This window comes from Onychomys torridus, chromosome 15 (genome assembly GCF_903995425.1).
Source record: "Onychomys torridus chromosome 15, mOncTor1.1, whole genome shotgun sequence".
Lineage (NCBI taxonomy): Eukaryota > Metazoa > Chordata > Mammalia > Rodentia > Cricetidae > Onychomys > Onychomys torridus.
In genome coordinates, this window is record NC_050457.1 from 70,039,377 (window position 1) to 70,111,465 (window position 72,089).

Consider the following 72,089-nt stretch of genomic DNA (forward strand, 5'->3'; position numbering starts at 1 on the left):
TAAACCTCTTAAAATGTAAGCCAGCTCCAATTAAATGATTTTCCTTTATAAGAGTTGCCTTGGTCATGGTGTCTTTTCATAGCAATAGAAACACCAATGAAGACATGTGGACAGGGTTTTTGGAGGAGGCAATGGGAATAGGATGGAAAATTATTTTAGGTATATTAATTTGAGATAACAAAAAAAGGCCCAAACAAACAAATAGAAAAATGCAGAACTGAACAGGTTGTGATAAGTGTTGTCTTTTTCCTCATTTATTCCCCCAGCTTTATTAAGATATAATGGGCAAGTAGATATTGCATATAAGTTTACATCACACAATGTAATTTTTGAAATGAATATACATTGTGAAATAATTAATTCATGTGCACATAAGCAGAAACTCATCCCAGCCTTTGCTTCTGATGGAGTTGGCTTAAGACAAGATGGTCAAGAATGCAGAGGACCCAGGACAAGGACCCTACTTCTTCATGGTTCCAGAAGTCTAAAGGTGAGGGGACAGGGGCACAGTTATATAGAAGTGACAAAGGGTAAGATCCAAATAATTTTTCGTTTTTAAAAGTATCCAAAATAGATTGCTTTATTACATATAACATTTCATGTATGGTTAGGTATGGACAAGGGGGAAGAGGTAGAAATATTCCTAGTGGTTTAAACATAAATAAGACACAAGTGTTACTAACACAAGGGTAACATGGGGACAGTGAGGGGCTGGTGGTTGTGGAGACAAAGAGCAACTTGGGCCTTGTTGGTGAGGTTCTGTGGCGTACAGACATCTGTGACAGTTTCTCTGTAGCTCCTCAGAACTGGCAGGTGAGTAGAGCTCTGGGAACTATTTTCTCAATGTGCTGTTACATCACGGAGGCTGAGGAGGTTCTGATGACACAGACGAAGAAACTACACACGACCCAAGACTGAACCTTGGAGGCCTCCCTGACTCAGACCTGGGAGAAAAGCAGACTTGAAAGAGAAAAAAGAGAAAGAATAGCATGATGGAAGCTTTAAAAGTGTCAAACAGGCAGGAATGTAAACATCTACCCTGGTTTTGAATTGGTCAACTGGATTTGGCTTGTATTAAATATTGGTATTTTGATGTTTTAGCCCGTGATGGTATGAGTGAGAAATGTCCCCCATAGTCTAGGGCAGCAGTTCTCAACCTGTGGGTCTCAATCCTTTTGGGGGTGAAATGACCCTTTCACAAGGGTTTCCTAAGATCACAGAAAACACAGACATGTATATTACGATTTACAACAGCTGGAAAATTACAGTTATGAAGTATCAATGAAAATACTTTTATGGTTGGGAGTCACTACAACATGAGGAACTGTATGAAGGGGTTGCAGCATTAGGAAGATTGAGAGCCACTGGTCTAGAGCATTTGAACCCTTGATGACATTGTTTAGGGAGTGTTAGGTGTTGTAACCTTACTGGAAGAGTATGTCACTGTGGGTGGGCTCGGAGATTAAAACCTGGTGCCACTTGCAGCTTGCTGTCTTTGATTGGTGCTTATGGTTGAAGATGTGAGTGCTCAATGTGTGCTTCCTGATGTGGTCTCTCAGCTTCCTGCCCTTGCCTCCACGCCCATGGCTTACTGATGCACCTCCATGCCCTGATGGACTCTTACATCTCTGGAACCATAAGCCCATATAAACTCTTGTTTTCTATAAGTTGCCTTGGTCATGGTGTTTTTTATCAGCAACAGAAAAACTAACACTATAGCCCTCAAAAATTTTTACTTTCTAAGTGGTATTCATTTGTGTATGTCTCTATGTGTACATCCATGTTCAGTGCTGGATGTAGCTGTGGTTGGACAGTCACAAGTAAACATGCTTTCTCAGACTAATATGTATTTGTGGTGCCACTGAACACTTGAAAGGTGATGTGTATGTGGTGGTAGGTGAGTATAAAGGCTTTATTCAGGTTTTCTTTGCTCTTCCTTCTCCCGAGAGAGATCTGCAAAGGTTCACCTAGCAATTGTTTGACAACTTGACACAAGCTGGAGTCCCCTGGGAAAAGGAACCTCAACTGAGAAAATGCTCCCAATAGATGAGCCTCATGCAAGTCTGCGGGGCATTTTCTTGATTAATGATCAATGTGGGAGATGTGGGAGGGTTCAGCCCACTGTGGGCCATGTTACCCCAGGAAAGGTGTTCCTATGTGGTATAGGAAAGCAAACTGAACAAGCCAGTAAGCAGCATTCCTCCATGGCCTCTGATTCAGTTCCTGCCTCCAGGTTCCTGCTTGAAGTTCCTTCCCATTCTGGCTATCTTTTATGATGGACTGTATGCTGCAAGATAAAAAACCTTTTCCCTTTGGCCTTGGTCAGTGTTTTATCACAGCAATAGAGAGCAAGCTAAGATAAAAGGCAACTGCCTAGACATGATGCATCAGATGGACACAGGCATCGCAATTCCAGGGCTGGACACTGTCAGGGACCATCCCAGACTCTGAGGAAGAGGAGACCAGGTAAGACAACGTCACTGTCTTCCAAGCATCTGCTTTCTTATCCCCTAGAGACAGGGTGTGGTTTGCAGAACAGACCTACAGAAACTAGCCAGCAGTTCTCTCTGCATGAGGATGTCATCTCCTCTGCATGATTTGCGATTTATCTTTGTTTTCATTTCCACATTCAAAGGCCTTCTTTGTTCTCTCTAGCCCATCCGAAGAAATCACCTTCCTGGTTCATATAGATCTCATCTAAATATATTTGTGTTATACTTTTTCCTGCTATTTAAAAAATATTTGATTGCTTTTATTTTCCTACACGTTCCTGGAAGTAATTGGTCCCAGAGTGAAGCCATGTCTTCAAGCTTGTAGGGATATTTTTCACTTCTTTCACATTGTGCTGGTCTTTTATTTGGTTAGTTTTGGTTTTGTTTCTGTTTTGGATGATTTCCCTTGAAACAATCCTGCTGCCCATCGGTAATCCTGGTTAACCAAAATGGCACAGGTGAACCATTGTGTCTGATGGGCGCTACCCATGTCACCATGTCCTCCCTCAGCTGGCTCTTAATTTAGGCTTCATTTACAAATAATCTGACTCGGTTTCAGCCTCGATAGTCCCTCCTTTATTCTTCTGCCTTCCGAATGTGATGTCCCTGCATTTTCAGTCACATGTCTGGGGGGCCCAGTCTCTATTGCACTGGTGCAGTGCATCCTTTAAAAACACAACAAATGAGACACACAGGACAGCTGCCCTGTCTCTGGAGATACTGTTTTTCACTCTGATTTGAAACTTTCCCAGAAACCAATTTCACTTGCCATTCATGGAATGTTTGCTGTGTGCCCAGTTCAGGTCTAGGTTGTGTGGAAGCGATAAATCGCAGTAGACTTTCAAATGTTTAATACATATTCATCTGTCAAACAATTATACCACAATATGTCCAATCCAAGAGATATTCCCTGGTATTAGGACTATATGCTATTTATAAATTCCATGACAAGGAAAGCTGACAGGAAGAAATTGCTGGGATTTCTTCACAGTGAGCTTTTCCTAGCAAATGAAGGAGAATTAACTTGCTGACCATATTCACATTGGCAGCACTGGACACAGCTGGAGTTCAGTGCAGACAGTGGTGTGCTGGTAAATATTGTGACAATTGGCTTTCTGAGTGGTGGGGCTGCCTGTCAATATTGACAACATTTGACCATTGCCTTGGTGCAAATATACCAATCATGGCTGTTTCTAGGCTGTCTGCTGGGCTTTATTGCCTGTGTGATGGGGAAGAAATGCAAACACATGTTCCTCCAGTGTTGGTGTGAGTGTCTCCATTATGCCACCAAGTACAGGCTGAAGTCATAACCAGTGAGGCATCTTGAATTTTTCTAAATCTATCCTTACACTTACCATGTGTTAAAAAAGAAAATGGAATTTTCCATTATGTTATAGAGACAGAGCTGCAGGGCTGGACTATATCTTCCTTGTGGATTTAGTTTATCAACTGACATTCTGGTGGCAGACTGTGTGGAGAGATAGGATAAGATAGAGGACAATGGACCACACTTTGAGGAACTTGGCCTTTTCTAGAAGGAAAGGTGCATGCAGGCATTGACCCTAAGTTTAATGACATTGGCCCCTAAAAACAGATTTGACACATTATTTTTCATTCTAAATGTTAATTATAGATAGTCGATAAATGCAGGATGTCGTGTAACGTGCCACTGTGGACATCTAAGGACAGCCTGAGTTGGAGATGGACTGCTGTGAAGCATCTTCTTTCATGAGAGAGGTGAAGCATGAGAAACTTCTCACTTGTACAGGTCAGTCCTGAGCTTGCACACCCTCTGTGCTTCTCACACTGAGGCAAGACGCTCATGGAGCTGCCAAGCACAAGCTGTGATAGGAGTCACACTGTCACCTCATTGGCTGGTAATCATGGCCCATCTGAAGTAACTATTCCGGGAGAATAGACGTGGTGAGCCGAAGTTGATGATGGTGTGATAAGGAGACTAAGGTGTGTCCCAATAACTCACACATCATATTCAATATTCTGCATGAAATTGGCCAGGATCTGAAGAAATGCTACCTATCAGAAGGCAGGGAGGCTGACTATCTCTACGAAAGTAATTACCATGATAGATAGTATTTTTTCCAGGGGTGTGCTTATCCCTACAGTTCTGACAGCACCTTGCATATCCCGTCCTCCTTTCTGCTGCACAGAACTCAGTACTGCCAATGTGAAGTCAGTGGAGAATTCTGTTTCGTCCTTCTTTATTGACAGCTGGGATAGAACTTGAAATCATTTTGCACTTATGGATTCCTCACGCTCATTTTCTCATGTTTTAGTGTGTAAAAATTCCTGCCTCATGTTGAGATCACCAGGGATGTGATGAGAGCAATTTTGCGGCGTTTTGTCATCTTGCCAAAAGCTCCCCACTCCGTATTCTCTCTGCAGGAAGAGGAGAGTGACGGACTAGGCTTTCATGCACTTAGGGGATCCACTCATCTTTATAGAAGCTGAGTCCTGTCTGTGGCTATTCCATTGGTTTCTAAAACAGAATGGTATCATATGGCTCGGTTTTTGTATGAATTCTCACAGTTGCCTTTTTTTTTTTTTTAATATGGCAATTCAGGTGTCAAAACCTGGAGTTCAGGTAGAATTTTCCTTCGTCTCCCTTCCCTGTGCTCAGCTCTGCACTACTGATGCTGCATCAGCTGTGAGCTCTCTATCATGGCTTCTTGGATTTCTACAGTGAAGTCTTTTCTCCTAGCTGTGACTCAGCCTGGGCTGCATTTCAGCGGCGCCAACACAAACCTATCTCATGATGACTACATAATGATCATGAGTCAAGAATTTGATTTTTGAGAGCAGTGTCTTCTATAGGCTTCAGCAATAATTACTCTAGCCTGGACTTGTACAGTCTCTTGAAGCCTAAAGCCCAACCCTCCAACCTCCCGGCAATGGGTGTTTAGGATTCTAGTTAAACGCCCTGCTGATGTTTAAAGACACCACAGAGAAAACACTGTCAGTCAGTGTTCCAAATGTGAATCATTTCCAGCTCTGAAAATGACCTTTGGAGACCAAGCTGCCTCCTCAGTGAGATCATTGCATCTTTCCTCTTAAAAAATTTATCTCGGTACAGTGTCCTTTTCACTGGATGCCTATGATGTGATGCCCAGGAGAGGAAATGTGTTCTGCAGCATTTACCACTTTTAGATCCTCTGACCTAGTCTGTTTTTGAAATGGTGGATATTAAAATCAGTGCTAACTCTGTGCTACCAAAGAACAGGAATCCCACATCTTAGGAGTCATTGCACATCATGAAGGCTTAACTGTCAAGTACCACTGTGTGTATGTAATATGTGTTCTCTATGCATGTGTGTATGTGTGCAGGTGCATTCACCAGGGCACATGTTTATAGATGGCAGAGGAGGACTCTGGATATCCTGCTCTATCATTTCTACTTTATTCCTTTCAGACATGGTCCATAACTGAACCTGTAGCTTTCTACCTTCTTCCAGGCTTGGCCAACATACAAGCCCCAGTGATCTTCCTGTTTCCACACACTTAAACCCAGTGATGTGCTTCTAGCCTGGATTTTGTCTGGGTGTCAGGAACCAATACTCAGGTCCTCATGTAAGAGCTTTTATATATCAAGCCATCCTTAGCTCTGCTTTTAAGTTTTTCTTTGCATATTGGGTGTGAAAAAATGGACTCAGAAGATGATATAGGGCACGGATCTCTTCTTCAGGTTAGGCAGCTACATATGAGAGATGTAGTCTAGTATAGTCCCTTCCCTTTCTTTTTATTTGTCACAGAAATCCTCTTATTGGGCTACTACTGATGTCCCTGGAGTGAGATGAAGATAAGACATGGATGCATAGTTCAGTGGGGAGCAGAATGGAGCACCTAAAAATCTAGGACACCTTTATAGATTTCTAGGTCTCACCTCAGATCCACAAAATCCCAGGATCAGTGCCTTCCCTGAACTTCCCAACATGACTGTGATCATAACCTTGGCTTGGAAACTCCTAGTCTGGAACAGGCATGCTTGCCCTTTACCATGAGCCTGGTAGAGACATTCACCATAGCCTAAGCTTATTCTCCTGTGTGCCCAGACTGAAAAGTCAAAGGCTAGGGTTCAGGTACATGAGAAAATAGAGTCTGTGAAAGGCAGATAGTCCTATTCACCAGTGTGGTTGTTTGAATGAGAATAGCCACCATAGGCTTATATGTTTAAATGCTTGGTCCCCAGTTAGTGGAACTGTTTGGGAAGGATTAGGAGGTGTGGCCTTGCTGGAGGAGGTGTGTCACTGGGGATTGGGCTTTGAGGTTTCCAAAGTCCTTGACATTCCCTGTTAGCTTTCTCTATCTCATGGTTGTTTCAACATGTAAGCTCTCTGCTACTACTTTGGCACCATACCTGCCTGCCTGCTGCTATGCTCCCTGTCATGATGATTATGGACTCTACTGTCCTCTGGAACCCTGAGCCCCAAATGAAATGCTTTCTTTTATAAGTTGCCACACATGGGGATTTCTCATGGCAATAGAAGAATAACTGAGACAAGCAGGAAGCATTGGTTCATCCGACTCATGTTTTTCTGGTTTCTAATCTATTCTGGCTGCTTTTCTAAGTGCTAGGGGCAGAGCCATGGGCAAGAAAGACAGCATCTGAGACATTATAATGACACATAGCATCTCTCAGGACATGGCAATCCTGTGGAGAGATGTGTTATAAACAAACAAATCCCAAAGTTGTTCCACAGGGGAGAGATCCTCCAGGAGCCCGAATGGTGGTTAATGTATGGAAAGTACTTGTCAAATGATGAAGAATGCATTTCAGGAGACGTGTTCTATGAGGAAAGTAGATTTAAGAAAGGAGACAGGAGTGCATGGTGGAGAGGGTAGAGGGAGCAAGGTTTGCAAGGAAGAAGTAACCATGTTGCAGAGAATGAGGTCCTGAGCTTGGAAATTGGATGTGGGGTCACCTGACCACTCTGACTAACAAGCCTCCATTCATTCCTCTTGTTAGAGCAAAAAACAATTTAGGAGACTATGCATCTATTTCCTTCTAAGGGACTGTCATCAATTAGACATCTTCTGATTACTGCTTTATTCTTAACTGTCAATAGGGAAAATGTACCAGCACCATCTTCTAGTTAGGTACTACCCATGGCCTATGCTAGTCTGTGATTCATTACCCTAATGAAATCAGGGAGCCCATTGAGGACAGGACCTTCACTCATAGAGCACAGCCACCATAGGCATTCCAGAATGTGAGTTCCTCCTCCTTTCCTAATGCCTGGGGGCTCTCTGTGCATGGGGGGGGTGGTGGTGGTGGTGGTGGTGGTGGTGGTGGTGGTGGTGGTGGTGTGTGATGTTAATTATATGTATATATGTGTGGTCCATGTTCATAAATGTGCAGTTTTGTGTACATAGGCATGTGCATGTGGAAACCAGCACAGCATCTCCAGTACTCTATCACTATCTGCCTTACAATTGTCTTGAGATGGGGTCTCTCATTGAGACAAAACTCATCTTTTCAGCCGGGAAGCTCTCAGGCTCTGACTCTATCTGCTCCCCAGTGCTGGCTTTACAGGAACAAGACATGCACAGCCATGCTCTGTCTCTTCTGTGGGTGCTAGAGATTCACATGCAGGTCCTCTTGCTTGTAGAGCAAGCTCTCTTAACTATACCCACCTCCTCCCCACATGCATACACAGAGTTTTCTTTTTAAATAACACTCCCCCCCCAAAGCTGACTATATCTGGCTCTTGTTCCCAAGTTCTGTCAATGTTTTTTCCTGTATTATCATTCCAGACATCACAAATCTCTCTGGAATCAGGGAAGTGAGTGAAGGTAGATTTTCATCTAATATTACAGCCTCAGCCTGCGTCCAAGCAGGGACCTTATCCCATGCCCTCTGCCTTGCTCCCCTCATGGTGCATATTGCAGACTCCAGTAGGAAGTAGTTGTCAGGGTGGTACCCAGGGCTCTCAGTTGGCATTGCCCTTCTTTGGCAAAGCTTAATTTATAGCTGGATGTCTGGTAGTATGATGTCATCCATGGTGTTGACATCCTGCTGGGAAGGAGAGCTGAGTTCTTTTCTTCCAAATTGGCTCTGTTGGCAGTTGAATGGGTGACAGCAAGCAATTATGCCTTTCCTTCTTTTGCCTGTGTTCTCTGGTCTTATTCACAGTCACAAAAGGAAAACATTTCTGCAGTGTAAAGTGCCAGAGGATTGCTGTGAATGGGCTGGAGCCACGTGATGCCTGGTGAATGCAGAGCAGGCTATTTCCAGCATTTCTCATGTGTGAGTCTATGTCTGCTAGTTTCATAGTGTGAATGTGAGGGCTGGAGAGCTCTTTCTGGATGTTGAGGAAAGAAGTTTCCATCACCCCCTGCCTCAGCTCATTAACCATCATCAGGCTTCTGGTCTTTCAAACATCCCCCATCGTGCATGGACACACCTGTCCCTTTCAAAGCCACTGGCCCTGGTGCCTTCTCTGAGCTTACACTGGAAGAGGGAACTTTCAATTTCCTTCGACATTTATGAGCCTTGGGAGCCTGGGGACAGATGTTTCTCTGTGCTGTGGCCCTGCCCTGGGGAGCAGGCTGCCAATCTATTTCTAACCTGTTGCTGTGTAGCTCAGGCCTTATGAAAGACTTAATCTCCAATGATTAAACTTTAAGATCCTTTTCCCCATTTAAACGTTGGGCTCGTTTTATGACCGTGGAAGTGGCTGTTAAGCTAAGGGGAGAGAAGTTTACTGCGCCTTAACTTGTGCAGCAAATTGAATCTCTATTGATGAGAAGTACTTTTCGCCCTAAGAACTTCCTGGGAGCTTGCACTGAGAAAGACGGGCAGAGGTTTGCAGATTTAGAAAAAGAATAACAGTGTAGTAATAACATCTACAGAGATGAAACCATTGGCATGCTTCTCATACTGAAGATTAATTTGACATGCTTCTTTCTAACACATGGGGAGGGAGATATTGCGTGAATGAATCGAGATGAAACCAGATGAATGCGTAGGTTTGCTGCAGTTGCTGGTCTCTGGTCTTTATTTCCCCCCATTCTACAAACTCTTATCTGTAGGTGTGAATGCATTACCTTGAGCATCTGTACTATGGGCACCTTTCTCTGTGTTTTCAGTACGAACGGCTTTTCTTTCCTGGAATTGCGTACGTGCACATAAAAGACTAAAATCACAATAATTGGTAATATTTACTGAGCTGATGTGCTGGGCACTGTTTGTTCTAGGAGCCTCACGTGTGTTAATTCATGCTCTGAGACTGGAACACTGACGCTGATTTCCAACTAGGCAGGATGTCAAGGAAGGCGCATGGCTAGGGTTGAAGGCCAAGGAGCCTGATTCTTGGACCCCTTGCCCACTGCACTGGCCTCAGCTGGCTTTCCTCTCCTTCCACTCAGGGTACCTTTTGCTCTGGTGGCATTAGTGGGCCTGAATTGGGGAGCCTGGAGCAGGGATGTGGTAGAGATTAGGGAAGTTGGCTAAGATATGGAATGACCCCAGGAATGAACAACAGGTCACAGAATTGGCTTCCTGGAGAGAAGCTGCTTATTCAAGAGGGTCTTGTCCAGCTGTCTTAGTCTGGAGCAATGGAGTCCACACTAATGTCTGAAGTCTTTTTTTTTTTTTTTTTCACTAATTAGAGGATGTGGAGCTCTAATAAAGGATCATCTGAAGGTGAGTGACCCAACTGTTCCTCACTTAGAGAGGAAGTATAAGTATTTTAAAAATTAATATATTGAGATAAACCATTTCAAACTGCCAATATTAAACTACTCAGCCCACTGAAGCAGAAATTTCCTGCTGGGACAGTCTTATGTTTAGACTGTATTCATAGTTAAAGGTGATTTTCCTGTCATGTGAGCCCATTTGGTGGGTTGGCTTTTTCTTTGTACCACCAGGCATTCTCCTTCTTTTAAAAGATATTTATTCTTAATCCTCTTTTCTCTCTCTGGGAGCATCATGGCATCTCTTTTCATATGATATAAATGTCATCCAGCTTTCTTCTTATTTGTATGTATCCAAGAAATGCAGGCCACCTTTTTAGTTTTTAGCCCTGTAACTCCAATAACTAAGCATCGCCTTTTCATAACCCACAAAGAGAATCTTATCTAGTAAAAATCACTTGCCGATAATATCAAAAAAGCTAAAAACCACACTACCACCCTGCCCCCGAAAACCCACAAATAACTAAAGAATCCTTCCATTGTGTTATTACTGGTTTGGTTTGGTTTGGTGTGCATTTGCATGTGTGTGCTCATTCATGCCCATAAATACACAGACGTGTGCTTGTGTGCATGTGGTAGCTAGAGAGAAATCTGTAGCATTGCTCCTCAGGCTACCTTGCTTATTGCTACAGGATCTCTTAGTGCTCTGGAAGACTGTAGTTTCTCTGATTGGTCAGTGAGGCCCAGAGATTTGCCGAGGACTGAGATGATAAATGGATCACAATACTTGACTTTTTCCCGTGGGCACTGGACTTTGAAGTGGACAGATCTTGATATCTGCACAGCAAGCACTCTACCAACTTCTCCATCTCCACAGACCTGCAATGTTCATTTCTTGACATCCTTCCCATGTCGAAGTCAAGCAGCTTGTCCTGTGTGGAAGGACACACTGTATTGATGGGTAATAGCCTTGTACACTGTACTCTGTGTTCATGTGTAGGCAATGTACCCCTGAAGCACATCCATTGGATCCCAGAGCAGATTTCTTCTCCAGAGTCAGGGACACTGCACTGGGAGGAGGGGCTGGCTGCCCATTACTGCTGCTGGAGAGGGAAAGATCCCAGGCAGAACTGTGGCTCAGAGGCAGTGGGCAGCCGGCTGCTTTCTCAAGAGGCTTGCCTCTTATTCAGTTCATAATTCATTCCACACCAGCACATTCTCAACCACAAGTCTGAGATTCTATCTCAGGACAAGCATGAATGTTTTATAGATGGGCTCTTGGCAGGATCCTGTTAAAGCGTATCCCTCCTCCTCACCAGGATGTGGCCCAGATGGTGTGAGTGGTTAGCAGAGACACAGAGGAGAATGTGATCGCTTGTGATCACCGAGAACTGGTCAAACAAATGCTAAGATGCCACCATGTGCGTGTTTTCCCTAACCATTGTTTCACAGATAAGTGGACTGTGAGATGGGAACCATGGAGGGCCGCAGCTCACAGACGGGTGAGAACTCAACAGTCTGGGAGGTGAATAGGTCAGGGGAGGTCATGCAGACAAGAAGAGGGCTAATTGGAGCACCAGACACAGTGCTGACGGGCTGTTGGAAACTGAGGGCGCACCATTTCTTCTGGTCTCTATTTCGTTTTAATAATTTCAAAAATGTCAGGCATGAACCACAGTATCGCTCAGCACCTTCTAGAAAAATAATAGAAATGTGAATTCTCCAATGTGTCAGCATTTTCTCTGGAAAATCAGTTCTTCAAGTAGAAACTGGAGGCCATGCTGGAGAAGAGGGGCACACCAAAGATGGCGGAGGGTGAGACTTGTAACAGAAGCGCTAAAGCAAGGCAAAGCCCGGGTGATAAAGTAGATGAACACAGAATCCCAAAACAATGGATTGCATAAGAAGCCTCGTTTTTCCTTTAAAGTAATTTGTTATGATTCAGAAAATATGAAATGTGCTCACTACAGAAAATTAATATCACCAAGAAGTTCACACACAAAGCAGCAAAAACATAATCATGTTCCTAATTCACTATCAGTTCACTGAACTCTATTTTGACATTTTTCTTGAGTTGCAAAGTCTATACAATTGTAGATCCTCTTCAAATTTATCTTGTATGGAAACTTAAGGTGTGATCATATTTTACTCTTTGGGGGAGATAATGTTGCAGTTGAAATAAGTATAGACTTTTTACATCTTTGCATACTCCCATGGAAAACATGGATAACCCTTTTCTCCACATTGACACTATTTAATCATGACTAGAATATTATTCCTGGTCTTTCTTGGCTAGTAGAAACAAAATGCTTGAGGTTGTTGATAATGTTGTCAACCTTTCAGAAAAGGCCCCATCTAGCCAGATGGCCAGAAAGAATGAGTTTCCCATGTCCAGCAGTTACATTAAATTGCATTGTACTTGATAACGAAGTTTGTCATTCTTTTTGTAAATGTTTCTTCACAGCTTTGCCCACTGACTTGTTGGCATTTTAGTGATTTTTGACCAATGACAAGATTAACTTAGACTTTTTCCCCCTCAGGGACTTTAAAAGCAGAGATGACTTTTATAAAATCCTCATGTGATAAAACTTGCAGGAAAGATTGAAGCCTCTACATGGATGGAGGCTCAGGAAAAATGCCACACCTGACTTAGTCAATTTGCTTTTCTGTGTCTGTGTCCATCTCTATCAAAAGCCAGATGATCTTTATGATGTGAAAATATGCCCTTGGAGAAGAGGAACAAATATGGAAGAAAATCCCAGTGTTAGTGTTCTTTTGGTTACAGATTCAGAGAAATGGTTCCTCAGTTTTTGTGAACACTTTAAGATCCCTTCCAATGAGCTAAGCTAGTAGGCTAACCCTGCCTGCATGTATGTATGTATGTATGTATGTATGTATGTATGTATCTATCTATGTATCTATCTATCTATCTATCTATCTATCTACCTATCTATCCTCTTCTTTTTCTATCTAATCTATTTACATATTTTTATTTGTCATCTATCTTTTAATATCTGTTGCCTATCCATCATTATCTATCTTTTGTCTATCACCTGTCCTCTACTATGTGTCATCATCTATCTATCAATTATCCCTTATTACACATGTTAATGCCTCTATCAGTGTCTTTACCATCTTGATCCAATCACTTTTTGAGCAGCCCCGATATACTTGTTAAAGTTCCTTCCCTCCATCGAGAAGGCTGTAGATGTTCAACCCTGAAGTTGTGGCTTTATATTCACTGCCTGAGTAATATTCTATATTTATACCTGCTTGTGGTGTTACTGAATCTAGTTTTAACTTGTACTTCAAATCCATCTCTCTGGTTCTCTGAAAGAAAATATTGTTTATGTTGCTTGACCCGATAATGACTTCCAGTTGCCACTACAGGGTTCATCTTTTGTACCTTCAGCAGAAGTTATCAGATTGGGTTCCAGTCTGTCCAGCAGGGTAGTCCCTGCTACCCACTTTCATCCAAAGTAGAGGATGAGAAAAGTTTGGATTCTGTTTCCAAGAATCATCACTAGTTTGATCATCAGTAGGAGTTTTGGATACAAAATGATTTAGGCATGAGAACTGTCCTTGTCTACCACAGACAGTACAAAGTGTCGTGATGTTAAGACATTCTCAGAGAAATGGCTGGCTGTTGTCTCTGGGACTCTTCCTACTCTGTGATTTTCATCTCGGTTTGATGTTACCCACTTGGCACCAAATGGTGAAAGCTTAGTGATTTTTGTTTTTATAGGAATCATTAGATCTGTGGATGAATAAAACAAGAGCTAGTGCGTTAAAATTTTAATGCCTTTGATTATTCAAACATTTTATCTCCAGAGTTTTTGGAGCAATTTTGGCCTTTGGCTAAACAATTACTACACTGTGGTAGTTTTCCTTCTCAGCAGTGTGTAGCCTTGCATCCACTGGCTCCCTTTCCAACACAATCTATTTATTTCAGATTCTGAATGCGTCTGAGGATCTTGTCAGTGACTGATCATTGTGCATACTGTGAAGAAACACAGTGTCCATGGCTGTTTGAGCAACAATCTCCACCTCTCAGGGTGATTCCTAAATACAAAGGTCTGTTCACCAAGCAGACAGAATCAATCAATTCTGTGCTAATCTTAAGTGAAATGAATATCAGAAAATAAAATAAATAACAAAAAATGAAAAACACAGAAATCCACAAACAAAAAGCAACTCCATAACTTATTTTGGAACTTTTCACAACTAAACACACTTGAAGATTGACACGTTATCTCTATGTTTTAAGTAGGTTAGGATTATGAATATATGATAAGAGTATAATTCATAACATTTCATAAAAATAGACAGCTGCTTGAAATGACCTAGACTGAGAGTCCAACTACATAATTCAGAGTGAACTCTCTCACTTATCTCTATTACCCTATCAGTTATAAACCACACACATAGAGTTTGAGGGATAGAGTCACTGCCTAGCTTGTGTGATGTTCCAGATTCAATCTCTTGTACCAGAAAGAATGAAGAAAGAAGAAGGGAGGAAGGAAGGAGGAGAGGAGGAAGGAAGGGAGGGAGGAAGGAAGATGTTTTAAGCTCTACTCACAGAATAGTTGGAATGCAAATTGAATCAAGTATAAAGTGTGTGTCACACACCAGTTGTTGCAGCCCAAGTGTGTGGGTTGACGCGGATCCGTGGAAAGAAGACTCAGCAGCATCTTAAGAATGAATCTAGTCTTTCATGGCTACAAGGGGGACCCAGCCTGGAAGGACTGAAGGACTTTTTCCTCTCCCAGGGCAATTTTATTTTCTCTCTATTTATAGTCTAGCCAGTTAATGTCTGTATCTTCAAAGCAACCTGAAAGGAGCTCCCAGAGATAAAATGCCAAATGCAAATTCTTCGATTTTTCAGGTTTTCTGGTTTTTCGGGTTTCCTGAACCAAGTTTTGCATAGGCCTTTGATCCTTGGGAGACTCTCAGACAAGATTCTCATAGGGTAATAAGAAAAACAAAAGGTACCGGTTGAACAAGGGATGGATTAGGGCTAGGTGCTACTCTCTGGAGCCAGGCCAGGAGTAGCTCAGCAGGAATGCAGTCATAAAAGTAGTCCATCTCAAGGATGAATTCGTGCAGATAATCTTGCTCCATATGAACTATTATTTGATATTGGTGATGGATATTTACTGCAAGTCTGTTTCCTATCAGACCTCAACCCTTGTTGTGTTGGAAGCATCCATGTTTTGCTGACTCTGTTGTAATTCTCAGGCCCCTAGCTGTAATAATTAAGACACCAGAATGCATATGAACTAAGCCTTTGGGGTAAAGGCCAAACATGGTATTTGACAGAGAAAACAGCTTCGCATAGCAAAAAGCCTTAGGAGTTATTTGGTAGTCTAGAAAAGAAAAGGAAATTTTATCCAAACTGAATTTGGTTGAGGGAACTTCCAAGAGGGTATTAGTCTTGGAAGTCAGTAGGTCAGATCTGGACTTCACTGTGAGAATGATAAGAATTTTAATCAGAGGAATACTGAGAATTGATTTCTATTTTTAAATGACTATTCTGGATACAGCCCAGAGACTGAGAGAGGATGAAAGAGGAGGTATTAGGGCGAACCAGACGAGACACCAGGCTTGCCCTACCCAGGAACTGGGCTGAATAGGACAACCAGATGCCCTGGAATGATGTGGTGATGGCAGATCTGAGAGCGTTTGGATCTGTTGGTCCTAGAGCAGGAAGGGTGATGAGCTAAGGGGAGCCCATGAGGTACTATTGATAACACACAAAGTTAGGTGCAGAGCTCCCCACAATGAGCTCCAAGTCAACGTGCTGAGTATGTCGGATGTGGGGGTAGACAGTGGGGGTGCCTGGCCTCAGTCGTACATGTTTCCAGGGCTTAGGAAGCAGGTCACCATCACAGACTTGACAGTGCTCAGGAGTCAGGGTAGTTATAGAGCAGGGTTTCATATACAGGAAGAAGCAAATCCTGAGATGACTTGTGAGTGAGAACAGTGAACTCCTGTAGGTAGGAGACGATGAGAAAAAGCAGATATCAGTGGAACCTGAGAACCATGTGGCAGGAAAGCAAGGATGGTGTGGTGCTACAAAAATTAAAAAAAAAAAATTGGAAAGGAAGCATGATTAACAAATGCCAAATGTTTCCTACAAGACAGTCACAGGCCTAAAAATGTCCTTAATGTTTTATCTTTAAAAAATGTATTTGTGGTTAAAAGTACATTGAACATTGGAATAAAATGTTTTAATATGTGGCTATAAAAATGGGGCTTGTGCTAGGAAATATCCCATATGTAGAAAGTGAAAATTTCATTGATTAGTGTGTTCAGGAACACTAATTTTTATGAAAGTAAGATATATTCTTATTTCTTGTCAACTTCTACTGGGCATGTTCTCATGTTTTAGCATTGAATCACATGTTTCAAAACAAGTTGAAATAGATGCAATTATGTATTAAACTAGTAATATGATAGAGAGGATTTATTTCAAGTGACTTTGATATACAGAATAAATGGATCTGAATCTTCAATACTTGAAGTTTATTGAGTTTGAGTTTATTGTAATATTAGTAATTTAAGATTATGAGTTTATTGTAATATTAGAATCATTATCTTTTAAAATTATTTTATCTTAATTTTTTGACAGCATCTCAGATGTAACTCTGGCTGGGTTGGAACTCGATGTAGACCAGACTCACCTTGAACTCATAGAGAACCACCTGCCTATACCAAAGACTGGTGTAGGTTCATGCCACCGCACAGAGCTTTAATTCTTTTATCTATATCTATCTATCTATCTATCTATCTATCTATCTATCTATCTATCATCTATCTATCATCTATCTATTTTTATTGAGACAAGATTTCATTGATGACCAGGCGCCCTGAAACTCACTGTGTAGCTCTGACTAGCCCTAAATTGATAATATTCCTCCTGTTTCAGCCTCCTAAGTTATACTGGCTAGTTTACGTCAACTTGACACAAGCTAGAGTCACCAGAGAGAAGGGAACTTCAACTGAGAAAAATGACTCCAGAAGGTCTGGCTGTATGGAAGCCTGTAAGGCATTTCTTTTTTTAAATTAGTGATTGATGTGGGAGGGCCCAGCCCATTATGGGTGATGCCATCCCTGGGCTTGTAGTCCTGAATTCTATAAAAGGAAAGTCTGAGCAAGCCATGGGAAGCAAGATGGTAAACAGCACCCTATCCATGGCCTCTGTATCAGCTCCTGCCTCCAGGTTTCTGCCCTGGATAGTTCCTGCTGTCACTGCTTTTGATGATGAACTGTTATATGGAACTGTGCGTGAAATAAACCATTTCCACCCTAATTTGCTTTGGTCATGGTGTTTCATCACAGCAATAATCACCATAACTAAGATTCAAGTGTTGGGATTGTAGGTGTGACCACTCACACCCAGTATTAGGTTTATTTTATATGTAGTAGGGCAAAGCTAAGATTCTATTTTCGTACGTGTAACTTGAAACTATCTCATGAATTTCTAATTTAACCGTTACACTCTCTCATGGCTTGAGATGTAGCCCAGTGGTAGGTCACTAGCCTAGTAAATGCAAGGTCCTGGATTTAATCCCCAGTCCCATAGGATGACAGTTATATTTTCTGTCTCTAGCACCTGTCAGGGATGATTGCCATGGTGCATTTCAGGGTGGAAGAGGATGGGATGCATCTGACAGCACTTGTGCTGGAAAACAAGGTTGTTTCTCAGATGAATCAACACAACAGAGGATCAGGGTGTTTGCAGTTCTTCTTGTCAAAAATCTCAAATTATCCATCCAAATAGTCTTAGTTGATTTCTACATGTTGAATATATGGAAAATCCTTGAGTCTCTAATGGTGTTTACAAAATAGAAAAGCAGAAAGTCTCACTGATGCCTCCTGAGGCAGCGATTCAATGTACTCCTTATTTGAAGTCAGAAAGGAGGGAAATGGAGCTTAACCTTGTCCTTCAGGAAGGGATTGTAATTATGACAATCCAAATTATCTTGTTCGTCGAGAGAAAGCTGCAGTCTACAGAAGCATGCTGGCCGCTTGCCACTGAGGCTTGGTTCTTTACTCTCTGCTCACATCAAGACATACTCAGGTTGGTTAAAAATCATTAGGTGAGAGGTAGGTGGGTCTGAGGTAGGGCTAACCAGCACTGTCCTAGCAAACCTCCTGTTGGGCTGAAAGGCTGTTTATGTGCAAGGATCCACACAGGAGTGACCAGTATTTTCATTGATGTGGCGAGGGCATATGCCATGGGTTTAGTGATGCAGGACACAAGGCCGGCTGTCACCTACTCCTACAGTGTAATCCTCTCAGCAAAGCTTCAGCTGGGATTTTGGGTCTAACTTCTAGCACCAAAGGAAAGTGGTTGGCTATGTCCGGAAGGCAGTGTTTCCTAGGCTTCCCTTGGCTGCTCTTCTTTAAGTCAGAGCTCTGAAGAGGGTTATGTTCTGGAAAGGGGGAGATCTAAGAGCCTGAATGGCTGGGCATGGCATGAGCATTCTTCAATTGTCTCTGTCTCTCTTTTTCTTTGGTGCGTGCATGCGTGTGCGTGTGTGTTTGCGTGCGTGCGTGCGTGCGTGTGTGTGTGTGTGTGTGTGTGTGTTTAGGGGCCTGGGCACTATTGCATGATGACACTATACACTGAGTATTACATGAATTTGAGGATGACTGTCAGTTTTATAGATGGTCTGTGTTTGGGGAAGTGGCCATGTCTGTACCACTGCAGATTGTTCAGGCACATGGTCCCTCCATCATAGCTTCTGCTTTTTTGAGGCTCCAGGCACAGCTTACCCTTCTCTTTCTACTCCAAGACAAACTCAACAGTAACAACTTCCTGCAGAGTGAGTCTCTGAGTTTCCAAATATTCTTCTCTGTTCTCTCTGTCATGCTCATAATCCCTAGGTGCCTCACTGAGTCATCTGGTGTCACTTGCCTTCCTGTTGGACCCAGATGGACACATCTTCCATTTGAATTTCTAATGGAGCATGTACTCAACACTCGGGACAAAGTATCACCCAAGTAAGAGAAAATGTTGTATTTATTTGTTCCCTGTGTTGGTAGGTAAAGAATATCTTGCTGGTTCTAGAGCAAAGCTACACACACTACATTTGGACAGATAATCATTTGCCAAGTGGCTGTCCAAATTCAGGGCATGATTCAAATTTCATCGTTGGTGAAGATTAAGAGAAAATATCTACAATATTTAAGAAGGCTCTTAACATGCCAGTAATGGAAGAGAAAAATGGAGAAACAATCAGCTACTAATTGCCTCCTCACCAGACACTTTGTTACACTTTCCACTCCAACCAACAGGGGGAGCTGTGTGACTTTTCTGGTAAATTCTAATTAAAAACACAAACAAACAAACCAAAAAAGCAGGCCTTTATGCCGTTATTCAAGTATATATTTCCTTTTCTCAGTGAAAAACTGCAGGTTTTTTCTTTTTTTTTTACATGACTCCTATATAGTTCTTGTTCCATTTTTTTTTAAAGCTCAGTGTTTGTTGCACACATTTTAACAGCAAAAGAATAGGAAATTTCCCCTAATACCCTGGGGTGCAGAGTACTTCCACTGAAGTTCCGTGTAATGTTGAATGAATATGTTATATACTGACACAAACTCCCAGATGGATTTTTGTGTGGAAAAGTGAGTTAAATGACAGGCATGCATATATTTTCTAGAAATGAATATTGCAATCTACAGATGTGAATTACCAAGATAAGGACCCCCCCACCCCGAGATTATAGGAATAGGGGTTCTAGTGCAAGGGGGTAGGGGGTCTCCATTCTCATTTGAGAGGGTCAGATACTCGATCAGAAAGCTAGGGGGTGACTTAGTGGAGAGTAGGAGGACCCAGTAAAGTGGAGTGGGTCTGTGCACAGATCCCCAGGGGAAAGAGGCTGGCACACTCCTGGGTGAACCTGGTTGTAGGCATTGATGGCAACAGCAGCAGGGTGGCACTTTCTCAGTCAGCTCTGCCCTCTTGATGGTGACCTTCACATCACATCTGAGATGATATTTTAAATGTATTTTCTGTTCCTTCTCAGGACATGTGGTGGCCTTGAGGCTTATGCATGAAACCCTGACATACAAAGTAACTTCAAGGTCATTCTTTATGTCATAGGCTGGGAATTCGTGGACAATTCATGGGAATTCATAAATAGAAGAAAAATGCTCCATCTTGTGTCTCTCTTTTATTATGAAAGTTTTAAAATAAGTGTATATGATGTAATTAAGTACAAAGTATGTTCTTAAACAATACTCAAAATGACTGATTCCCTAACTTCTTTACCCTAAAGGCAACATCTGTTATCAATTTCTTCTAAGTTCTTCCAGAGACATTTCTGTTGCCATAGCATCTGAGAGAGAGAGAGAGCAAGCAAGCCAGTGCACAGGTTGCCCATGCATGTGGCGTGCAGCTGTGTGTGTGTGTGTGTGTGTGTGTGTGTGTGTGTGTGTGTGTATGTGTTTATGACAGAGGTCTATCTTTGATGTCATTACTCATGTACTATACACCTTATTTTAAAAGAGAAGATATCTCACTGGGACTGGGGGAATACAATTAGGTTAAGCTGTCCGGCCAGCATGCCCTAGAGATCCTTCTGTCTAAACCTCTTTTATACTGAGATTACAAGTATGAAGTTCCATGCCTGAATTTTTTCCTGTGGTTCTGAGGATTGAAATCAGCTCCGCATGGCTTCAGGGTAAAGACTTTACCAACTGAACCACCTCCCTAGATCCTGCCCTAGAGTTTCGTATCCCGTCACGACCCTACCCCGCCATCTTACATCTACAACTGTGTCTTGTTTCCTAAGTCTCTTTGTTCCTACCTATGGACTTTAGACACACATTCATCCTATGAGAAAGCAAGTGATGATAGGATGTCCATCTGTCCACTCTCCTTCCAGATTCAAAGTAGAGTTGTGGTTGGTACTTATCACCGACTTGGAGGCCATTCCAACCATGGCTTGCAAAGGGAGAGCAGAGTAGCGATCCTATGCGTCTCTCTGCCCTCTAGTGGGTTGAATGAATCTCTTCTGGAATTGACAGCTGGAAAGGGATGAGTTCCAAATGCAGAACAGTTGTGTCCATTTCTGCCTAAGGAGCATCAGTCCTGCCCACTTGCTGCTTTCTACGCTGGGAACCAAGACCAGTGCTCAGAACTGCAGTTCTTTCCTCTGTCACCAGCAGGACCTGCACTGTCACTATCCTCCTGTGAATCTTTACACCCCAGAACCACTTCTTTTCCTGACTTCCTGTCATGTTTGCCCTGAGACTCGTATTTTTGTGTTTCTGTGAGGATTAGACACTGGAGTGCCTAGGAATGTGGGCAGAGGAGTAACTTACATCCCAGTGCTGAGAGTGCTGGGCTTGTGGGCTGAAGCAGCTTTGCAGCAGATGTCTAGAGGACAGAAAATGCTCTCTTGTTTTTGTTCTGTTTCCCAGAAGAATTTGTTTCATAGAGTCTAAATCTGTGAGGAATAAAGCCTGAATGAATTTGTCCTAAACACTTTGTGTTCCCTAAGGTTGGCTCTTTTCATACTGAGAAATTGACTTCTCTTTAGGGCCAAGCTCTCTGGTCTGCATTTGTCTTTCTTAGGCATGTAGGAGAGAAGGTAGAAGACTCTAGAAACCATTTCTTGATGTAAATGATAATATAATCCTGGTGACCAATCTTTCTAGTGGTTTAGATTATTTCAGTAAGTTGCTGTCTCATGACTGACAATGCTTTCCTTCTTATTGGCCATTTAATATTTTATATTTTTACAATTCTAATGAAGAGTTCTACAATGAATGCACGTAAGTGAGACTATTTATAAGTTGTAAGTACATGTAAGTCGCATGTTTTGACATACCCTGGTCACATGGTAGGGATCATTTTTCCTCTTACACTTTCTGGTTTTCCTCCTTTTGTGGAGACTCAGAGGCCATGCCTTCATTCTAGAATAGAGACCCACTCTTCCCCGGTTCCCCTCTATTGGCTTCCTTTCTGTGTGACCAATTCTGACCAATGTCATGTGAGGAGAAGGGATATGCATAAACTCTAGGAGCCATAAACTTCTTTAATGGGGATGGCTGTCCATGTTATCTTTTCCTCTCCCTCCAGCCTTGGGTCTAGGATGTGAATTTGAGAGCTGGGGTGCATTCCCACCTTATCCAGTGAGGCTGAGCCATGGTAGGTTGGTAATAAGGGAATGGCTGGACTGCTGTATGTTTATCAGGAACTGAGTCATTATACCAGAGCTGGGCTGCTTGGGTCGGAGCAAATTAATTTCTATTCTGTTAACAATCTTTTGGTCTTTGCTGCTGTAACCTTCATGCAATCGTGAGAAACACAAAAGCCCTCAAGTTCGAGAGTGATCAGGACATGGCTGGAGAACAGAACTGAGATCCTAACTAACAAAATTAGCTCCCTCATAGCTTTCCCCTCTGTGATTAGCTGAGATGCTGGGATCTGCTTCAACATACTGCATTGTCTATGAGAACATCAGCTGAAGCCAGACAGGGTAGATACAGTGACCTCATGCCTCATGTAATGAAAGCAAAATCTCCAGACAAATGGAGAGGCTGGCTAAAATGACAGGCTTCTGAACAACCCCAGACCTACTGACGCACAGTGCCTGGGGATGCAGACTGAGTAGTACTTAGAGTCAGTTTATTGAATGATTCTGGGGTGAGGACATGCTTGGGACCTTTGCCCTAATTCTGCTGCATTTTGAGATAATTACTTTGTTGTCCAGTCGCTTTGTGAATTCACCCTGTGAAACTGAGCTCATATAAAATTTATACAAAGAAACACACGATGTAACCAGCTCACTATGTCTTTGAGGGCTGGGAAACTGAGGCATATATGTAGCCTATTACTTTAGCAAGCACAACCTAGCTTGGTCCCTGGGCTTGGAGTACTGGCGAGCTGAGTCTCCATCCATGCCCTGTTCTTTAGCTTCTCTGAGCAGCCCTTGTGCAAAGGTGTCAAAGTAGCTTTCTTCTACCCACCGTTTGTGGGATTCAGCTCTCCAGGGAAGGCAACAGGACACAGTGGGGAGGTGCAGACACATTTCAGCTCCTTTGGGAATGCTTTCTCTAGTAGAAACACTTTCTATACTATATGGCTTTGGAGTCATTAATTCATTATGTTCCTTGTGTCCCCCTGGGAGGATGGGCTCTTCAAACCGGGAGCCCACGAATTCTCACATGTTCCCATTTCCCCCCAACTTGTATCGCAGGTCTCACAATGTGACTCTGCTCCTTCTAGCCAGAAGTGAGGGTCTGATTTCCCTCTCTCTGGATCCAAACTGGCCTGTGACCGTGGGTGACCATTACATGCTCTCTGTGTGGCTTCTGGCATTACAAGCATCACCTGTCCTCTTGGAAGGCTGTTCTGCTGTGCAGACAGTCCAGAATCATTTGTTGGGCAAAGAAGGGGAATGCTGACTAGTTGCCTATAACCCCAGAGTACAGCCAGCTCACCAGCCTAGTCACCTGCCAATTGGGCTACAAGGACCTTGTCCAATAGCTGCAGAATCATAAGCTACATACATCTTGGTTATCTTGAGTACCAAATTCTGTGATGGTTAGTTATGCAGCAAAAGGCAGATAGTACAGGCATCAACAGGGGCTATTAAGGGTGAGGGGAAAGAGTTGGGGGTGGCCACACTGAGAACACATGCCCTGAAGTGTGGCTCCCCAAATTTCTGATCCTGCATAAGTGAGGACATTTTTTTGTCATAATGAGGCAAGAACATTCTTTCCCAGGAGTCTCCCTTAATGTGGGCTGATGCTTCTGTCTATTTGCTCACTCATACTTGATTCTCAAAAAGCTCAGCTGTGGGAGAGAAGCCCCGGAGGACACCATAGCCTCCACTAATTTTCCCTATCTGCATTTGGCACCACGCTCTGCTAGTGGGCCAGAATGAGGCACAGTGATGATGGGAGAGGAGGGACAACCAGTCCAGGAAGCTCAGTCCCACATCTGAGGCACTTTCTGCAGTGCTGTCCAGCTTTGCTTAGAAACGAATTCACATAGAATCAAATTTCTACCCTAAAGTACCACAGGTCAGCGTGTGACTTTACTGAGTGGCAGGGACACATGGCTACTACCACCACCTAATTCTCAAGCAAGTCCCAGAACAAAAATGTGTGCCTTTATTAGTCATACCAAGTTTTCATTAAAAGGCAAATATTCCCCAAGAAAGCAGCAAGGTGTAACATCAACACAGAACTAAAAGACACAGGGATGTGTAAAATAAAAATAAAGTTCGGTCTCATCCCAGCATGAGGCACCCATTGTTGCGCTCAACTGAGGGCATCTCCCTGTGACTGACACGGACACTCCCAGAAAGCTTAAACAGGGTGTGGGTTTGCATCTCATTTCCATAATATTCAGCCTACCAGACAAACCTGAGACTCTCTTTGAAGGTTTTTGAATCACATCGACCCAATGAAGTGTGATATTTACCAAATGGAAATACTAGACATTTTGGGGGAAAATGTTATATTAAAATTGTTATTTAAAAATATTTTGGTTTATTCTTCAAGAATTTCACACATGCATACAATGCATTTATATCATATTCGATTCCCCACTCCCCATCTCTAACTTCTTTGGATCCCTTCACCCTGCTCCCAACTTCATATCCTCTTTTATTGTGATTGTTTTTCTTTTTTATAGCCTCTGAGTCCACTTAGTTGCTGCCTATATATGCATGGAAATGCTACCTATATGCATGGAAATGCTGCCTATATATGCATGGAAATGCTACCCACCAGAACATAGTCAGTCTCCTCTCGAGGGCTACATCTTCAAGGAAAGCTGACTCCCCTTCCCCTAGAAGCCATCAACTCTCCAGTAGCTCCTCAGATATGTGTAGGGGACACAAGTGTCCCTCTCCTATCCATGCTGGCCTGGTCTGCTCTTGTGTGGGTCTCCTGCAGGCAACTGCATCTGCTGTGAGTTCAGAGTTCAACAGTCCTACCATTCCCAGAAGACAGTAGTACTCCTAGACACCTGGCTCTTGCCGTCCTTCCACACGGTCTTCTGTGATGCTCTTGGAGCATTCCACTTGAGGCTGAGCACGTCACAGTCACTGGTTCTCTACGCCTCCACCAGTGTGAGCCTTGGTTACTATCTGTCCACTGCAATAGATGCACCTCTGATGAGGACTGAGATGGACTATGGGGTATAGAGATATATATTTAGAAGACAGTTTGATACCAAGTCCATTTAGAAAAATAGTAACAGCAGGTTTATCCCTAGTGCCTATGAATTTTCCAGCTGTGAATTCTGGGTCAAATTTCTAGTCCTAGGCACGTGTTTCCTCTTGCAGAATAAACCTTGAGTCTAATCAGAAGGTGGTTGCTTACCACTGTAACTTTCATGCCACTAGTGCGTACAAGGACACATCTTGCTGTGCTGGTCTTTACTTTGTCTATCAGGGTCCAGAGCTGGGGAAGAGTATTGATGACTTTTCCTCGCCCGCAGCTGATGTAGCACCTCCTGGTACAATGAAAGCTTGTCTGCAGGGAGGAGGTTTCCAATACTGACTGTATTATAGGCAGTTTGAGAGTGGGAAAGAATGAAGTAAAAAGAATCCTTCATCATCAGACAATTGCAAGTTAATCACTGTTGCTCTTAGCATAGTTTATTTGCATATGTATTTTGTACCACCTTAATGTAAATCTAAATTTACCAGAGACTTCCAAACAGGCCAGGAGAGCTGATGGCTGGAATGTCTCTAGTAATGTTGCTTTTTATCACATAATGTAGTGAAATATTTCTCCTGGGAGACACTATTTCCTACTTTTTCTGATAGGTATCTCACATGAACAGGAATGCCGTGCTGTCTTGAGGGATATTTACAGAGAAAAGCAAGTGATTTTCAATTTCTGTTTAGCTGTGCTTTGAGACTATTTTCATTAGATGAATTTTATATTGCAATTTAATTTTGCTTTATTCCTGGTTACTATTTTGTGCTTATTTTTAGTTTCAGCATGTTTATTTTGATGATATAATATTAGATTAGATCTTTACTGCCATTGGTTCAGACAATGATCCAATAAAATCCATTATAATTCATTGTCATATACAGTCATATTTTATGTCAGACTAGCATTCCATACTATCTTTTCAAATACTGTGGCCAGGAAAGACCCATATATACTTGGTTATGTTGAAATGCAGGAAAGTGTACAGTACTGTGTAGGTAATAGGTGATAAACTGTAGATTATAAGGTAGCCAGTCATTGCTTAATGGAACTTATTTTACATAAACTTATTTTATTTAAAAATTTTACAGTAAGACATAATCTTTGAGAGAGGTAATTTTTGCTTTGATGTCTTTAGTCATACTAATACATGACAGCCCACAATAATCTTCAAAATGGCCTGCCTTCTGTATGCAATGTTGATTGTTAGGCAAGTGCTTGTATGAAAGGATCCTAGTAACATCGACTTCCATGGTGCATAAAATTCAACAAGATTAATGACCCTAGAGAATGACCAGTTCCCATTTTCAAACAGTTGGAATTATAGAGCCCTGCAACATAAACAGAGGTTTTGGGGGTTATTTTTAGCTTGAATTTTCTGAAGAGTTGAAATTTTGGAAAAAATACAAAGACTGTTGATCTCGAGGCATTTTCTAATTACTGAGAAGCGAAGCCATCAGTACACTGGAAACACATACAAGGTGTTAAGAATCCACATTTGTAGTTGTCCTGGTTCTGATATGGCCCTTTCTGAACATCGAAAGTAAATTCAACTGAAACAAACAAACAACAAACAAACAAACAAAACAGTACAGACTCTTCAGTGGCTACTGTTGGTCCTAGCTCCTCTACCATGCTTTGCAGCAGCCATATGTAACAGAAGTGTCTCTCTAAGGGACTGCAGGGCCATCTCTAGGGCTCTCTTTCTGTGGTTTTGTACTGATGTCTTGGCTTTCATCATTAAATGAAAATATACAAACACATTTAGTTGTATGTACATGAAGACCCGAGGGAGAGAGAAGAAGGGAAGGGAGGTCAAAAAAGAGAGGAGAGGAAAAGGGAGGGGAAGAGAGAAGAGAGAGGGAGGGAGTAGCAGGGTAGAGGGGAGGGGAGATGGAAGAATAGGAGCGGGTGCTCACTCACACCAGTCTGAGCTCCAGGCTTCAGACACAAATACATTTGTTTCCTGTGCTGGCTGGTATCTGATCCACCATTCTGGCATTTTCTCTGTGCTCTGGGAAGTCTGGCTTCCATGGCAGATGCTCCTCTGCCGGCTGCCCCAACCTGTCCCTCGTCTCCAAGTGTCATAGATTCTGATTTACAGCTTTGATCAGTTACCATCTCCTTTTCCATTTCTTTAGTGAAGTTTATTTGGAAGGCTTTTAGGGAGCTTAATTACATTTCCTTTTATCCATTTGAAAATAAATTAAATAGCATTTCATTTACACAGTCCATGTGTTCACCATTCTGCCTCGCCTCCTCCAGACACACCATAAGAGAGAAAGAAAAAGAAAGTGCATTAAGTTGTGTATTTTACACAGAAATCTCCGAATGTCCTGACAGATTGCAGAAATAAATGTTAAACAATAACAGTGTTTATGCTCAGTAATGAGATAATTTATTACTAAATGAATGGAATTTTGCTTTCTCTGCTTTGAAAATGAGGCAAAGATAGGGAAAGGATATTCCCCCCCAAGGTCATATGCATTTTTTCTGATGGAGCCAGGAAAAGAATTATGATACTTCCACATTTTATCTTCTGCTTAGCTCAATGAGAGACAACTTCTGCAAGGGAAAGCAGGTGATGGAGAAGATAATTTGTGTCATTGCTGAATGGTTCAGATGCATCCATGTTGCTCTTCATCCTAAAGAGAAAAGGAAGATAGAACTGACTGATTAGTCTGCATCTGCAGAACAATGCCTCAGTGAGTTTTAATTTTGATCTGGAATGTAGACTGCTCCCCCATCTGACTTTCATGGGGTATCTGCCTGGGAAACATGAAGACTGATCACACTGAAAACCACAAAGCCATCCTGGTTTGGTGTCCATAATTTCATGCAGATATGCCAGCTTGGATAGAAGTCCTGCCATAGACATTCCTCAGCATGAGAGGATTTAGTCACTGCTGGGTACTGCACTTTGGGGGTCTTTTTCTTTGACTTCAATTGATCAAGAGAAGTCAGGTAAAGGGGAAAGAGAGGTGGGGAGACAGTGGGAGAGGGAGGGAGGGAGGGAGAGAGAGAGAGGGAGAGAGAGAGAGAGAGAGGGAGGGAGGGAGGGAGGGAGGGAGGGAGGGAGGGAGGAGGGGGAGGAGTACATAGACAATAGCTTGCAAAGCATGGGGGTCTGTGTGACCCTGGGCCATTTGTTAGCCTGCACAAACAAACAGGTATTGTTACCCTGTTCTAGGGTAGCTCCATTTAAACCATATGTGTGTGCATGTATCTGTGTATCTATGTATCATGCATGCAGACACAGCAGGAAGTTTCTACAGAGGTAGGCTTCCATATAGCTGCTTTGTAAGGTCTTCAGTACTTTTTATCCTTCATTGTATCCCAGCCTTAACCCTGTCTCCACATTCCCACCCCATTTAACACTTCCTGTTTCATTATCCACCTTAACCCCCTTATACCACTACATTCTGTTCCCTCTGCCTTGATGGCCTGCAGCCCTCATAAGACTTTTTTACTAGTTTCCTGCCTGCTGTGGGTGTTCCAAATGGAGAACACATATTTTGAGATCCAAAGCTAATATCTATGAATGAGAGAAAATATGCAGGGCATTGAGTGCTAGGCTGGGAGTGAAAACCGAGTTAGTATTGATGAGATGACTTAGTTTCAAAGGCAGAGATGGGTATGACAGGTGATACTTCAAATCTTATAATTATGGTAAAGGGTATATAAGCATAATAAGAGATCATATGGGATTCGTTTTGAAGCTTTCTTTGAAAATCGCATGAAAGTCTATTTACAGTTAGCTGTGGTCTGAATGTAATATGTATCATTAGGATAAAGGTGAAGCTACTATAATGGAGACCCCCTAACAAGGTGACTTTAAAAAACAGACTCTCTATATATTAGTCTAGAGAGTGAAGTTATTCACCAGTGGTACAGCTTGGCTAAACTTGACATCCAGAACCTTCTAAATCCAAGATGGTTTCTTTCAATTTAGTCATATACAGTCTAATAAGAAGATAATTTCCAAGAGAGAGTATCCTGTATTTGTATGTCAGTGTTGCTATAAAAAGTACCACAGGGCTGGGGATTTGGCTTGTTGAGTAATAGTGCCTTCAGTATTAGCATGAGGCCATGATGTTAAATCCACAGTATCCACAATAAAATGTGAGTGTGGCTGCACATGTACTTGTAACTCCAGCATTGTGTGCGTTGGAGGCAGGTTGGAGACGAGAGGGGTCAGTGTAGTTTACTGGCTAGCCTTGCTGTAGATTCAGTGAGAGTCCTTATCACATGGGAGAAAATAGGTGAACAATAGAGTAGGACACCATATTCCTCTTCTGGCCACAGTGTGCACAAATGAGCTCATATGTACACATACACCATTACATATTCCATAGACTGGTGGTTCACTCAACAGAAGTGTATTGTCTTGGTTCTGGAGGCTGAAGTCCAATATCTCACATTGGAACTTTATATCCAAGAGTCTATCCTAGGAGCCTTCATCCTTGATTCATATATCATCATCTTCAATTCTGTAAATCTAGTTTTCCACTTTCTCTTGTGCATGTATCTATGTCAAACTACCCTAAGCATTTGTTTTTTCCTAGTGCCAGAGTCTGGAAAGTTCAACAACACAGCACTGTCAGGCTTTGTGTCTACTCAGGGTCTGTCCTTCTCAGATGGTCTACATGGCACTTGCTTGCTGTGTTTTCCCATAGTAGAAATGGCTCTTCGGGGTCTCTTTTACAAATGTACTAATCTTACTTATGAGGACTCCACTCTTACAGTCTAATCAGCTCTTCTAAGGCCACATGTTTTGCTGTATGACCTTGCACATAGGATTTCAACATGTGAATTTTGTAGGGATACAAATAGGGATAATCTATGTAGATAGGGTCATGATATTTGACCTAAATATAGACATGGAAGATGGCTGGGGCTTTCTTGCTGTTCAGTCAATGGATAAAGTGTTAGTATAAAGAAAGGATCCCTTTGTATAGTGACAATAGACAAAGGGGTGATGTCCATGTGAAAATAGTGGGAAGCTCACTCTGAGAAAAAGACTGGGTATTTCAGGCATACAGGGAAAGTTATATAGGAGGATGTGGGTGGAAGAAAGGGTAGGGAGAGATGGTGTAATTAAAATACAATCTCAAAAATAATGCTTAAGTTCTGAAGAGAAAAAGGGAAGAAGGAGGAAGGAAATAAGAAAGGAAAGAAGGAAGGAAATGCTGGAAGGTTCTCATTTACTTCTGGGATTTCTGAATCTCCCTCTTTTGGCCATTTCTCGGGTACTAGCATCTCAACGCCAGGGGCCCATTAGATATCAGTCTCCCCTTTACCACCTTCCCCCTCTCTCAGCTGTCTTCCCATCCTCACCCAGACCCTCTTTATACACCCAGTTCCCCTGAAATTTATTCTTATTCTTCAGCCTCTGTCTCGGAGCCTTCCTGATTGTGAACTACATGCAGCCCATCGTGGACACCAAGGCCCAGGAGAAGATTGGCCATCACGGCCCTCACTTCCCCAGGAGGCAGAACCATTGACTGGTGACCACATTTCCACTAATTCATCCTACCTGGTCGAGGTTCAGTGAGAAGTGAGCACTCTCCAAAACCTTGGTCTTCTGAATATTGAAGGCACTGTGGGAAAGAGGTAGACCTGATGGGATGTCATTGAGAATTTGCCTGCAAAGAAGATTCTAGTCCCTTCCTTTCATCCCCTTCTCTGATACTATCTGTGAACCCTTGTTTCTGCATACACTCCCACCATGCTCTGCCACTGTCTACTGTCCTCACCATGCTTTCTAACTTCCCAAAGTGTGATTAAATAAATAGATTTTCTCTATGACTTGGGTGCCTCAGGTATTTTGTTATAGTAACATGAAACTGGCAATACATCACCTTTCTTTCTTGTTTTGGCCAACACCAGTTTGTACTTGTCTTTTCTTGCTGGCCTACCTCATTAGCTCTTATTCTACTTCTGCTTTGATTCTTGTCAAGCATATGAATTTCTTTTCTGTGGCTACTGCAAAACACCCAAGGTTTGGTTCTTTATAAGGAAAAGGAGGCTTGTCTATCTGATAACTTTGAATGCTGTAAATTTATCATAAGGGGGCCCCATGCATTGGGCTTCGTATGAGACTTTCAGCTGTATGAACGACATTGAAAGAAGTATATGGAGAAAATGTACTGTAGTGAGACATCAAGGCAGAGAGACTCAAGAGCTAGGCTTTGTAACAACTTGCACACATGGGAACTAAGCAAGGTCCCTCCATACCTACATTAATCTTTTCCAAGTATGCTCCCCATATCGATATAACAACCACTCTCAACTAGGTCATCACCTCCCACAACCACCACTGGGGACCAAACTTCCATTACACGGTCCTTTGGGAGAACACATTCAAACCATATCCTAATCATAGCACAAGATAGAATCCCTAGTGCAGAGTACCAGGCATAGGGAGCACTCTGCCTTACTCTGAAAATTTGTATTTTTATACATATATTTTGGCTAATTGGTAAGGTCAGTACAGACAGAAAGCAGCTCTTATTCACTGTCATCTAAGCCTAGGCAAACACATATTCTGTCTACATGGTTTTTCCAACTTCTGTGCTATGGGCGTTTTGAGTAAAAGCACTTATCTGGGATGTGGGAGCTTCTTTGCACATTGTTGGACTCTGAGCAACATCCCTGGCCTCTGCCTACTAGGTATCAGCAACATCCTTCCTATGATAGTCAAAAAGTCCTAACTCAGTGTCTGGTATCCTTTTGGGGACAGTCACGCCTGGTTTATCACTCTGGTCTCTATTAGCAACACACAGGAGGAAGTGGTCCAAGAGTGGAGAGCAGTAGGCCTGTGGGTCATGCTCAGGTTCCCCTTTGTAGTTTCTCCCCTACTGTATGATGCTAAAATGAGTCTGTTGCTCCAGATGTGCCAACATATATCCCAAAAATGCTCTCAGGCAACTTTTTAGAACATTAAATAAATATGGTCAGGAAGCTTATAATCCCTTCAAAAAGCCACTGGGAGAGACATGTGCTTAAGAACAGACATTTGCCCACTCCCTGGAAACAGTAATGACTCTCAGGATTCAGCACTTACCATTTGCTACCATCACATCTTCAGTTCCTTAACATTTTAACAAAATATGTCAGGATATCTTTCTTTCTCTTCTGACTTAAGTGCAATTGGGAGAATTACACTCCTAATTCAGTAATGCAGTGACAGTGTGAATTATTTCAGGGCACAAGTGAAGCAGTACTGTGGTAAGACACAGCTGCATTATTTCAGTAGGAAACAATTAGATATTTCTGGATTGCTGCATATTGCTCCATCCACTGCTGTCATAGAAACAACAGCCCCTGTAATAAGTGTCGGCCCTCAACCCCTCTGATAGCTTCCTACTTCTGAGCTTTCTTAGTATATACATTCTATATTACCTGGTGAAATTGCCTCTACCTGCCAAGGGAATTCTCATTGGAAGCTATTCATTCATGTGAGATAAAAGGAAGTGCGATTTTGTTTATATTCGTTTAATTAGTTTACGCTATGCATGATGGGAAGTCATGAATGAAAAATGACCATATTTTGAGTTAGAGTCAAGATTGTACTATTTTACACTTATTGTTTTCAGGGTCCTAAAGGTGATATGGGAAAGAACCCTAAAAGATATGGGTGTGTATGAGGAGCTAGCAACAGAGATAATCTGCTCCTTCCTTGACCCTGCATGAGATGAGGGCAAGTGTCCTCTCTCAGAGACACTGTGTGGTGCTAAGTGCCAGCAGAGCCCTCTGGACTGTGAGGAGGAGGAGCTTGGGAGAGGGACTGTTTTGGCTATTCATATGGTTCTGGGCTTTATTTGTATTGTTGCAGTCACTATATCCTCTAAGCCAGGCATGATGCAACCGTATGAGGAATGGTCTGGATCTATGAGTCAATGTAGCTGTCTGCTCTTCTTATTGGAGTGTGGAAGCTCAAAGGAGATGGCAATTTGCAAAGTGACCCCAAGAGAGTTCAATGTAAATCTAAACACCATTACCCTACACAATTAGACAGTAAGCTGTGTTGTGTGCACGACATCAGTGAACCACTGACATCGTGACAGCAGCCTATATTGTGCTCTAATTGTCCCCGATGTCTAGGATGGGTAAGCAAGAATGCCCGTCTATTGACCAGAACTTTTCAGTGTTAAAATTCTCTTATTTCTCCACCAACCCCAAAGGATGTTTTCATCATTTCTAGAAACTGTGTGACAGAGAACGTGATAATTGTGCAAGTTTTAGGATGCCTTGTTTTCAAATGACTCTACATGATCTAGGACCAGCTGACATTAGATTCTTTGCCACGGATGTTGTTTTGTATATTGTAGGGTGTGTTAACAGTACCCCCAGGCCGCTACTCACTAGATGCCACAGCAGAAATTTCAGCTGTGACAACCTACAGTGCCTCTTAACACTGCTAAATGTCTTAGTGGAAGGAATGTAGTTTCCAGGTTGAGCTGGTTTAGGACAGGTAACACCTTGCCCTCCCATGTTATTCACTTAGTGAAGTTGAGGATTGGTGAGCAAGTCAAGACACTCTAGGCAGCAGGAGTGTGCTAAAAGAGGCCTCCTGAAGGTGGATCAATGTCATCCTACAGCATTAGGAACACTAGCTCCAGCACACTGTGTCTGCCATCCGAGATAGGACAATTGTGTGAAGGGATCTGTCTTTGGGACAGTAAGGCATTCTTATGAGAAACATGTGGATGGAAATATGACAGTTCGAGGCAGGCGATAACCTTTCACTTCACCCATTTGAAGCCAATTGCTGTTTGAGTCAAAATGGCCTCTTACCAAATGGCCACATCTGCCATTATAGCAAATGACCAGTGCTGTGGTTTCCTGGTAGGAGGATTGCTTGGTCTTTGAAGAAAAAAGCAATTCTATGAACAAAGCTTTCTTATGTGATTTGAGAAGTCACATCTTTACAGGAATTCTGGGCTACTACTTTGTTTGGCTTAGCTTAGAATTGAGCTCTAAATACTTCCCAGAAGAGGGATGTCTGGAGGCTTTTCATTAAGCTCAGTCCATCACTCAACTTTTGAGAACAGAAAGGTTTCCTAGGGTTTTGCATTCTGAGTTGTAGATCTTGAGACATCCTGCTCAGGAGAGGCTACATGAGTAAATCTTAATGCTTGAAGAGTCCTCTCAATATCAATGTCTGAGACTACAGATCCTTTATATGAAGCTACAGGTACCTTATATGGCTGGGGCTGGTGCATGAAGCCCAATGATGGGAGTGAGCAGTGGGTTCAAGAAACAGTTTTGTTTATAGTGGAGGGATTTCAGAGATATTCTCTGCATGATCTTGCTGAAGTATAATTGTTTTTCCATGTTTAAACTCCTAACCTGCTGTCTCAAACACCATTAACATCTTTATCGGGATGCCTGGAAAACCGCACCACTAACTCCTCTGTTGGATGAAGTTCAACTTTGCTCCTTGAGAATCACCTTAAGGTCCCTGTCAGTCCCTGTCCTCTTCCATGGGGTTAATCCACACACATGCCTTTAGATTCAGCCCACAGGGTTCTCAGAAACAGGCACACATTGTTGAGTTTGTTCACAGAAGGGGCGGAGAAATATCTGGAATGGTTGCTTGTAATTATTTTATGACTCTTGGGCCCTTAGGGAGGAAGTCAGAAGCTAAGGGAGGCTCTCTTCCTCTAAAACTGTGATATTTATATTTATCTTATGTTTAAAACACAAGTTCACAAACTCTTTCTGAAGGTTCCCTCATACAGGGACCAGGGTTAGCAGCTTAAAGGAAAATTTAGGGACCCCTGAGATATGGGCTGAGTTTGTGAATGATGGATCAAAAGCATGAAGAAGACCAAGGGTAGGGGTCTTCTAGACAGAGGGCCTGAGCCCATGCTGTATAAACTGTTTTCTTCTTTGCCTGAAATGGCCCTCCAGGTACCAAGTGGCACCATGGAGGGAGGTTATACCGAAATCAGTGGTTCTCAACCTTCCTAAGGCTGCAACTCTTTAGTACAGTTGTGATGTATTAATTAAGCCTTTAATCATGATGTGGTGACCCCCCCCAGCCATAAAATTATTTTCATTGCTACTTCATTACTGTAATTTTGCTACTGTTAGGAATCATAATGTAAATGTTTTGGAGACAGAGGTTTGCTAAAGGTATTGTGACCCACAGGTTGAGAATTGCTGGCCTAAATGAATGCTCAGCTCCAAATCCTCTAAAGGACTTTATACTCGCGCCTGGACTGTTTTATTTTTCCTCTTGAAGGAAGAAGGCAACTAAAGCTTCACATTCAGGACTGAGACTGGGGGAGTCCACTTGTGCTGATGACTGCCTGGCGCAGTGCCTGGCTCTCCTTGTTAAACAGCTTTTGGCTTTGGGGGAGTTGCTTTTCTGTCCACCCTCAAGGAAAACACCTCCTAGAAGTGGAGTCATCTTAGCTGTCAAGTCCAGGAACACTTCACAGTGATGTTGGTAGAGTGCATATGGCGTTAGACTCCAAGCTGACAGGAAGCAAGGCTGGAGTGAGAATACTCCTGTAACCATGTAAACGCACCGATGAGGCAGGAGGACAGACATGCTTTTGGAAAAGTTAACTGGAAAGCTGTCATTTGTATATTGTTATTGATGGTGTTTGTTACATGGGTTTAAGTTTGGTGCACGCTGGAAAAGGTCATGTGCAGGCAGGTGAGGCTTTAAAGTCAGATGAAATGCTGGACCCATTTTTCTCCCATCAAATAACTAATAAAACTCCCACAAAAAACCCTTAGTTGTATGTCAAAGCAAAATATGACACCTTTCTAAGTCTATTGGGAGTAGACATACAGTAATTAAGAGTTTTTTAAAAAATAAGATTTTTGCCTCAGAGAAGGGGATATTTTTAGCATGATAATTTGTTTAAGTCAATGTTCAGTCAAAAATTTCCCCTTTCCTTGAGCTGTTACAATAATACATTTGTTTTAACAAATAAGCTTAGTGATTTTCATATAAAAATAAGTCTGACCACTTGGATTTATTTCTTAGTATTTGTTTGATTAACTTTGAAATTGAAGAAATGATATTTTACTTGAATAGTCAACTAAACTTAGACTTAATCAAAATTTTAAAAGATTTGGTTGTTTTATTTATGTGTGTGTGTGTCTGTGAGTGTGTGTCTGTGTGTCTGTGTGTATGTCCATGTGTACCCCAAGGCCAGAGTTAAAGTGACAGGTAGCTATGAGTCACCTAACCTGGGTGCTGGGAAGTAAGCTCAGGTCTTCTTAAAGAACACCATTCTAACTACTGAGCTATCTCTCCAGCCCCTTTAATCAGTGAAATTCTTAAAGGCATATTGAACATATTTCCAAAAGTTAATACACATGAAACACTTTCTGTCCCTCACAAGAAAGACTTATGAACCAGAGAGATGAAATCCTTCCAAGTACTCACTCATATTTTATATGTATAATAAACAGATCAATTAAATCCTCTTGAAGCTCACTTTTAAAAAACAAACATAATTTTCAGTTGCTTTCAAAGTAAAACCAAGAGTGTAGACTCAACTAAAACCTTCAAGTCCAGCACTAAGGGCATTACGTCACCAGCTCCATGTACGCTGAACCCCACAGATGTTTCAGAAGGCTTAAAGGTCCACAAGAGTTTTTTCTGGGTGTTGACATAGTTCATTTCTGAACTGAGCACGGATGTGTTAATACCACGGGTTAGGCTGACTTCATTGTCTCTGTCATTTTTCTGGGCCTCATTGATTGGAAGGCTATTCAGATTTGCAGCTGTGGCATGGTTCTGAAATGCAGCTTAAGGTCCAGGTCCAGGTGTTGGTGTTGGGTCTGAACCCAGATCCGGGGTCTGTAAACCCAGAATGGCCTGTTCATGGGGTGAGGAGGATTCTCCTGGCCTGAGTTGTGACGCTTTAGCTCATTTGTGCTATCTCCTCACCTACTTTTCATGAATAGCAGCCCAATCATTGGCAACTTTCAGTTCTGAGGACTGATGGGCCCCTGTGCTCCTTACACGGCTGTATCTGGCTTCTCTCCGGCCTGACTACACTCTGCAGCCAAGGCCAAGGTCCCCTCACCCACACTGTGGGCCTGCTCATGATTTGATCAAGAACTTCCACAGCACACATCTACCTGGCTCTGGCCTCTGGGCATGTTTGTTGAGCCTTCCAAAAGCTATTTTGTTATCTCCCATCACAGCCTAACACCCTCCTTGTCTGTCAGGCCTTAGGGTGCTCTGGGTCTCCCCATTTACTGTATTTTGTTTCCTTTGAAGTGATCAAAGCTTGGTTTTGTTTTTGTTACTTTAGTTAAAAGAGCCATCTCCTCTGATTTTTCCCATTACACTGTAGGTAGTCATGAGTCACCTTGAGAACAAAAATTCCCCAACATAATTGTCTTATTCTCTTTTATCTTCATCCTTTATTTTATGTCACCTTTAATGCCTAAAATAGTCTTCAACCCAACTTTCAACCCAGGTGCACCTACCATACCCCCCACTCCTGTCTGCTAATAGAACTCACATGGGAAAGAAGTTCCTGTTCCTTCTGAACAACACTTCTCCCTAGCCCTGCCAAGTCCTTATCCACTGGTATCAGTAGCCCCTTGAAGAGTCTCTGTATTGGCTTGGTGGTGCTGTATTTATAGATAGGCTCCCAGAAGTCTGTGTATGAAGGTCCGGCTCAGAACATGTCCTTCATACTATAGAATTACTCCCACCAGCATGGCAATGATTCATTATGGGTTCGTTTTCACTTCTGAGAGTGGGCTTGTAGATCTGAGGGAAAGTGAACAATTTGGTCAGAATATCCCATTGAAAGGCAAGAAGAACTGGGGAGAGGAGGAATGTGTACCCAGGGCCCTTCTCTTCTTCCTCCCAGTGCGTCCTATTTTTCATCTCCTGGAGTTGGAGTCACAATTCCTGTAGAAATCTTTTTCCATCCCAGTCACCACTTTCTCTGCGAGATTGATGATTGCCTCTGTGTTTCCTCGCATGCTGCCAGGCAGGAGAAGTCATAAGGGAACTTCATAGAGATGGAGCATTGACACCTGAGCAAAGAATTATGGGCTCTCCCATGTTCACTTACACTTTTGAATTTTATATTCGTTTGCAAGGAGAGGTCTTTGTCAAGTGTTGCTGTGCAGGTAATCTTTCTACTTCAAACGTCTGGTTGATGGTTGTGGGTGTTTGTAACCCATCTCAAGGTAGGTAAGACATTTCAAAGTTAAAGCACATAAAGAAAGTCTGCTTCTTCCAGTAACTGTGTCAGCAACAGCAAGATATATTTATAGATTAGCAGAGAAACAGGTAGGTTCTTTATGAATCTATGGCCCTTGTTAAATGAAGAGGCTTTTTTAATATGGCAGAAGTTTTTGTGTCTTTAGATTGCCATAGGTGAATAAGAACACTATTGTCTCTGTATGTAAACGTATAGGCATATTTAACATACATATGTATATATACACACATAGATGTGTGCGTGCTCATATTTAAAGTGCTCTTCAACTATGCTACTTCAGTTGAATATGAAAGCATATGTGGATGGTCACATACTCTGGTAGATGGTGACAAATCTTCACTGCTTGTATTCTAGTGGGATATTAGGCTTCCCTTACATAGCACTACATAGCATCACAAGAGAGGAACAATTTGAAAGCAGAGGGAATCTTAAAAACAAAGAATGCTCTCAAATGCCAGTGTGGAAAAAAAATACAGAAGATCCTAAAAGTATCCAGTGGAGGTACCAAAGAGTGACTCTCTGGGTACAGCCTTGCCTCCATGACGTGGGGACTTGAGTTTTGATCCAGAATCCATGGAAAGATGAATGGAGTAGCATACATATGTAATTCTGGTACTCCTCTATTGAGATGAGGTAGAGACAGGAGAGTTCTCCAAAGCTCATGGGCTAGCTAGTCTTATGTGAGAGATCCTGTCTCAAACATCATGGAAAGTAAGGGCTAACAGGTATGGTTATCATCTGACCTCCACATGTGCACTGTAGTACACATGTGTACACGTGAATGCGTACGGGTACACATAAACAAAGATAAACTAGTTCAGTGGGATATAAATTTGCTAAATCTCAAGGTCAAAGAACCTAGTTTAAGAACCCTTGGCTTAAAATACTCTCGATTTTAGTTTTTCTGTCTAGAATCAAAAGAAGAGATGGGAGGAGATCTCTCATAATAACAGTTGTCAACTACTCATTAATGATGTTTGAGTTTATATACAAAGTAATGGTTACCATTGTGGCATTTTCACACATGTATCTTGTACATTGTTCTTATTCCTCAATATTGTCTTTGCCCTTACCTGCCTTAGAGTGACCCCCTTCTCCCCCAAATAGTTCCCCTTCTATTTTCATGACATAAAAATAACTAATGAAGTGAGAACAAAATTAACTGACTGTATATTTCCAGAGTACTTGGTGAGGTGTGTTGTTGTGGAATATTAGTTTAAGATGTGCTATATTCATTTATGCCGTGGAATGTTTCTTTAATGATGCAGCAATGCATTGCATTCTTTTATGTTGCCTTTGTTTAACCCTGTGAAGCTGCGTTACTGTGCCTGTCTAGAACACCTGATTGATCTAATAAAGAGCTGAATAGCCAATAGCTCGGTGGGAGAAAGGACAGGCGAGGCTGCCAGGCAGAGAGGATAAATAGGAGAGAAGATGGGGAATGAGAAAAGGAGGATTGGAGGATGCCAGGGGCCAGTCACCCAACCAACCATACAGCTAGCTCTGGAGTAAGAAGTAAAGAAAGATATAGAGTAGAGAAAGGTAAAAGCCCAGAGGCAAAAGGCAGATGGAATAATCTAAGTTAAGAAAAGTTGTCTAGAAATAAGCCAAGCTAAGGCTGGGCATTCATAAGTAAAAATAAGTCTCCATGTATTTATTTGGGAGCTGGGTGGTAGGCCCCAAATGAGTAAAAAGAAAAAAAAAAGAAAAAAGAAAAAAAAATAAAACAACTACAATGTGTTCCATAGGGTGTTTTGTAACCCTTAGAATCTGGAAGCATCATGGAGTTGGGCAGAGAGCACTACAGTCAACCCCAATCAAACTAGAGCCCCCTCTGTTGCTTGAACCCTAATTCCTATTGGCTGTCTGTTCAGTAACACATCTGTTCCTCTACCCTGCCCCCACATCAGAATATATTTCTGTAGTGACTCTCAGTTCAAAGATGGGCTGACTGTACCTGTGCCCCCACCCCCGCATAATTTTTATCAGAACAACATTCACTGGAAGAAGCATTTAAAACTTGGTGTGTCGTGGCCTGAGCCCTCCAAAACCAGGGGCCAAGACAGAGTGGGTCTCCATAAGGTGGTTCTCAGATACTCACTGTAGTAAAGGAGAGCAGTCTCTCTCAGGAGACTGGAGTGTGCAGCTGTGGAGGAGGTATTCAAGGGGCCCACATCCCCACCATTGTTTTGCATAGTAGAACAACGCTTACATTGACAGAGTAGATAAGTCACTAGATGCTGGGGTGGGAGCGGACCACTGAAAGGTTGTCTGTCTGCCAGCTCATCTTTACTGTCTTTGCTGTGAATATCAAGTATGAGGAGACAGGTGTTATCATTATGAAATAAGGAGAGAAATGGCAGAAAGAGGTGCCAGGGCTGGGCTACGCGTGTAAATGCACACATAACTAGACACACAGCCCCCTGCTTGGTGCACTGGAGGCAGCGATTACTTTAAAGACACCCTTCATGTTTTTCTCTTGATCTTCCCTCTATGTATTATGAAGAAAGAAAAATTACAGAGAACACATATGCTAGTCTTAGAATAAAAACATTTTTATTTTTCTCCTATAGTCAATCTCCTCTTCTTATTCTTTCCAAATGCATTCTGTCTAATAGCTTTGAAGGAGTTTACTGCATACCTGAAATCAACCCACATCCTATGCAAGGCTCCAGATTTCTCTTGGAAATGAGATGAAAGTCAAGGCAAAGTGAATGCAATTATATTTCCTCTGTCTCCTTTCCCCTCCTTCTCCTTTTTTTTTTTTTTTTAAAGACAAAGATCTTAATGGAAGTCTTCCACTTTTCCTTCCTCATTGGGAAGTCTTTAAGTTCTGAGAATTAGCTCTCAAGGACTTTTAGGTTAAAGATAAGTGTTGCCAGAATCAGTGAGTAGCAAAATCTCACCGTGCCAGTGGGGCGCACATGCCGTGTTTGTAGGGCACAGTGGAAGCTTTGGGCAGGACCATCAGTCCAGCTGATACAGTCAGTCTACTTTAAGCTGCCTGTGGGCAAAGAGTCAAAGTTCTGAAAATCAGTTCGTGCATTTGGACACTGTAAATAGCCAATTTAGATTATGCCAGCAGAGAACTCCAGCGTAAGGTGGCAAATTTAGATTGGACACACATGTACCTCTACGTATGATCCTTCTGCAAGCCATCATTAAGCTCTCTAGTCTCTGGGCTTATCTGCAAGAGGAAAGGCCTGCATGACACCATCTATTGCTCTCTTTGAATGCTGACCACCCTGTAATTGTGCTGCAATCTCTCTGCATGTGGCTGTCAACAGCCCTCAGCAGGCTCACTGTGTGCCCAGCATCCTAAAATAACTTGGATTGTGCTACGGCAAACTTGACAGTCCACATAAAGCATCTGCCATGCAGGCCTCATTGGTCAAATCACCCTCATTCTGCAAAGCCCAGTGCAAAGTGCTACAGGCTTGCCAGAATCCCAGACAAAAACTTTATCTCCGAAAGCCCACGCTGTGCATGGCAGGAGTCTGCCCCTTCCTGGCAAGGCTAGCTCAGGTGCAGACACTCTCCGGGGGCCTCTCTCTGGTGTGATTGTCTTTGAGGAGCTATGACAGCACCTCTTGCAAAGTTGTTGGGAGGGAGCAGCCTGGGGCTTGCTTAGCACACAAGAGTTGTTAGGGCTCTAATTGTCTGGAAAGACAGTCAGGGAATACATTATCAGGTTCTGATGTCTCTGAAGTGTCACTGCTGTTTGGCTACGGAGCTTGTAAAGGATTGATTAGTGAGGGTAGCAAACATTTGCAACCCTGAATCACAGGGCATATGAGTGTTCCAAGGGAAACTGTAGGGCAACTTGTCAAAAATGAGTATCTTTTCCACCAAGCAAAGTAGTAATAGTAGTAGTAGTAGTAGTAGTAGTAGTAGTAGTAGTAGGAGGAGGAGGAGGAGGAGGAGGAAGAGGAGTAATGGAAGTAGTAGATGTGGCTACTAAGATATCTTTGCATTGCTTGATTTTCAAAGATAAGGAGAACAATTTATAAACGTAGATCTACAGGTGGATGTGCTTACCCCCTTTATCATGGTGCTCTCCTTTAAACTTTCCAGTGCAATCATTTGTCAATCACTTTTTAAAAAAACTTATAGATGGCCTCTCAAGACAGGCATTTCCCAGTCTTCCAGTGTGGAGCAATGACATTCATTTCCTAAGCTCTGCTATTTCCTGACTTCATCACTAACAGTCTCTTGCACTAGACACCACATTACAAGATGGGAGCCAAGCAAATGGGGTGGAATGTTGGCTTTTCTGATGTTCTTGCATTTAAGCGACACCATCTTCATCCAAACAGAATCTGGTATGCAGTATAGGGAGTCTGTTCCATACTTGACCAAGAAGGAAACCTCATGGAAATGGACCAGTTGGACTGATTTGTCAGTAAGGAGTAGAAGCCAGTTAGGAAAGGACCTGGAGAAAGGGCATTTGAAAACTGACAGAGGAGAGAAATGGTCTGGGTTATGGAGGGCTTGTTCTTCATCCCAGCAAGCGGAGGGAGGAGCAGGAAGCAAGCGTGCAGAAGAAGGTGACAGACTGAACACAGCCGGAGGTTCTATTACAAAGTCAGGGAGGTTATTTTTCTCCTTAGTGCAACCATCTCATTTCGGAAACACTTTTCTAACTTCTAGCAGCTTTCAGGCTTTTTAATTTCACTCCTCTAGTGGTGTCATCTGCTGAACAGTAGAAACACTCAAGAGCTGTGTACAACCTTGAAGCTAAGCAATATCCAGTGCCATGAAAGCTCCTCTGTTAACATGCCGGGGCCAGTGCTCTGAACTCTACCACGGTTGGTCACCATATTCAGCCTAGGCTAAGAACCCTGCCTCTGTGGGTGCTGCCAGCAAAGGAGCCCGGGCAGCTCTGCTTACTCATCACTGAAGTTCCCATCCCCGCCTTGTAGTGATGCTGCTGGGTGATTTTGTGTGCCAAAATTCCAGGATCTTCATTAGAGAGTGACAAATACCTTCCCCAGGAGGCTGCTCCCAAACATGGTGAACATGTAAGATAACCTTAGCTACAGGACAGTTTCCCAGGACACTCCTGTCCTCCTCAACTCCCCACCCCCAACCCCAGGTTCCTGCTCTCTGCTTCCTGATGGCAGACTGTGTTTATGCTTCTGATCTGCCACAAAAAACCAGACCACACATGACCATGGGACACCTGAAATTTCAATAAGCAAAGGAACAAACTAACAGGTTTGCCTAGAGTGGCTAGGGTCCTGGGTTGTTAAAATTTGATGGTTGTTTTTTGTCTTATTTTGATTTGTTTGGGGGAATTTATTTTTGCTTATTTTAATTTGTTTGCCTTGTTTCATTACTTTATGTATTTACAGAGGTTGGAAGAATCAGTTTGGTAACTGTGCTGGCTAGTTTTATGTCAACTTGACACAAGCTAGAGTCATCTAGAAGGAAGGGACCTCAATTAAGAAAATGTCCCCATAAAATATTGCTGTAGAGCATTTTCTTAATTAATGATTGATAAAGGAGGACTGAGTCCATAACAGGTAGTGCTACCCTGGGGCTGGTGGTCCTGGGTTCTATAAGAAAGCAGGCTAAGCAACCATGGGGGAGCAAGCCAGTGAGCAGCACTCCTCCACACTCTCTGCATTAACTCCTGTGTTGTATTTGATATTTCACTATTTTGGGGGGCCCACCACCCAGCTCCCAGATAAAACACACACAGAGGCTTATTCTTATTTATGAATGCCCAACCTTAGCTTGGCTTAGTTTCTAGCCAGCTTTTCTTTTCTTTTTTTTAATTAAGAAATGTTTTATTCATTTTATATACCAACCACAGATCCCCCTCTCTTTCCTCCTCTCCCCACCAGCCATTCCTCCTCTGACAAGGTAAGGTCCACCATCGGGAGTCAGCAGGGCCTGCTCCATTCAGCAGAGGCAGGTCCAAGCCTCTTCCCCTCCATCAAGGCTGTGGAAGGTGTCCCACCATAGGTAGTGGGCTCCAAAAAGCCAGCTCAAGACTGAACTTATCCCATCTACTTTTTGCCTCTGGGCTTTTCCTGTTTTCTTACTTCTGTAAATCTCTGTGGCTTGGCTTGCTGTACAGTTGAGTGACTGGCCTCTGATGTCCTTCTCCTGTCATTGGCTCCTTCCTCTTTTCACGGCTCCATCTCTTTTCTCCTCTTGTATATTCTCTCTGCCTCCCAGACCCACCTGTTTCTCTCTCCTGGCTTGCTATCGGCCATTATTAGACCATGAGGTGTTTTACATGGGCAAAGTAACACAGCTTCACAGAGTTAAACAGATGCAACACACACAGAAGTAACACACCTTAAAATAATATTCTATGCCAGGCAGCAGTGGCCCACGCCTTTAATCCCAGTGCTTGGGAGGCAGATCCAGGCAGATCTCTGTGAGTTCGAGGCCAGCCTGGACTACTACAGAGTGAGATCCAGGACAGGCACCCAAACTACACAGAGAAACCCTGTCTTGCAAAAACCAGTGATGATAATGATGGTGATGATGATGATGATAATAACAATAACAATATTCTACTACACTCCTGCCTCCAGGTTTCTGCCATGAATGAGTCCCTGGCCTCTCCGTTTTTGATGATGAACTCTTATACGGAACTGTGGGTGAAATAAACTGTTTCCTCCCCAGGTTGCTTTTGGTCATGGTGTTTCACCTCCGCAATAGTCACCCTAACTAGGACAGGAATAATCACACGCAGATTTTTCGAGCCAAGTCTAACAAAAGACATCGTGCAGAACTTCTGACACCTAGGGTGGTAGAGAGGGTGAGTGGAGGCAGTTAGTGCAAACATGGGTCGAATTCTTAGTCTGACCACTCAGTGTTTGCTCCAGTCATCGTTTCTCAGTCTCCTTCCTTGACTGTAGTGGAGACTTGGACCTCACTAGACTGGTAGCCAACTAGATGTAGTGGTTTATGTGGAAGCATAGTCCCAGTAGTCACCAAATGTCACGATCCTTTTTGGACAGGAGTAGGGTTCCTGTGTGGCACCAATGCTATTAGAGTCAGCTCCAGAGCTGTGAAAATGCAGCCGTTTCCAGGTAAAGCAAACATTTCTGGTACTGGTACTCCGCGGCAGGCACTGCACTAGCCTCCCTGAAAAAATACCTGTAGAGAATCGAGAACCCGTCCGGCATGTTTTGAGATGATCACTGTTGATGGTCGGTTAATGCCCACACTGCAGGATATGTAAAACAAACATCGAAAATTCCGGGTTTTTTGTTTTTGTTTTTTTAATCTTCCTCAGATAGCTCAGCAGGACTTCCACCAGATGTTCTCCTGTGAGAAAAACACGATTTAGAAAAGGCGCTCGGAATGATTGATTCTGTTTTTGCCAAACAGTAACTGCTACTTCCCAGGGGAGGCAGCTATAGACTGCGCATAGCTGGCGACGGAACAGGGGTAAGATAGAGACATGCCAGTGGCAGCCCAGTTCACACTGGAGGTGGAGTGGGTGGGAGGAGGGGCTGGAGAGGAAGCGGTACAATGGGACTATCACACAGATCTCACTCCAGTAGCATGACTGTCCGTCTTCATGAGGAATATAAATACAGCCTCTTTAATTCCACAGGCATACTGTTCTGGGTGGAGTAGTGTCTCTCAAAACATAGCTTTTGAAACCCCACAATTTTATTGAGAAACAAAGTCACATGGAATTAGTTGAGATGGTAGAGAAGGAGGTCGTCCCTATTCCACTGTGACTGATGTCCTTATACAGAGATGGCTTCCTAAAGGGAGGTTCACAGATTCATGAAGGTTCCTCCTCTCTGGTGTCAGAGATGCCCAGGCCTGCTGACACCTGGATTTCAGACTTCCAGCCCTAGAACAGGGAGACAGTCAATATATTTCTATCGCTGTAGGCCATGTGGTATGTGAGACTTTGTCATAGCCGACCCTTGGGGGGGGGGGTGGGTGATAAAGGTAGACACAGTTCTTGACTCTCTTTTATATCCTGATGCTGTTTATTCAACAAAACCTTGTAACTGTTTTCCCACAACCTTAAATTTCTGCCGTTGTAGCCAGGATTATCGTGGAACGTAGGCAGGTGTTTTGTGTGGTGTATATTGACCTTATAGTTACTTCAGAATCTTGTTACTTTCAGTTTCTCTGGGAAGTCCGGCACTGTGGGGATGTATTTTCACAACAGTGGAATTTTGGAATGATGGGCTCTTGCAATGTACTGACCCTGGTCCCGCCTTTACCTGTGTGGAGCGGCAGCTGCTTCTGAGCTGAGCACTTTCTGGACTGGACCTCATATCTGGTACTGGATATACTGGCATTTAGTCGTATCCTGCCACATAGATCTCTGACTGACCAGCTGTGGATAGTCAAGGAGTCTCATTGGGGTCCCATGTGGGTAGATTTTGGTCTGTTGCCAGCCTGGGATGTTGGGGGCTTTTCCTCATCCAGGGGAATTCCAAAGACCAAGATTCTAATTCCTGTTTGCTAGTGTGGGTGAGACCTTCAGAAGTGAATTTGTAACTATTTCTAGAGAGTTAGGATCTATCTGTATCATTTCCCCTAGCTGCAGGGAACAGCGTGGGAGAGGAGATAGTAAGATTGTAGCAGCAGGGGAAGAGGGGGAGTGGTCTGAAAGGCTGGCTTCTTGATGCGCCCTGGCCTTTGCAATCTCGAGCACACTGCAGCCACTGCAACAGGCCTGCACACAGAACAAAAGGCTTACAAGTAGGACGGACTCTGTTTGGGAAGAGGGGTCCCAACATGAGAAGAGTGGGTGAGATAAGGGAGTGGGGATGGATGAATAGAGTCACAAAGCATTGTACATGACTAGGAATTATCAAAAGGAAAATAAGAAAATTGAAAGCTAATGTTTCTAGTAAGCATTTGTACTGCATAACTGCAATACTAAGCATCCAGCCCCCATTTTCATATTCTTAGCTGAGCCTCACAGCATCATAATGCCCTAGCTACTGCTATCATCTTTGTCTTATTAATGAAAACTGAAACACAGAGAAGTTCAGTCATTTGCATAAAACCACAGAGCCAGGAAGCAATGTAGCAGGGATTTGAATCCAGGCAGCAAGGCACTTATGGTTTTTGGTCTTAGGGTTCTTAGGCAACCCCATCTCTTAGACCTCCACACTTGAATGAGGGGTCATACAAATGGTTTTGCATTCATTAACTCCTTCACTATGGGAGTGATATTTTCTAAAATGTGAGCACATGAATTGAGGTTGGTGACAGTGTGTGGACATTTAGTGATGCATTATTCTTCCTGATGGGATACCATACCATCTTGCTACTCACAGTCCAAAGTACTAGAAGTAACCAAGATAGAAAAAGAAAAATCAGCATAGTCTTCCTCTGTACACAAGTCTCATGATTCATTTATTCTAGAGGGCATCAGGATGGCCCTTTCATCATGAAGGGAAAAGGATATGGGCTGTTGAATTCACACTGCATGTCAGACCAGAGGAAGACCCTCCTTGGCATGTCTGAACATAGTAAGTAGAACCTTGGCCTCACAGAGGAGTGCAGATGGATGTGCTCTGGAGGCCATTTGGGCTGGGGAGGATCCTGCTCCTGGCTGGGCCAGCAGAGCAGCTGCCCAGGCTAAGCTGAGCAGATGAGGTTAAATGAAGTCCCATCTCACAGCCTACTTTGTTCTGTTGGTGCTATTGCCTTTGTAAAGAGCCAAGGAATTAAAGTAGAATCATTGAGATCATCTTTCCAGATGTCTAAGTGAAATGACGAGAGGAGAGACACATGTTATAATGATTCTTCTTCGAGGTAAAGGGAAGCCAGGCTAGGCAAGCATTTGAATGGCTGGATTTGAAAGTTGATGGAGTATTCACAAGCCAATGGAGTATAGCAGGAGAAGGTGATGGGGCTGCGGAGCTTTGATGAAGACAGGAACCAGGCCTCTACACAGCAAGCGGAACAGAGGGCCAAGACAGCTGCAAACATTTGTCAGCTCTGGCAACTCCCACCCGAGAGCCAGGGTGCGCCTCCCTCTTGCTGAGAGTTCCTGTCCTCCCTACTCATCTTCTTTGGGGGAAGGTTTCCTGGATTTTACTGCTGCTTGTAAAAGCTTTGCCTTTTACCCCACGAGTTTCCAGATAAGCATCACCCCCTCTTTCCCCGAAGGATGTTTTCTATAAGCAAGGATCTTTCATTTTAAGATGAAATGCATAGTTCTAGCATTATAAAGAAAAGCAAAAGCTTCTTGCCTTTGAGACATGTCTGAGTCACAGGGAAGGAAACCTTGGGTTCTTTGGGTATAGTTTTTAATCCCCAGCTAATATGTGCATCAGTAATGAGGACAAAATGTCCCTTCTCTGGTGGCTGGAGGCTGAGCTGCAGGTAGAACCCAAGTTCAGGCATCATGTGTGGTGTGCAGAGAGGCCTGTCCATGTGCTCTGGGGCTACAATGTTTAGATCCATCCCAGCAAGGTCAAGGCTGACTGAGAGTGAGGCTTCTCGGCAGGGATGCCTTCTCAGGGGAACATGAGTTCTGTATGTCTGTCTGTGTGGAGGGGTAGGAAGACATCTTTGTTAGCCAGAGGCACAGTCACGTGCATGATTATCTAATGGCAGAGAGGAGGGAGGGAGGAGGAGATAGATAGGTGTGTGTGTGTGTGTGTGTGTGTGTGTGTGTGTGAGTGAGAGAGAGAGAGAGAGAGAGAGAGAGAGAGAGAGAGAATCAACACATTAGAAAACATATCGGCAAAGCCATGCATTCCTCAAATGTGGGCCAGGAGTTATTCTGCGTGTTTGGGAAGTAAAAGGGAGAAAAGCACACAGAGAGGATTCATCCACATTGTTCGAAGGGAGAGCTAGACATTAAGTGCAATGAGTCAGGGACGCAATGGGTGCCACAGACATGAAGAAGAGATGACCAGCAGGGCAGGGACAGTCAAAGCTGAGCAGGGTGGGTCACTACAGACTTAACTGACATGTCCAGGGAACCCTGTGGAGAACGGACATTTGGACAAAGATGCGAAGGAGGTGGGGGCTGCTATGTGGGGGTCAGAGGGGAGCATCTGAGATAGTGAAAGAACTCAGGAGTCTAAGCCCTGGGAAGATTATGTCTGCTGCATTCCCAGAGCATGGGTGGCCAGTGCAGCCAGAGTGAGTAGTCTGTCAGGTCAGAGGGGAATGGGGTCCAGATGAGGCCTGGTAGGCACAGTGAGCACTAGAGGTTTGGGCTGAGTGCGGTTGGCAACACAGTGAAACCTACCATGCAGAAACAGTTTGCTTTAGGAGGGTCCCTCTATCAGACGCCATTGATCAAAGCTGAGCGCCAGTTCAATGGCTGCGGCACTAACTAGGAAAAAAAAAAAGCTGGTGCTAAGGATGAAAATCTGGGCCCTGGAAGTTGTGGAAAAGGTAGACTTAGCAGTATGCAGTTTCTGGGGATGAATTAGTGAAGCTAAGGACGACTGAGAAGTTTGAAGACTGGAAGATTGGTAAGGTAGAGTGGTCACGGATAGAGCTGCAGAAGTCCGCACGCAAAGCTCAGCCTTACAGCTGCATTGGGTGGAGAAGCAGAGGCACAGAATGGCTAATGAGTGTTTAAAAAGACCAAGATACAAACTACTGAGAAGTCATGCCACCGTGTTAGTGTGGCTAGGTCACCACATGCGCATATATGAGCACGAGTGTGAGCGTGCGTGCATATGCACACACATACACACACATACACACCTACACACCACATACACACATATACACACATACACACCACATACACACATACACACACATACACACATACATACATACACACATATACACACCACATACACACATACACACATACACACACATATACACACCATATACACACACATACACACACATACACACCTACACACCACATACACACATATACACACATACACACCACATACACACATACACACACATACACACATACACACATACACACATATACACACCACATACACACACATACACATACATACACACCTACACACCACATACACATACATACACAAACATACACACATATACACACCACATATACACACATACACACATATACACACACATACACATACATACACAAACATACACACATATACACACATACACACACATACACATACACATCACATACACACACATACACATCACATACACATCACATATACACACATACACACACATACACACCACATACACACATATACACACATACATACATACACACCACATACACATACATACACATCACATATACACACATACACACACATACACTAATATACACACACACACTAATATACACACACATACATACACACATTACACACACACACACACACACACACACACACACACACACACACACACTTGATTTACCGTAAGGAATTGGCTTGTGTAAATGTCAGGGCCAGCAAGAGCATAGAGCAAGGCAGCAGGGTGAAATCCGAGGCAGGAATTAACATTGACATGTATTGATTCTTCTTACTTCAATACATCACAGCATTGAGGTAGAATTCATGATGGCCTATTAGTAAGGTCAGGTTTGTCAGACACAGAACCCTGGTTCACTTTGCTCCTCATTTCTTCTAGATGATTCATTCACCAGCCCTTTTTCTTTTCTCAAATCCCCAAGGACTACGACCCCCACACTCTGTACCATACCTCACTTTAACAATCATCTGTGTTCACATGTTCTGGTTGTCATTCACTGACCCCAGTGATTTCTGTTGCACACTCAAGGTTAATAATCCCTGCTAGAGATATACCCACGTTCCTCTTGAAGTCCAGTGCTCTTACTACCCTACATCCCTCTGCTTACTCAAGAACTTTGTCCAGTAAGGCTTCTGCTACACCACAAAATTCTCCACTTCCTTCTAGGTCATTACCACCAGCACAGGAGCCTGACTTTAACAATCTTAGTGCATGATATAAACATCAACAACAAAACCAGACCTCCTCTTCTCTTGCAGTTACCCCTACCCCATATTCTGGCCCTCTATAAAGCAACACTGATGGAATGAATGCCTTATAGTTTTTGTTTGTTTGGTTTTGTATTTTGGGGGACAGGTTTTCTCTGTGTATCCCTGACTATTCTGGAAACCACTCTGTAGTTAAGGTTGGTCTTGAACTTGGAGATCCACCTGCCTCTGCCTCCCAAAAGCTGGAATTAAAGGCTTGCACATCACCACCTAGCATGACCTGCTTTTTTATAAAGATCCTTTTAAATTCCCAAAATCATTTCTTTGATTTTCCACTATTGCTTTCTCTATTGATTTAGACCCTTGTCTCAGTCACCTAGGACCTCCATGCTGTAAAATACAGAGTTCAGTTCTGAAGTTGAGGTTCCCTTAGATGTCTGGCCATCAGCTTCCTGTGGTCCAGCTGGGACCTCTCTTTGCTGATGCACATTTCTTACTCTGCATCTGTCCTTGCTATATCACTGGCTTCTTCTATATCTTCACATCCAGAGCTAGAGGTTGTGTCTGTGCTGAGACTTGGAGGTCAGGAAGAAGGGTGAAAGGTAAACAGGGAAGGGGAGGGGACAGCCAAGAGAAAGAGGCTGGGATGGGGTGAGAGGGAGGAGGGAGAAAGAGGGCAGGGTGGGGGAAAGGGAGAGGTAAGGATATGCACATACATATGCACATGTGCACACACACGCATGGAGAGAGGGAGACAGAGAGAGGGAGACAGTTCATGGAGAGATGTGTTGGGTGTTGTGAAACATGAGGTCCAGTGACTGGTGGCCTGGATGGCTCAGGAACATCTTGGAAACAGATGCCACCACGAGATCATGCTTTAGGCCCAGGAGGGAATGTGGGCTAACAAGAAGGCAGACAATGTAGTATTTAACACAGGAGTGATTAGGTCTGGTTTATGTTCCCTCACTCTGGCTGCCACAAAGAAGATAAACTATGATGGGACCAGGGTCCTGTCAGCCAGTGTTTGCTCTATGTCAGCACACCCTAAGCTTATCAGCAGTTCTGTGAGAGGGTGGGAAATAGATTTGCCTTGGCTAGTAAATGGGAGAGCTGGAATTGGAGCCCTGGCAGACTGAAGACTGTACTGTCTGCAATGCTGCATATCAGAAAAGATCTGCATAGCTCAGATAAAGAAAGAAGCAGGAGAATCTGTGGTCAGAATATGCTCTCAAGATAACAGGCAGGATGTGGCTTGCCTAGGAGGAAAGAGATGCAGATTAGTGATGGAGGATGCCTTGCTTGGGGCCTAGGAGATGGGTCCTGATGACATTTGTGTAATGGGAAAATCAAGAAAAGAAACGTTTGGAGGCAGAAATCATAGGCTTCACATGTAGGTTGGAGATGACTTCTGGAAGCTTGTGGCTCTTCTGGGTGAACAGTTGGACCCACTCACTAAGGCTGTGCGTAGCTGCAGAGGGATTTTGGGTGTGTGGACTTTCCCATATGTGGATGGCATTTACAGAGGAGAAGAAAGCATGTGGAAAAAGAGAAGAGTGCATAAGACTGAGCTTGACATGTGCTGACCTCACAGCTCTGTGAAAGGAGGAGGTTGGTAGAGGAGAACCAGAAGGAGCAGCAGGGTAGGGGAGGAAAGCACTGGAGGATTCTGCAGCTTCTGCACAGTTCAACTCCCACCCCCCAGTCATCTACACACAGCCACTGGTGTGGAATAGAAAACCCTGCACTTGGTGCTTTGTTCCTGTTTGTGTGTCCTGTGTCTGTTGAGTGCATTCATAAACAGACATGGTGGCCGCTGCTTTGAGTCTGTCCTGCAGTGTTTGATGTTGCATAGGAAAAGTCTGGAAACCCAGGCATCAATAATGAAGGCTACCACCACAGAGGTGAAAGGTGTAGCACTGCCTTGACTGTGTCCAGCTGACAGTTGTGTGCTGGGGGACACAGCAGGTTGGAGGATGGATATTCATCTGTGGTCCATAGTACCACTCTGGGCTATGAGAGCCATCTAGCCAAGGTGGCCTCTGAGATCCATGGGGTGGGAGGATCTCAAAATGACTCTAGGTGGGAAAGCCTGTTCGGTAAATTTTTTAAAAAAAATCTTTGTCCTTCTTGCCTCATTCCAGTATTTCTGCAATTTCCCCGAGACATGCCTGCAGTCTGTTATAGTCTTGATCCTTAGCCAGCTTCAAATTTAAAAAGAAAATATTCTCAAATACCCCTTTCCTACATGTTTTGGCTTCACACAGTAACTGATTTTGAATTTAAAGTAAACACTTGTAAATATTTATTTAACATCTTTCTGCATTAAAAACATTAAACACCTACATATTCAGCATTATCTCCATGTGTTGAAGGTTTTCAGCGACAAAATTTAAATATTCCATTATGTTGCTTTTCTGGATGGATGACAATGGTTTACTTTTGAAAACACATGATAAGATCTTTGGCTTTTTATGCTGTATTGCTGCATAAAATTTAACTGTTTTATTTGGAGACAATGATGAATAAATCTAAAAAGGCCAAGTAGCATCTGACTGTGAATAACTCAGCCTAGTATGATCACAGACTACAAGGGGAAATGCAATTCAGATAAAATATTAATGGAATGAAATGCAAGCCTATTTCTTATTGCCATAGGCCACCTACATGTGCATTTGACATATTGATGCTCGCTTCTTTGGGTGATCTAGCCTATGCCCTTGTGGGATGTGAAAACACAGTTTTAATGATATGCTCTCAATTTATTCCAGGGGCACTGATGTGGGAACTCACTATAGAATTAGGTGCTGGGTCGTTTATTCTTGTATTAGGTCTTCTATTATTTTCATCTCTGTGTGTCTAGCTGTTTGGGAACCTGCCACCATGATGAAGGACCTCTTCAGTGTTAACCATGCCATCTGGCCTGCATCAAAGAGAGAGTCATTTCCTGTATTCGGAGTAATCCTCTTCATGATAGAGGGTGCTGGAGATTAACTCTATGCTTGCAATATTCCCAAGCCTGTGGACAAGGGGTCATTGAAATGCTGATCAGAAAACACATTTTAAAATTTTATCTTATTAGTTGACTTATCATGGTGCAAATTTGTGATATTTAGTGTGGCACTTACAAGCATACTGTATCAGTTACTTTTCTATTGCTTTGGTAAAATACCATGACTGAGGTGACTTGTTCACATTCCTCTAAAAAGCAGCATGGTCAGGTCTGTCACAGCTATAGCTTATTCTTTGGTACCAGCTTCTGTATTAGTTGTTTTTCTGTTGCTGTGGTGAAACACCATGACCAAGGTAACTTATAGAAGAAAGGATTTATTTGGGTTTATGGTTCCAAAGGGTTCACAGTCCACGATGAAGGAGTCATCAACAGTCCACAAGTGGCAGGATCAGGAATTTGAAGGCTCATATTCTGAACTAGAACTATGTGAGGCTTTTTACTCTCAAAGCCCACCTCCAGTGACATACTTCTTCTGACAAGGCTATTTCTCCTAAACATCCCCCAACAGTGCTGCCAACTAGGGACCACGTATCCAAATGCCCAAGACGGGCAGGATATCTCATTCAAACCACCAACCGCAGTGGGTTGCAGTCTAATCAGAGCAATTGGAAGTCCCTTCATCCCAAGGCTTCATTTATTTGTCTTGGGAAATGGACAGATCATTTGGAATGACCTTTGCCTACTATGCTAGAGGCCTCTGGAAGTTACTCTTCTTTTCCCATGGATTTTGGAGCCTGTTATCCAAGCTCTTCCCTGCCCTCTCAGCCCCTAAGATGACTAAGCAATGTTGATCATCGTTCTTTTGAGATCAACTTGTTTAAATTCCACATGTGAAGGTGAATGTACTGTAATTATGCTTTTGTGCTGGGTTTATGTCACATAACAGACTGTCCTTCAAGATCGCCCATGCCACCTGACAAGTGACACAGTACTTCTTCATCCTCTGTTCTTTTTTTTTTATGGCTACAGAGCTCAATTTGGAAAGTTCTGTGGCTACTTCCATTGCACATGCTTGGATCTGGCTAGCACTGAATTATACTTACCTTGTGCTATGGCTGAATGTGACAGTTGATATATATTGTTTTAATTAAATTATTCTATACCATTGCACCCAGAGGCATGCTCAGATTCGAGTGATGAACTGGTCTTTGTTAATATAAGAATCAGTCTTCGTCAAAATTCAATATTGTTCTTAACCTGATGATGACACTTTGTTTATTTCTTTTATTTAAATAATATTTATGTTGTTTTCATTATTATAAAAAAGACTAAAGCCTAGTGTTTGTTGTATAGACATTTTAATATGTCACTGGGTTTTGGTCACCCAGGGAACAAATTATTTGTTGACTTTCATGCTTATTCTGGTGTGTGTGTGTGTGTGTGTGTGTGTGTGTGTGTGTGTGTGTATGTTAGAGACTTCAACATACTTACATTATACTCTAAATGTTATTTCTACTTTTTATCAGTGACGTCCTATTTTCAACATGTTCATTGCTAATTTTCCCTGAAGCTTAGTTTTTATGCTAGGTCTCATGGATAGGTCATGATTTATTTAACTCTTCCTCTGAGAAGGATGTTCATGTAGTTGCCAACTTCTTTACTTGATTTTTGAAAGATGCCCTAAACAACTTTGTGCAGACATCTTATTTAACATCTTTGGCCTAAAGAAGATCTTTAGGCAAAGCATTTAGAAGCAGGATGACCAGGTCCTGTGCCATGAGCTCCTGGTGGATTCATCCAGAGGAATTTGTAGCTCACAAACTGTTTCTATGAAGGAGGACACAGAGAGTGATGCCTTCCTCCATTTGTGAGGCTGAGCATATTTGTATAGAAGCTTGTAAACATCTGAGCACACTCTCATTCTTTTCAATCTCTCCTTTTCTTAGCAGAAACTTCTCCTGCATTGAAGCTGGGAGTGCACCAGTCTGCCACAAGTATCAATTTGTTGGAAGTATGGATTTTCAATCTTCACTGGTGTCTTTACAGGTATTTTAATGAACTGTTCGGAGCGGTTCAAATGTGCTAGGTGAGATTATTTTAATCTTGAAGACCTCAACCATTGTGAATTGGTGAAAAATAATTTTGAATTTCACATTTAATCTTTTCTAAACCTGTTTTACCTCTGCCAGATTTGAGTCATCTCTGTGCTCCAGGATTGCTGGTCATCCCACATCTGACTGTAAATACACGTTTTCTGTCTTTTTGAAGAGCCACCGTGTGGAACTCCAGGTGAGATAAAGGCTTAGGAGGTCATTTCAGTTTTCACTTGTCTCTCTTGTGTCTTCTATTGTACCATCTTTAAATTGTGAAGCAATTAGGTTCTTGCATTATTTTCCCTTTTGAATTTCTACACACATTAACTTTCATTTTCCACATTTTCTTACTAGCTAAACAGTGTTCTTAGAGATTACTGAGGAGCACATGGTGATTCATTTGAAAATGGTGTTCTATGTTTCTCTCCTACTTCTTTTTTTCCTAGTACAGGAGAATGCCCCATCACTGGGATTCTGACTTCTTCATGTGTAGCAGGTTCTTCAAGGTGCCTGTCTTGCCTCCTTTGTCTTTTCTCCTAATCCTTCCACTGCTCTTCCCACGTGCCCTGACAGCACAGGTTTCCTGATGCGCACATCTGGCTCGTTTATAGATTATAACTTCCTATTGTTCCCTTTCCAGGCTTTTGTTCCAATCCACTGAGTCACAGCATGAATGCTGCCATAGACATTGCCCTCACACAGACCATTTCTACTGCCACCTTTCTTGTCTGTTTTGAAAGTTTCTTCATTTCCCCTTTTCTGCTGAATTTTAACTCCTTCAAAACTAACTCTCCAAAATTTCAAAACAGATGCTATTTTAGGAAAAACAAAAAGTTAATTTTTTTTAACCTGCCCTTCAGTGCTGTCTTCTGGTTATGCAAATTCTTGTGTTTTGTTTGTTTTGTCTGAATGGGTCACATATGAAGAAGCTGGAGTGTGATCTTTAGTTATTTTGATGTGTGTTTTGTAGGCAAGAATTCCACTGAGGAAGGGCTGTGAGAGGTGGGTTTGTTGTTGTTTTGTTTGTTCTTGTTTTTTTCTCCTTTCTTTTTGATAACAGTTCTCTGGAGAATTGTTTGTTTCCAACTCAGGCAAAGTATCTCATCCCAGAGGGATCCTTTCCTGAGTGAGGTGGACACAGGGACCAGCTGCAAACCACTCCCTGGGGACAGAGGCTAGCTTGGAATATCTTCCTCAGTTGGTGTGAACTCTATCACCTCTTCCCTTCAGAATTCTAAGTAGCAGGTTTCAAGTCTAGATCTGCTAGCAGCTTTTGAATTATCCTCTAAAGATGGGGAACGAAAGGACATGATTCAGGTCTTTGCAAATTTTTACAGAGAAACCCATTCTGGGAAAAATAAAGGTCCCCAGGTTTGTTTTGTGATTCACTTAGTTGTACCCCTCCACTCACACACAGCAACCTCCTCATCCCTGGGAATAGATCCCTGGCTGGTGACATATTGTAGGTTGGAATGTTGTCTAACTTAATATCCCTCTCCTTGCAAAGCTCGTAATAGAAGCCAGGTTTAAGTGATTTTAATGACCTAGGACTGGATCCTTTGAATCCACCAAAAGATGTAAAAGGCATAATATCCCGCTCGGTGCCTTTATGTGCAGAAATTGCTTTGAACGGGTATTTGGTTTCTTAGGTTTCTTCTGTTGTTTGGGATGTGTAGGTAGAGGTGAAACCATAAAAGAGTTCAGATAGGCTAAAAGCCGACCTTGCAGCTGCAGCCTGCTGGGTGGATTTTCTTTGATTATTGCCAGCCTCAGGTTGGAGAGAGTCTCTTCATCTTAGATGGAGGGGGAGACTCGGGTGCCGTGGTGGACTATTGTGGCTTGTCAAGAGCCCTGTTGCTCTGGAGGATAGAGTGGCAGATGAGCGGATGACAGAAGCTCCGAGGACACCCCAAAACCAGCCTGAAAGTTCTGCCACTTAGAGAAAGGGCTTCCCAAGCCACAGTTCTCAAGGGCTCTGGGAGCGGGGAGTGGGCACGAGCTTCACACATGAAAACTGCCTGCAGGGAGGCGAAGACAAGGTCTGCACAGTTGCACCTAGTTTACTGCGGTGATTATAGAGCTGAGCAGCAGGGCGGCGATTAACTATTAACAAATGCAAACCTGGCATTTGATTGTGCACACACATCATCAGAGAGCAGACACAGAGCATCACAGCCCGCTGCATAAATGAGCACAGGCATTCAACTTTAAACAAAACTACTTCAAACTAGGGTGGATGCAGCTTAGAGGAAATGACAACCAGCTATTGTTCATACTGGATGCATAGGCAGAAAGCAAATGTTGATAATATTGCTGGGGAAAAACTTGAAGACAATTTCCTTCATCTTTCATGTCTCTTATAGTAATATAAAGGTTGGAGACTCCCATCTTGCCATTTTATAAAATAGGCACAGCTACATTTTCTTTTATTAAACAGTAGAGTGGTTTTGTTCTGATACTTACATGTAACTGTTGTGCCCATCTCTTCTACTTAGGTCCTCTGTTCTTTAATACTCTTATCCCATGTTTCTCCTCTCAAGGAGTATAAAATAAGGAGAAGGAAAATGCACATGTGGTCTTCTTGTAGAGTTCTATTCATTCCTCGGGGGAATGTGGATGTCCACTCATTTTGGTCATGAACTCCTTAGAGTGGCCATGTCTGTCTGTCTGTCTGGACTAATGTTTTTCCACGGTGGAAGACCAATTGCTCTTGATACCAGTTGCCTCTGCATCCATGACATCCATGGTCCTCTCTTACTGACCCTCGGGTTATTTTGTGCTTTTGTAGGTTCTTTGACACTATTCTACATCAGCACATCACTTATGAATGAAGACATTTTTATTTCCTTTTTTTCTGACCAGAGTAACTTTTATCTTTCTTCCTTATTGCAATAGTTATGATTTCTCACAAGACAATTCAAAGAAATGCCGAGAATTGCTCTCCAACCTTTCCCTTGACATAACAGAAGACATAGGTTTTACCTCTTTCAACATGATGTCACCAATGGTATTTTTTTAGATGTTTTAAAGTCAAATTTTGAAAAAGAAAATTTATTTCCATTTTAAATGTACTTGGTGGTTTCTATTTTTTTTCCCTCACAACTGCGTATTTGATCTTGTTAAATGCTTTTACTGTATCAATGGGTATATTACATGTTGTTATTATTTGTCTAGTTTTACTTGGTAGATTATAAAAAAATATTTTTGGCTTTTGAAACAGCCTGGGATACCTGGAATATTTCCCACTTGACTGTGATATATCACTCTTTTTAAACTTTTCTGGATTTATTTGCTAATATTTAACTAGGGGCTTTTATATCTAGGCTTATAATGTAGATACCATTTTTTTTTTTCAAAAAATAATTTTTTTTGGTCTGGCTTAGTTTTGCTGGTTAGGGCTTAGGTTTTGCTGGTTAGGGCTTAGTTTTGCTGGTTAAGGCTTAGGTTTTGCTGGTTAGGGCTTAGGTTTTGCTGGTTAGGGTTTAGTTTTGCTGGTTAGGGCTTTAGTTTGTTTTGCTGGTTAGGGCAGTGCTGGTTGTTCCTTGCTCCTGAAGAGACTGGAGATAGTCTGTGTTATTTCTTCCTGAACTGTTTTACAGAATTTGCCAGTGAATCAAGGTTGACTAGCTATCTCCTGTTTGAGAATGTTCTTAATATTATTTACATCACTTACCTTGTACATTAGGAGCAGTCAAGTGATACCTCCTGGGTAGGTTTTATAACTTGTTGTTTTGGAGAATTTCTTACGAGTACTGTATTGTCATCATTTCTAATCTTCCAGGTCCTCCCATTCTCTCCAACTCCGTCTCAAATCATGACCTCGTCTCTAATTACTATTGTCGTATATATCTGTACATGTGTGCATATATCCTGCAAAATCCATTTAGTGCTGCTCTCATGTATATGTGTTTAGGGATGAACCCTTGGAATTAGATACCTACCTGTGTCTCTTCCCTGAAGAGGGCTGAATTGCCCTCTCTCCATAGCCATTGGTTGCCTGTTTCCTTGATCTAGGGTAGGCTCTTGTACAATTTCTACGTTCATGTTGGCATGTCAAATGCTGTTCTTGTTTAGATGACCATATTATTGAGATGATGTCTACTATGTCCTACTATTCCTTCTCTAGAACCCAGAAAGGAAGAAGGAATGAGGTGGGGAGAATGAGCTCTGGAGTGAGCTGTGATAGCTTGAGTTTTTTTTTTTTTTAATTGTTCTATTACAACCAAGTTATCAAATTCATGGTGTATCATTATTCATTGTGTTGTTTTTTTAATGTATTACAATTAGTAATGACAACCTCTTTTATTTGTATCTTCTATTTTCTCATTCTTCTTAAAGATTTACTTATTTTAATATATGTGCATGTGTGCATCTATGTACACATTATGTGGGTGCCTGAAGAGGCCACAAGAGGGCATCAGGTCCCCTGAAGCTGGAGTTATAGCCCATTGAGAGCTGAGTGTTATGGGTGCTGGGAATTGAACTCCCATGCTCTGCCAGAGGATGGGGTTGGTCAATATAGAAACAGTCTACAATTACCGCCTCTAATATAACAATGCACTATTACAATAGACTGATAGTTATCCATTGACTATCAAAATTATTTAACCAATATACTTTGACAATTACAAAAACCAAATTTTAAGTAATTGTAATTCTTTTAGATATTTCAAAGAGCATGTGACAGATGGGATGTCTCACCAGTAGATCAGAGAATGTGTCATCCCTGTCTGCTTTGATATCTTCCCTTCTGATAGCTCATGCCTGATGCTGCAGTTGTGTAGCTTGATCATATATTCTGGGTCATATCTCTAAATATTAATTACCACATGAGTAAATGAAGAAAATAAAAACTTTCATATATGTTTAGTTTATGTGAAAGTCATGAAGCCCTTTGAAAATTATTTACTAGTTTGGGAATCCCAATGAGGCACCAAGATTTATATGACAAACGATGTTACTGGACAAGCATTCCTCATGCATTAGATCATCCTAGGTGTGTGCTTTCTTGTTCTGAGTTCCTAGTGGCTATAAAATCTTAACATTGCTGATGCTCTGTCTGAGATTTTCTCTCTCTTCCCGATTTTAGGTATCTACATGAAATCTAGGAACAACATATAAGAGAAAAACTTATGTCATTTATCTTTTTGACTCAGCCCTAACTCTCCCACTAGTATTGCTTATGCCGAGGCTATTTCATACCCTGTTGCAGGCAACAGTTACTGGGAATTTGGTTCTCTGTGATGGCTGGTTAGTGTCTGGTGAGAGACAATAGTGATACATTCTCCACTGGATGAGAGACAGCAATGTATTTATACAGTCCTTACTTTTTTGCTGTTTTGAGCTCTAATCAGTTGGGAATTTATGGAAAGGAGGGGAGCTCTTTGAGGGATGGACTGGAGTTCAAGTGTGTCTGTGTTTACCCTTGACTGGGGCTAACATTTAGTACTGAAGCTGATGCCCTTTTGTGGCTTCATGTCCTTCTGTATACATAGCTGAGAAAAGCCTTGAGTGCTCACTATCTGAGTGTGATTTCTCTACTCCAGAGGACATTGATAAATTGATTTTTATCTCTCTTAAATTAAGGGAGCTCTAATCTTGTTATATACACAGATGACTATACACATATAAGTTGATATTCTTAGAGCATCCCCAAATAAATTAACAGACAGAATAGTTAGTCCAAACTCCTAACATTTTATAGACTTTAGGTCACAGTTTTGTTAAATATGAAATGAAGGCAAGGTATGTATAAAGAGAAATGAAGTTAAAACTTCAAATCTCTGTTCATTTTGATGGGTTTATTTCCTTGGTTTATTGATTAAGAGCTTAGTTTAGAAGTTAAAAGATGTCTCATTCCTTTTTGTGAAATTTGTTAAGGTAGCAGAGAATCTGTGCCCACAGGAGGTTTTCTGTGCTTTATGATTGATTTTATTGTGTCTTAGTTGTTAGAAAAAAAGCAAGACACAAAGTTTTCTTACTTGTGAAGATGTTATGGCTCTTATGAGTGTGTTACCTTTTACTTGTATTTCATTTCAGTCTAATTTCGTACATTACTGTGCAGTTCTTTCTCGGAGACCACGATCCAGCCAGGCTTACCTGTGCAGCTACTCTTCTGGCACCTCTGGATTTTTGTGCTGTTAAGGTTTGTTTGGTGGGGTGTTCAGAAAAAAAAAGTCAGATACCTAAAGCTATCTCTGAAATTTCACAGAGGCCCAGAACAATGAAAAAGTTGTTTTTTTGTTTTTTACTTTATAAAAGACACTCTAAGTAACTTTTTAATAAGTAGTTTATTCCCTAAATTAGCTCAATGGAATGGCGAGAGCTCTATAGGAAGAGCCATCCAATTAGAAAAGATGTTTCACCTTCGCTGGAGTTTGCTGAGGTACGTTGTTATGAATATATATATATATATTTCAAAGAACATATGCCCCATAAGAAGACCCTAGGGGCTTATCTTACCCTCAGAGGAGGCGTTGATCAAACCCTTATGAAATAAAGATGAGCTGTACTCTATCAGGGGACTTGTACTCCTAAATTCCAATGTTATTAATGGTGGTAATAAATTGACGGCAGCCATTAAGTCTGTGTCGCCTATGGATAATTTCTGTTTCACTCTGATGCTTCTCCAAAGGCTTTGCTATCATGTACAGGCCAGAAGTTTAACTTGCAGCCTTAAATCTCATAAAGAGAGTCATAGCAGGGGATTTGAGCCACGGGTACTCCCGAGTGAAGACTCTTGTCCTTTCTATTTATTTATGAGTTATCTTTAACATTCTGTTAACAAGACCCTGCCTTTGTAAAGGGATATAAAGTATTTGAAATGATAATTGATTTTCATTGTTTCTCTAGATTCGTCAACCAATAGGTCTCTTTACTTTATTTGTAGTTAATAGTTAATATATGAGTTAATAGTGAATGTATGCGTTTGTATAGATATTCTGCCTTTTAAAAATTTGTTTTTTTTTAAGTGTGTGTGTGTGTGTGTGTGTGTGTGTGTGTGTGTGTGTGTGTGTGTGTATGCAGGTGCCTATGGATACCAGAATAGGGTATCTGGTCCTCTGGATCTGGAGTGATAATTGGTCATGAACTGCCCAGAGTGAGTGTGGAAAACTGAACTTCTGTCCTCTGGAAGAGCAGGGCACACTCTTAACCACTGAGTCTTCTCTTCTGAAATGTATCCATCTTTTTTTTTTTTTTAATCAGGATTCATTTGAACTGTACAATCAAGAACATACAGGGAGGGATACATCTGGTAAAAACTTTTATCTGATTCGACATGACGAGCTACTGCAAATAAAAACAATTCACTCTTTGGAAAAACTTACCTTCAGGTCTCAGTCTTGCGGACAGTAAAGGTCACATCTCAGCAAGACAAGACTCTTTGCAGGTATAATGAACTTGGGGGAGAAGCATGCAGTCTAACTTTCTGGTGGAAAATGTTTCTTGTGCTTGGTTTTCTGGCCTCTGGACAGCAAATAATAGAAGTTTTATAAATGAAATTCAATTTCCTTAGGAAAACTTCCACACTGAAGTTAATTCTGTGGCCTTATTAGTAGCTCAGGACTGCATGGTTCCCAATTTACAAAGCAAATAGGTCGTTGATTAACAATCCTGTAGCATCATATAGAAGCAGGGCAAATCTAATGAGAACAAGAGTTCTCTTTAGGGGATGGTATTATGATCCCCAAGGTAGACTTCTTGGGAATGGAGTTGAAAATTTTGAAATGGGAAAAAAAAAACTGTGGGGTGTTTTTTTTAACAGAAGCAATTGTGTGCTTACTAGACCCTTTGGATCATCCAGCCCTGAAGAGTTTTGTTGCTTGATTGCTTTTGACTGGAGTATCTTACAAACATGTAAATTTTAGAGAACTGGTAGAATCAGAAACGATTGTTTATAGAAAGACAAGTGGGTTTTGTTGGTTGAGTTATAACTGATTTCTCCCATATATTACTAGAATTTCAAGTATCTCCTTGGGAAAATGTTGGGGGTTGTTTTGCATAATAGTCAAAAGCACTTCAGTACCGAGATGGCCTATGTCTGCATGTCCTTTGAACAGACTCACTATGTTCCTTTATTGCACTGGTTCTCAACCTTCCCAATGTTGTGACCCTTTCATACAGTCCCTTGTGTGGTATGACCCCAACCTTAGAATTATTTCATTGCTACATTACGACTATAATTTTGCTACTGTGATGAACTGTAATATAAATATCTGTGTTTTCCAATGGTCTTAGACAACCTCTGGGAATTGCAACCCACAGGTTGAGAACCATTGCTTTAGTGCCTATACAAGAGTCGTGATGACACTGTGAGTTTGAAACTGGTCATTTCTGAAAACTCCTCTGCTTGCAATATACAAGGAAAGCAAAGGCCATAGTAAAGGGCTCAGTCACTCAGGGAATGACAAGTTATAGCAGAGTCTCTGGGCCTGGGACAGCTCAGTGGTGGAATGTTTGATGCCCTGGGTTCAAACCCCAGCACCTCCAAACTAACAACCCATCTCCAACAGTGAAACAGAAAATGACATAGCAACCACACAAGGACATAAGGACAAAGAGCCAACTCTGATGTTCAAAATCATGATGCATCTGATTCACATTGCTCTTCTGAAATGTATCAGCCTGAGGGACCTTCCTGCTGCCAATGCCATAGTTAGGTTTTCCCTCACAGCACTGCTTCTCCGGTGTGCAAGAACTGGAGTGATGAAACACACAACCGTGGTGTTAGTTTAGCTGACCCATCCCAGGCCTCATAAAAAGACTAAAACCCAAACTGGAAGTTATGGGAAGACCATGTGAGACAAGGCTGTACAGATGATTTCACAGGGGAGAGTCCCGTGGCTATGTGCAAAAGCAGTGTGCTATGTGAAAGTTGGAGCAAGGAAGAACAGCAGCAGTCAGATGATGACGGGAGGAGGGGAAAGGAGGGTCCAGGCTCCCAGATGTTAGGGAAGCTGGGCTGCACTGCAGAGCACGTAGGAAAAAGGGAGTTATCCTTGGAGACACCTGTGCTTCAGAGAGCAGATGCCTCCTGCCTATCTCTGATGTTTGCTGAGGCTACTGTGGGCTGAGGGAACAGTGAACAGCACTATACATCTAGTCTGTGAAACACTCCAGATCAACTCTAGTCTAACAACAGTAAGAGTTAGCCTTGCCTCATACACTCTCAATGTGCCAGAATGGAAAGTATCCTTAACAACAGAAATCTTCAATTGTTTCTACCCTCTGATGTATAACAATGGGAACTGATATAGTTTCCAGTTAAAAAGTTTCCCCTTTCCTTTGTCTCCATGGGGAAATATTGAACGTAACATTGGATGTCCCAAGCTTTTCCTAATGGGTTTCTATGTAGACACTGGAAGTTGGACTGGGAAAAGTTAAGACTTTGCTAGGATTATCTGCAGTGTGCTCCCAAGGATTTGATGCACAATTACTCTAGAAGTTAATTAGAATGCTAGCAATGCTAGACCTGTGCTTAATTAAAGCAACTGGACAATGACACTGGGAGCTGGTGCTTTAGGTACTTTGGGACATTCAAGGCCAAGAATGTGGCCCATTAAAAGACTCTCCTAACCATTTAAGCCTTTCTTCTTTGGGCAGGAGTTTGTGCAGAGCAATTAGCATCTACTTCAGTGGGCATTTGGAATCTCAGTTCAGAAGTTTTGCAGGGCTTACAATATGTCTTCCAACTTCATTTAGAGAAAATCATAGCTTATCTCTTATTTTGTCATCACTGGGAACAAAAGGAGAACATGAAGATAAAACATGTGAGGGGCCCAACAGAAAAGATAATTTATAACATGTTTCTGTGGCCTTCTAAATATGGTGTATTAAAAAATTAAGAGGGGGGATATTGAGTTAGATGTGAAGATCTGTTTAGTACCAATTGTACATTTCCTCTATGCTGAAACAATTTCATTTTCTGGGAATGTGAGCTATATTCTTCCAAGGTAAGAGATTAACCAGAAATATTATGGGCTCAATAATGTTAATTCTGAAAGAATCAGGTGACATTCTACAAGCCTGTGGCATATTTTTCAAGATAAAGAATGTGTGTGCATGTGCTGCACACATGTGTACACTCATGCACATGCATGTGTAAATGTGTGTGTTTGTGCATGTGTATGTATGTGAATATGTGTGTGTTTCTTATAAGACTGTGAATTCTTTCCATAAAAAACATGCAAATATATACCCAAATCTTATTAGCTATTATGAGATATATCTACATGTCACAGGGTCAAAACCCTTGATCTAGTAGTCTCAGTTTACATGCCAGGGAACAGGCTGCAGGCAGTAATTGGGGAGATCAGCTGATCTCTGGGCACACAAAGCTGTGACTGTAGCACTGGGCTTCTCTTGTATACCTGGCCATTAAGAACTAACTAGTCAGGATTGCTGTGTCTGTGTTTTGTGATCACTCTGCAGACAAAGTATTACAGACAGTGAGCACTGTGTTTCCGCCCCTCTGTGACACGTGGGAGCAGTCCCGGCATTTGTCTGTGGGGACACAGTCAATCAGTACAGCAGAGGCCTGCACTTGCCTTGCTTGTGTTTCTAAAGAGCTAATGGTTAATTTTCCTTAACATCAGAGGAAACAGTGATCTCAATCTGATTGCCAATTTGGGGGTTAATTTGGTAATTTTGTGTTTGATCACTGCTTTTGGGAGAGCTCCAGGAACCAGCAATTATAACTCAAAGGAAGTGGGGTGAATTGTGTGCTGCTTTCTGACGATAAAGAGCAGAGGGCCCTCTCATCACCAAGGAAATCATGTTACATCACAGCTGGCTCTGTGATGGAGCGCCAGGCTGTACTGTTTGAGAAACTGTTTGGTGCCCTCGGACTGTTGAAAGGATTGAAGGTCTTAGTCTCTGTGTAGTTAAGGATGGTATGTAGCAAATTCTAGTCAATAACTGTGATTGGAAGGGACATGGGCCTCTTTTAAGACAATGCATTGGCAATCCAGGTGGTCCCAGAGAATAGGGGTCAGACTAACTTTCTGTTTCTACTACTTGGGTTTTGAGGGAGTGACATGGTAATAAATTCTGAACACTTTTGACTTTAGCAACAGTAGAAGCCCCACAGAATCTAGGCTTCAAAAGGTAGGGACAAGGTGTAGCTATGAGAAAGGGGGATGTGGGAAGGAGAGGAGAAGGAGGAGAGGAATTGAGGAAGGAGAGAAAAGGAAGACAGGAAAAAGGTGGGGAGGGGAGAAGAGGGAAGGGAGAGAAGGGATAGAGAAGAGGGGAGGGAAGAGGAGAGGTGGAGAAGAGGACGAGAGGAAAATCATCCTCTAAAATGCTCACACTGACACCTTCCATTACTCACATTACTCCCATCCCTCAGTGGTCCTAGATGAAGGATACAGGCCTGTCACCATGATCCCACAGAAAGCAAGTGCAGGATTGGCACCCTGAGTGTACTTAAGTCTCCTGCTGGTGCATTTCATTGATCAAGTACCATGAGAACCCACAATACAGCAGGGCTCATCATAGGTTACACTCAGATCACAACATGCCCCCCTCCCCCGACTGCCCGTGTACCAGAGCAGGCTGGAGAAAGGAAGTTGAAGGTGAGGAGCTCTGAGGAGGAGATGTCTAGCATGGAAGCTCTCCAGCCTCTTCCTCCCCCATTATTGTCTTGCAATGGAGAAAATGAAAGCTCAAGAGAGCCTGGAAGGCTCTCCACTGCTTGGAAGATACCCACTTCACTTCCAAAGGTTCCTGCATCTACAAATAGCTTCACATGAGCAAGAAATGATTTTTTTTTTTTTTTTTGGTGAGATTTTTCCTGTTGTTTGCCCTTGCCTTTTTAAACAACTACTTTAAGCTGTAACTTTTAAGTAAGTAGCTTTAAAGTCCTTGTTCATGTGTGATGACAAAGCAGTTCCTTTAGCAGCTAGAAGTTGAGATGCAATGCGTCTTACTTCCTTGGCATTTGCTAAGTTTTATTAGCCCAGAGGCCACTAGTCTAGCTAGTCTAACCTCCCAGCTCAATGAGTCACATGGCTATTGTTTCTGTTATGCTGCCCTTCTGATACCTTTCAGTATCTGGAAATTTCATTCCTAGAATGTGCATGTGACTTATATAATCAATAATTCAAATTTTTCTAGTATTGGCCACTTCACTGTGCCATGCTCAGTTCATCAGAGTTATTGATCACCCTTTTATCCACTTAACCCTGTGTGCTGCTTTGGAAGCACATGTTGGCATTTAAAATGTTTCCTCCAATAGTGATGGCCATCTTGGGCCAGTGTCTAACACTGATGTCACATTCTACAAGGACATCTTCTGTCTTAGTGATAAGAAGGCTAGACCTTGGTAATGTGTGGGTGCTCTCACCTGGGTCCTTCCTTTGTGATCCTGTTCAAGCCTCAGTCAACCTGTGCCTTTCACAGGTCGCTTTCCGATCTTGTGGGATCCAAATCTTTGCATGTGGAACATGCATAGCAGGGAACATTGTTCCGGGGAATGATGGAGATCTGCTGCAGCTACAGTATTTGCTCATGATGGAAAGGAAGAAGAGAGGAATGTGAAGACCGACTGGCAGGGTCAACAGTATTGAGAGATTCTGGCGATGGGAGAGAGGGATTTGTGGAAGAATGGAAAGAACCTTAAGAACGCTCCCTGTGAATTACAAATGTGACCTTCCCTAATTTGAGCATCAGATAAAATTGTAATTGCTTTTTTAGTTCATGTAAACTGCTGGATTATAGTTTTATAAATTCAAATCTATGCTGAAATGATAATATCTGAGACTCCAGAGCTATTTGGCTTAAATGCTGGAATGATTCTTCTTCTTTTTTTTTTTTTTCAAAATTAAGAATTCATCTAGTTATCAGAATAATTAAAACCAAAAGATAGTAATTCCACTCTTCAGTTTTCCTCCATTAGGTTTAAAAATTCACCTGCAAGAACTATGGCTATGTTTCCTTGTTACTCATGACAGTGAACATGCATCCCATCCTACCACTAACATCTGTCCCTCCCTCCATCTTGGTGCCAGGTCCAGCTCAGCTCCTTGGGATCTCATGACACTAGGTATCCCATTGGAGATTCAACCTCACCCTCTCTACCGACAAAGCAAACCAACATTTCCCTCACAATATGATCCTCTCTCATCCTGGTTTGTTACTTCTCTCTTCAAGTCACATTCCTTGAAAGAGGTTTCCTGATTGGTCCCATCCCCCCCCCCCCCAACAACTTTTCACTTGGCCTTTCTTCACTAACCCTTGTTCACTCATTTCTTTCGAGTTCCTGGTGTTAGTCATTCTAAAATCCAGAGCCCACTCTTCTACCCTGCTTTATTTCTCAGCAGCATTTGGTACTATGACACCCTATGACACCCACTGTCTTACACCATCCTCATTGACTCTCATGACTCTAAAATGTTCTTGGTTTTCTTCTTCTTTTGTCTCTACATATAGTCTTCTTCTTTATTCTTTATTTTAAATACGTTAAATTCATCCTAATTCTACACATTTACCTTGGATGTTAACATACCTAATGGCCTCCATCTGCATCCATAACCTGTTGCATCCAAATTTGTTTCTAAAAAATAAATTTTTCCTTTAATCCCCTGACACGTACAACTGTTTATTATTATCTACTGAAGTTCTGTACAACCTCTCTGTCTTAATTAGATTTCTATCACTGTGATAAAGTACCATGGCCAAAAGTAGTTTGGGGAGGAAAGAGTTTCATTCTATTTTACAGCTTCGAGATCACAAACCAGCACTGAAAGAAGTCAGGACAGGAATTCAAGGCAAGAACTGGAGGCAGAAACTGAAGCAGAGGTCACAGAGGAGTGCGGCCTGCTGGCTTGCTCAGTTTGATTTCTTTTATATACTTCATGACCAACTGCCCATAAATGGCAATGCTCACAGTGGACTGTACTTTTCCACATCAATCATCAATGAAGAAAAGGCCCCATAAGTTTTCAATTGCCTACAGGCCAATCTGATGGGGGCATTTTCTCAATTGAGGTTCCTTCTTCTCAGATGACTCGAGGTTGTGTTAAGTTGATAACAAAACAAAACAAAACAAAACAAAACAAAACAAAACAAAACAAAAAAACCCAACCAGGATACTTTCTCATTACAAACACAAGTTCAACTCAGGACTCTATATCAACCATAGTTTATTTCTGATTCAGCCAAAGCATTTCATGTTTTACTGAATGACTGCCATCTAGTCTGGTCAGATTTACAATATAGCATCCTAGTTAACATTTTTACTTTCCTCTCTCCAGTCTCTAGCTACTGTCTGCACAACCTTCCAACTGTCCTTAGACCTCATTCATTTTCTCCATCCCCACTGTCACTATCCATAAAATCCACTGCATATCTTGCTGCACTAATGCAAAGACATCCTACTTGGTTCTCCCACAGCCCCTGTCAACCATTCCCAACACTGTGCTGGTGACACTGTGCCTGAGCACAAATACCATTGCAGGAATTTCTCAATGGTACTTCCATCTTTGCAGGATAGTGTTATAACCTTTTCTCACCCAGACTCATCACTCAAGCAGAAGTCTGTCTATATTTCAGAAAAATGTGGCTTTATCTTTAGTGTAGCTTTAGAGTATAAAGGTTTAGATTAGTTAATTACTTTTGACAGTTTCTATAAACTTCCCCATGTCACTACACAATTACGATAAAAGCCTAATTGATTCACTTGGAGAAATTAAATTGGAAAAACACTTTATGGATCTTGGAACTCAGAAAAGAAAAGAATGCTTTGTGTTTTGTGTTGCCTGGTATACAATGCACTCTAGTCACCATCTTCATGAGTTAGGTTGTAAGTGTCTTTGGTGGCCATGAGTCTTACTATCATAGCTATGAAGGAGTCAGATCAAACTTCTCTGTCACGGATCTTATGATATGCCATGATAGACTCAGCAGCTCATTACAGTCAAAATTGTGGCAGATGACCTCCTCAATTAAGAAGGTATTTCTGACCTTCACGGGCAACTCTTGAGCATACTGTCAGGTTGGGGGTATAGATGCTCCTGGCTTTGGGAGTGGTCACAGATGGCTGAATATAGAATACCAGGGCTTTAGCCAACATTTTTTTTTTTTCATTTCTATCTTATCTTTACCAGAGCTAACACAGCTACTACTTAATTATGTTTTTGTTTTATATTTAGCAAATATTAAGTCTTTTTACACAGTATCAGACACGGAAAGGGGAAGATCTGCAAGAGAAGGCAGTCCAGTGTGCATGGTTCAGAAGCATAGGTGGATGATGCACTCGGGTATAAATTGTATTGTTTAATTTTGGTCATTTGAAATTATGATAACAATTTAATGCGTTTTCAAATGAGTTCCAAACAGAGCATGCCCCGCCCCCCCCCCCCCCCCCCCCGCACCCCGCCACATGCCTTCAGAAACACCCACTCCAACACATCTTCCTAAAAGTGTATCAGAAGATGGTGGGCTTGGTCTGGGTGAGAGCGTGGAGGATGTGCCGGAAGTAAGTGCCAAGTCTCTGTCAGATGCGAGTACCAACTCTCCTGAGGTGCCATAAAATATTCACATTTATGCATTTTTGTGCTGATTCCTCCATGCTCATCTATATTTCC